Raw genomic sequence first — 72,089 nt, 5'->3', positions numbered from 1 at the left:
TTTATAGACTTGATACAAATGAAAAAGATGATCAGGTCAAAAGGGACATTAATTAGGTAATGAAGGCCAAAAGAAGTCAATGGTAGTAGAATCCCTAGGCCTATAAGCATGATATAAACTATGATAAACTATCGTCACTTTATCATCATAAACAAACTTAAGACATTTATGAATAGGGGAAGCAAAAACATGCATGATATTTATGTTGGAATTACAAGGGGAAAAAGTAAACTTCTAAGAAGGTGGGGGGGGGGGTGAATCAATAGTTTAAACTTGGACCCATAAAACTTTCACCATTCATTCATCACATGCATTAATATACTGAAATAACATGTAAAATATATGCATCTAAATCATGTAAACATGTAATCAATCACACACATAACACCAGATATGATTACCCAGAAACCCTCCAAGTGAGAAGGTAAAATTGGGGTGGGGATGACACCCACAAATCTTCACTACTGTAGCAATAAAGTGTATCCAATGAAGGTTACAATGATTTGACCATGAATCATGGTCTACCTTTTGAAAGCTCTACCATGTTAAAGGCTTAAAAGGACTATCAGGTCTCACCTTGTTAGAGGATTTCAACACCCTGTTAGAAGTGTGCCTAGTTAGAGGACTTCAACTAACAATTAAGTAAGCACCCTATTAAAGGATTTTATATAGCCTGTTAGAACTACTCTGTTAAGAGATTTAACTAAAATCACCTGTCAAAATGTCTTAGCATAGATCCTGCGATTGGCACTTGCTTGCTTGATAAAAGATCACCTCTACATAATGTATTTTTGATCCTTCATGATCAGATGTCTCCAATGTTGTATCCTTCTCTCTATCCTCTATTCTTCTCTAACTAATTCTACAATTCACTCTTTCTTCTAAGTCATCTTGAATGCTCTGCAAACTGTCTTGTTCACTCCTTTAGTTTGATCATTCACCCCTTATTTTTTTATAAAGAGTTTAGGGCTTCATCCTCCTTAAGAAGACTTAGGTGGTATAGGGTTAGGTATGAATCTACAGCTAAGATTTATCCATTTTTCTACTTAAACCTTTCCTTTTTTAATTGGCTGCATGTAATTGCATAGGGAATGCAAATATAGATTTTTCCTTATCATCAAAAGATCGTAGTATATCCTTACGTCAGCTCAGAAATGGTTTACATAGTTGTTTGTGCCATTACAAAAAAAATGTGAAAACTGTGTCACTTGGCATACGAAGTCACTAATTACTCAACTCTTGAATTACTCGACATGGTCTATCTACTCAGGACTTGAGTGACTCAGCACTCATTGCAACTTGGCATGGTCTAATATTTATATATTGTGCTTAGCATGTATTACTAGTTCGAATGAGCTGAGTAAATGACTTAAGTGTGTTGACACTCACTTGTCAAAACCAATCCGAGATCAACAATCTACCCCTTTGACATGAGTGTCAAAAACACTTGAATATACATAATCAACCTCAACCTTCTCGAGCATAACATATCCATGACTTGGCTTATATACAAAACTTTCAAAATTTCAAAATTTTGCAATAACCTATATACCTCAATATTGATAACTCCCCTTGAGTTAATGTGTCTAATTTATATTAAAAATTTGTGCTCCTATCTGACTTCAATGCATTTTATCTAATACTTTGACATTTGATATGTTTTGTCTTAGCTGATATCTCTGTCTTAGCTGATATCAATGTTTGTTTGCTGCTTTCCTCATTCTTTATTCTTCCTCTATTTCTATAACTCCCCCTTTCTTTATTCTCCCCCATTTATTGATATATCTCCCTCTTTCTTTATTCTCCCCCTTTTTGAAACTTATGTCAAATGGGCTATACATGTATAAAGTGTTTGTCCAAAAGGATTTATGGACATCCATTATGATCTTGAGGGCTACATCCCACTTGTCACATGTAACATCCAATGACTTGATTTGGATTGCAAGCTCAGCAACAAGGTGCACTAGGCCATCTAAGGTAGAAAGATTGGGGTCTTGCTTTAGTAGAGTCTCGGCATAACCTAGCTCCTTGTGTAGTGTCTCCATGTCAGGGGTAAGGGATTCTTGTATACATGTCAATTTGGCTCTTATGCTAGCCTCATTTTCTATCAGTACAACTAATTGACTTTGTGTCTAAAGAAATGTTCTGCAATGCTTCTCACTTTGAGTTGGGTTCTTAGGTAACTTATTATTTGATATTTTGAGGTTTCTCTCCAGACTCATAATGTGACTCCTCATCTCTTGAGTGCAGAGTGTAGGATCACATAGCTTTGTGTACAATGAGAATATATTCTCAAGTACCTTCTTCACCTCTTCAACCTTAGTTGCCAATGCAACTTGAGTTAGTGCTATCTAACTAGATATTTTCTCATTCACCTTTCCTTGAAACTTCTTCTCAAACCATTCTAAAAGTTTTGTAGTTGTATCAAGGTCTTCATTACTGACCTTTTCCACTATATCTGTTAGTTGTTCTATCAATGGCTTGGTCTCTTCAAGAGTTGGTAGGCTAAATGCATCTAAAAATATGTCTTTAATATCTTGGAGTGCTTGCTTCTACCTATGTTCTCTTCTGAGCATTTCTTGATGCTTTTTCTTTTCTAAGGCCTATTGCAAAATGCCTATTTTCTCTAATGTCATAGTGTCATATTCAAATTTTGGAATCAAAATTTCTTGATCAAGGCTTATGTCTCCATAGTGGAATATTTTATCAACCTTTGATGAGCTAGGGCTTGGCACTAAGATTTGTAATGGAATGGCTTCTATGCTAAGCTTCTGAAGAACCTGTGTAGAAGGAGTGCCAAATGTTGGTAGAGTTACCAATGCTTGGATGACTTCTTGTTCCTTCACCTTAAGTGTTAACTCATGCTCTTCAGGCTTGCCTTGATCTATCATTATGACTTGAATAGAACCTTGTTCTTGTGCTTTAGGTACAGATGAATTTATCTGTCCTATTTTTTGTTGTCTTGCACTATCTTTCTCTTCTACTTGCCTGTCTCAATAGTATCATCTTTAACACTTGTATCAACCTTAGTAGATGTATCTACTATTTTTTGAATTGAAGGTTGTACATTAGTAACTAAAGGGATGATATAAGGTGGTTCTTATGTATTCACCTTTTCCCTTGTGACCTCAGTTACTGCCTTTTGCAATTCTTCTACACTGACCAAAACTAGATTTTCATAGAGTTTAGCTTGGAGTGTAGATTGGTCTAGAATCTTCTTTAGGTATTTTGTAGTACATGGATTGATGTTCTGAGCTGAAGTATCATAAACATCCTTAACAATTATAGTCTCATTTGTTACACTTGTGTCACGAGGGGGGCTGACAATCGACATTTGTGTGTCCTACACACTTTGTTCATCTTGTTGTTGCTCTATTGTTGCCTTGTCATAATCTTTCTTATTTGTTCCTTCCCCAAATATGTCATTCTATTATCATCATTTTCTTTGTTATCATCATTTTCATCATCTTTACCATCTTGTTTATCATCATCCTTATCATCTTGTTTACCCTTTGAAGGGTCAGCTTCTCCTTGTTTCACAGTGGTCAACCCATAGATAAGTTTCCATATTTGGGTTGATTTCTTGATCACATCTTCAATGTTATTTTGAATAATGTTAAAGGCTCTATATTTAGGTGTAAACCTAATTGCATATCTCTTGAAAACCTTAGCAATCTGTCCCTTTGTTAGTTCTGGCATCACTTGAGCCAATGTTGTTTCTCTGATTTGTTTTTCCAAATTCAGACAATAATGCCATTTTTTATCAACAATATCATATAAGCCTTTTGATATTGTGTTGGAAAATTCTAGTGGGAGTTCTTAAACTTAGACATCATGGCATATAATGCCTCTTCCACTTAATTTTTCTCTTCTTTTCCAAGTTTATCAAAACCAATATGTTTCAAGCCAGATAAATCTACATTGCTTTTGATATTTTCACATAAATTTTCAAGATCAGATAGGGGATTGTGACTTACCACTTTAAATTGATTATTTTCATTTGATTCTATCCTTTCTTCATTTGAATCTAGCTATACCACTTTTTTTTTTGGTCTTTTTTTTCCTCTTGGCTACCTTGCTCTATTTTCTTGGTCTTTTCTTTGGCCTTCTGAGTTGTAGCATGTGTGTTGTCTCTGGTGGTAGGAACAGTGGGTTTGGCTAGGCTAGGTTTTACAATTTTCTTTACTTTTACCACTGGTTATGCTTTAGCCTTCCTTTTCTTTGGGTTGAAATGAGTAGGTGCTTCCTTAGTTTCTTCTCCCTCGGCCCTTTCAATTTCCTCCTCTTCCTTGTCTTCTCCCATGCCATGGGTCAGAGCTAGAGGTTCTTGTGCTTGTTCTTCATCTTCATCCTCTTCTTCTTCTTCTTCTTCCTCCTCCTCCTCCTTTGCAACTTCTCCAAATTTGGATTTTAGTTTCTTCACTAACTTATCCTTCTTCTCGATGGCTGATGCATTTTTCAACTCGATGTGATCTTTGATTTTACCATCTCATAATTGCCAAATATCTTTGCACCTTTATCTATCTCCTCTCTTAGTAGTGTAGTGATGGCTGTTGAGGCTTCATCAACATTTATTTCATACCCAAGTGGCCTTAACCCTCTTACCCTTGGTGTGGCAGCTTGCACAAAAGTGTAATCAACATCAACAAGAAAACATATGTCATTATAATGTTGTTCAACCAAAGAAATTAGTATCCTCATTCTTTCCTTCATTGATTTCTTAAAATCTCCAAAGTAACTTGTCATCAAGGTTTCAAATTTTTCTCCCATCTGCTCAATGAATTCATTGATCTGCATTGCAATTGATCTATTTTTTTCCCACCCTATTGTACCAAAAGAGGGAAATGTATTTTGTACATAAAAGAATATACAAACTATAATTGAACCAAATTTACATTGTGCAGTCTTGGTTTTCCTAATAGCTCCAAGGTTCTCCATCAATTGGTATAATTGTAGCTATGCCAGATCATATGTATGATCTTTCTTTACAATCTTGTATCCAACATCTAACACTATGCAGGGTACACTATTCAATCTACTAGATTGATAGAATTTATGAGAGATTACCCTTACAAAAAAGTTTAGTAGTGGATCAGTGATGGTATCTATAGTCATACCTCTCTTATTCCAAACTACTCTGATGTTCTTCTCAATTACTTCCTTGGAGTCACTTCTAGTGTGTTTGGATGATCTAGGGTTCGATAACCAGTAACCCTATGAATTATTCTCTTGGTGATCTTAATTGGTCCTCCTTCTAGCCATAAATAACCATTGTGAATTTGGCTTAGTAGAATTCTTAGCCACTTAGTTTTAAACACATTTGAAAAATCTAGGGTTCATGTTAAACCCTTTTTCTCAACGATTTTGGATTCCTCCTTCAAAACACCATTCTCACACAATCTATTATATGCATATCTAATCTCCATGTCTCCTATACCTCCTATTTTGTAATTGTAACACTTTCTCACATCTTGCACCATAATTACATTTGGTGAGATCATTGAAAATGTGCTAGAAGGGTCTCGTTTATAGGCAATGTTAGGAATGAATTTAAATATGGGTTTCTTAACTTCATTAATAACAAGATAAACATTCAAAACTTCCTTCCCTTCAAAATTTTTTTAACTAGATGCCATTTTTTCAAACTAGGGTTTATGCAAAAGTAAACTACATAGCTTGGCTTATGATAAATACCTTGTGAAATCTGATAATTTGATGTGAGATCATTGCTAAATTCTCTACAAATGCTTTGGACAGGTTTTTGAATCATCTTCTACTCTTCTTTCTCTTGCTTAAATTCAAAATGATGAATAATAAGAAAAAAATGATCATATACCCTTTAAAAACCTTGCATTTAATGTTGAGTGCTTACACAACTATAAGCTTGGCATCAACCAATTTCAAAATCACTCGACATCCATTGACATATCCATCACTCAGCAACTACTATGAGTTTGGCATCAACTAGATAGTCTGGTAGCTGAACATCAACTAACATTCCACTCAGCACACATAGGAGATTTTTCATACTCGGCAACAACATGAAAAACTTGAAGATTTAACTTGAATTTTCAACAAAATCTTGCATCTTTATTCATGTTAATGTACTCTTTTTAGTAATATCTCCTTTTGGAACTGATGCATGATATAACATTTGAATATTAGTCCTGCATACCTCTTGATTCCCTAGCTTGATGAGGTGTGATCACTTGACCCATTGGGTGAAGTGATCCCTTATCCATTTGATGTGCTGAAATCATCTTTTTTTTTTCCCATGTCTTGTTCATCTCATCTTTGATGTGTTCAACATTTTCCTTTCCTTTTCCTTTATCAAATTCACAAATTGGTGCCTTTGACCTAGTTGAACAATGCTTACTGATGTAACCAATCTTCAAACAGCTAAAACATGTAGTTTGACTCAACCACCTTTTTTAGTTACCATTAAAGTGTGTGCTAATGCAATTCTTAAGAATATGTCCATATTCTTGACAATAGTAATAGCTATATCTTGTATTATAATCCCAATTATAAAAGTTTCCATTGTTTCTTACCTTTGTTGGCTTTTTTATTGACCACATGGATTTGAATATGCATTCAAAGGCTCTATGTCCATACTTTTGACAATTGTAGGAATAATCTTCAAATCTTTGTTTATGCATGGTCCTAGTTTTACATTCATGTGCCTAATGACCTTGCTTGTTGCACTTGTGACAATGAGTCATGTTCGTAGGCTTGACATTCTGATTTGTATTCTTACTCCTGCACACATTAGTAGTATGTCCTTTCTTACCACAATTGTGACAAGTAGGTTTGGAGTTCTTACCTTTGATGTTCCTTTCTTCAGCAACTTTGGACGATTCTCCTTCTTTAGTGCTTGTGTAGCCTAGTCCTAATGTATAATTGCTAGGTCTAGTGGATCTCAATAATTGCTCAAAGTATTTGATGGCTTCATTTGGCTTGTTGAGGCTTTCAACAAATTCCTTTTCTCTTTTCAGGTCACTTTGCAATTTTAGCGTAGTTATCTCAATGTCCTTGACATTCAATTCATAGTTGGCATTCATCATTTGACTTAGAGTATTCAATTGCATGTTGGAAATCTTGATTAGTTCTATTGACTTCTCTTCTGATCTATTTGCTAGAACTCTTTGTCTTCTTCAATCATGGATTTTTTCTTCCATGGCTTTCTTCTTTTGTTCAGTAACCTCACATAGCAGTATAGCTTGTAATTCTTGCTCTAACTTAAGATTTCTAATTTCCTCAGGTTGGATTCTATTCTTTTAAATTAGATCTACAATTGTTGCATCAAATTTATTGGAGCCACCATCTACAAATAGCTTGGTAGTGTCTATCTCTTTGTATAGTGTGTCATTCTCTATAATAACAATCTCTTTCATTCTCTTTAACAATTTCTTTAGTTCCTCACTTGCCTCATTCAGTTGATGTAGTATGAGATGTATTTCAACCTTGTAGTTCTCAATAGTCTTTCCTAGAATGTAGACTTCCATTTCAAGATCTTTTCTCAAAGCTACAAAGCTTCTCTTTCAGAGAACAAGGATATGATACCAATTGTTGGAATTAAAAGGGGAAAGAGAGTAAACTTCTTAGGGAGGGGGGTGACATGGGTGAATTAGGAGTTTAAACTTGGACCCATAAAACTTTTACCATATATGCATTCAATATGTAAACTAAAATAACATGTAAAGCATATGCATCTAAATCATGTAAGCATGTGATAAATCACACACATAACATTAGATATGATTACCCAAAAACCCTCCAAGTGAGAAGGTAAAATTGGGGTGGGGATGACACCTACAAATATTCACTACTGCAACAATAAATTGTATCTAATGAACGTTACAATTATTTGACCATGAATCATGGTCTACCCTATGAAAGGTTTGCCCTGTTAAAGCCTTACAAAGACTGTTAGGTCTCACCTTGTTAGAGGATTTCAAAAACCTATTAGAAGTGTTCCTAGTTAGAGGACTTTGACTTACATTTAAGTAAGCACCCTATTAAAGGATTTCATATAGCTTGTTAGGATTACTTTGTTAAGCGATTTAACTGAGATCACCTGTTAAAATGTCTCAGCATAGATCCTGCGATTGGCACTTGCTTGCCTGATAATAGATAACCTCTACAAAATGTATTTTTGATCCTTCATGATCGCATGTCTCAAATTTTGTATCCTTCTATCTATCCTTTGTTCTTTTGTAATTGATTCTGCAATTCACTCTTTCTTCTAAGTCACCTTGAATGCTTTGCAAACTATCTTGTTCGCTCCTTCAGTTTGATCATTTACCCCTTGTTTTTTTTCATAAAAAGTTTAGGGCTTCATCCTCCTTAAGAAGACTTAGGTGGCTTAGGGTTAGGTAGGAATCTATAGCTGAGATTCATCCATTTTGCTACTTAAACCTTCCCTTTTTTTCATTGGCTATATGTAATTGCATAGGGAATCCAAATATAGATTTGTCCTTATCTTCAAAAGACCATAGTCTATCCTTAAGTCAGCTTAGAAATGGTTTACATAGTTTTTTGTTCCATTATAAACAAATATATCAAAACTATGTCACTTGACATATGAAGTCACTGATGCTTAGCATGCACTATTCTATATACTGTGACTTGACACCCACATTACTCAACATCCACTATTTACTTGGCTCCTAAATTACTCGGCATGGTCTATTTGTTTGGCACTTGAGCGACTTGGCACATGAGTGATTTGACACTCATCGCAACTTGGCATGATCTAATATTTATATGTTGTGCTCGACATGTATTACTCGTTCAACATGAACTTGGTAAATGGCTTTAGTGTGTTGACACTCACTTAGCAAAACCAATCTGAAATCAACACAAATAATATATGAAATACTAATTTGAAATGAGACTCAACATAAATAATTAAGACACACTAAAATACTAATTTTAAATTATATAGAACATAAATAATTAAGACATACAACTGATAGAAATATATAAAATATATTTATATACATTCAATAGTCGAGAGTGGGTGCCCTTCCTCCCGACAAATCGATTGAAGAAAATGCTCAAATAACTCTTAAGTTGGCTAAGAACAATAATATAATTATGATATTTTGATCCATACATTCTTCTTTCTCTTGAATATGTGATGGCTTATATAGCCTTTTACATATAAAACAAACAATTTTATTTTGATCATGGAAGTTTAGTCTTTATGGCTAAACCTTAGTGTTTTATTTTTAAGAAAGAGTGTAAAATATGTGACTACTCTTTCTATAACACAATACACTAATTTCTTAACAATATACTAATCATTTGTAAACTAATTTTCTAATAATATAACAAACAAATAATTTGAAAATTTGGCCTTTAGAAAACCACTCATGTTTCTTTTTTCATTTAATTTTGGAAGATTTGGTCGCGTAAGAACATAATTGGGCCTATTCTAGTCCAAACCCATATCTCATATTTTCTAAATTCATCTTCATTTACTTAGAAGGTGCCACACAATATTAACTATAGAAAATGTTTGAATTTTGATTTCTTGCAAAATTGTAATAAATATAATATCATCAATATATTTGTCTCAACATATTCCTTAGTGAATATTGTTGGAATTGATAATGCTCCAAATGAATACCAATAAGATTCTTACGTAGAAGGATAGAATGCATGTTGCAAATATATATTTCAAGGAAAAAAGGAATAATGCTCATTAGTAAAGATAATCAATAATTGCTTTCCATAATCTAATCTCAGAGCTAAATTAAATATAACTTATGTATTAAATTATTTGCAACATAAAATGGTGAAATAATATGAAAATAGAATGGAATTGGAATGCAAGAATATGATGAACTATGATGGAAAATTGGATATTAGTTACTCTCATCATCCCTCCCAACTTAGCATATTGCACATCCTTGTGCAATTGACATAGTCAAAAAGTATTTGATTTGAACTAAGAATATTTTGGACCTAAAACATTAGCCTTCTAAGTAGTATAGCTTATGCATAACCACAATGTCCCTTAAACTTGTTTTTTTTTCAATTTGTATTGTTCTTTTTTTTCTTTTCCGTGTCTTATTTTTTTGCAATTTATTTCATTTCTCATAGCATTCTTGGTGGAAATGCTATCTCTTGGAGGGCTTGTATGCAATGTTAATGACTATGAGAGATGGATGAAATGAAAAATAATAAGAAAGATTATGAATGGTGAAATAGAATAAAGGGAAAGAATGGGTAATCAAAACAAGTGAAAAGTATGGTACACTTCGCCCCTGCCCCTCGCCCCCCCTCTGCCCCTGCAATTTAAAAGGTTGACCATCCTCAAGAAATAAGGAGAGGATAGACACTAATGTTGCATACATGATCAATATAATAATAAATATTAATAAAGTCATGAGATTAAAAAATGAAAAATATAATTGATCATTTTACCAATTCATATCTCCATCTACGCCAAGGTAGCCAAAATAATGTAGCAACACTAAGACTGGAATCTCATTTTCTCAAACACCTCAACTGATAGGTGACCAAAGGCATGGTGACCACCACAAACTGGAGCAAAGTTATAGAAGTGAGGTTGGAGGTGCTAGAAATACTCAGAGTGGAAGATCCATAGAAGCATCTAAATGTTCCCAAAAAAATGAGTAGCTTAATAAAAATACATAAATTAGTGAAAAAAAATCCTTAAATTTTTTTTTTTTGCAAAATTTGATAATGACAAGTGATAGCTGGCAAGCTAGTTTTCAATCAATCACTACTTAAATAGAGCTATAATTTTTTTTTTCACCACTAAGAATTTATTTTGCAATTAATAACCATCGAGAACTAGTTTTCAAATATTAACTGGCCAACAACACCCAAAGGTTTTCATTGTTGGATCTTTTATTGTTTTTTTTTTTTTTTCATTTATGAAATATTTGCATATAATGACCAAAGAAAAATAAATCCTTATATGATGATGAATAATGATACCATCCAAAACCTTAGTTCCTTGCAATTCATTAATTAAATGGATTGCTTGTAGATCTTGAAATGATGACTAATAGAATGAAATACATTTCACCAAGAGTGACCATTCATATCTTCATAGCATGAGTGTTACAAGAATGTTGGATCCTAGTGAATGCATGCCGCCATATTAAAAAGATGATTATAGAATTTTGAAAACCATGCCCACTCACTTGGTTGAAATAATTACTAGTTGTAGAAGCAATTTTCCATGGTTAAGGCAACATAGAAAAAGACCAATGTGGCACTCAAACTCATCCTCATGGCTTTAGATAGGTAGATGGATCAACTCATGATGGGAAAATACTTAGAGTCTTTTGATTCCCCATTCATGAATTCATGCTATGTGTGATGAAGAATTAGCCAAAAATATAAGACCCATAGATCCCAAAAACCAAGTGTCACATTATCTGGCACCCAAGGTGGTACAAAAGAGAATTGGTATCCATAAATTTTGAACATATATCCCAATAATCAACTTGTGAATTCCATGAGGGAAATACAAAGAAAGCATCTTTTTCTCCTCATAGTAAGACCAACATATTTTATCATTGGATGCTAAGTAAGGAAACATTCATTAATTGACATGTGTGCAGTAGTATTGGATAACCACCAAAAGAACCATGTAACCACATTCTCAAGGTAAAGTAGATCAAGTATATTAATCATTTATTTAATAATTCCACCATGATGTGTAATATATTTAATAGAATATGAATGGTAGAGTTATTTATACAAATAAATACTTGATAATGAAGTCTTGTATAGTAAAAAGATAAATATTAGCTAATGCAAGAATACATACCTTGATGTGATTCAAGTGTCACACAATTTATGAATATTAGAGGCACCAATGAAAAATTCAAGGAGGATTTATTATAAATTTCAAGAGATTTCCCCCCAACTTAACTCCATACTTAATTCTTTTGAGATTAAAGATCAGCCATTTACAATCATTGTTTACTTGGTCATTAATGCATATAATCCCTTATGATTATGTTTAATCAATTATCATTGGTCCCAAATCAAATAGTATGTGGGGAATACAAATTTTAAACATAGCCCTCCAAAGATCATTATGAATAAGTAGAGAAATAATAAAAGATAGATCCTGATGAATCTAATAACACATGTTTGGAGTGAGGAATGCATAGAGTTTAACATTATTTAGTGTTTGATTATTGTCAACACACATAGTTGATTAAAATTGACTCAATTTCAAGTTTAAACTTATTTATGTGCATTCATTTTAAACATTGTGATTTACTAAGAGGGAAAAAGAAAAAATGTCATTATAATTCATTAAAGTACATTGTTCTTCTAAGCCAATTTAATCAAAATCAAATCCATTATGTGAGTCAGTATAGTCCAACATTGATTTACTAATTTCAAGCACATGATTAGATGGTAAAGGGATCCTTGTTCAATATTACATGCAGTCTTAACCACTTTATTATGAAATGTATTAGGAAGCATTATGGTTTCCTTGGTGGATATAGTTGAGTGGGTAGTATATGATGTGAATTGGATAATGAAAAGGGTAAGAATTATGGAGGAGATAAAGTGGGTAGAAATAAGTAGGATGGGTGGAACAAAGATGTTAAGGAGGGATATAATTGTTGTGAGTATTCATGATTCCATTCATTGTGCATATTTTGTGAAGAAATGTGTCTTGAAGAAATATTTTGTCTTTGTAATGCAATAGAGTGATGATACATGTTATCATAATAATGCATACATTGATCTTCTTGAGTTGATGCTTGCAATAGTTCATCAATTACAAGGAAGACTTGTTTACTTACATCCATATCATGGTGAGGCTCTTGTACTTCACCCACCTTGCTCTCTTGGTTGTTCAAGCATATGCACTTATCATCTTGCATGTAACAAATAGAAAAACATGCGGTTAAGTTATCATTCTCAAAATCACATTGTTCTAGAAAGTCATCAAATATTTGCTCTTGTTCAAGCATGAAGATAATATGTGTACATACCTGTGATAATGGAAGATTAAGATCATCTAAATTTCATTCATTAGGTAAAGAATCTATAAAAACATCACCTTTGATTGGTGTGATTTCTTCCTTTGTTTTTAAATTTGAAACTGAAGGACTAGGGATAGAAACCCCTAGTTGGGTCAAGGGAAAATGACCCTTTCTTCTTGCATCCTATTCACATTTTGTATTTTTGAAGAATTTTTTCCCCAAAATTGATGTGTGTGAACTACCTTGAAAATGCATCATTTTTAACATTTTTCTTCAAAATTACTTTTTTTTCACCAATTGCTCACAACAAAAAGTGATAATGTAAAAGTGAATCTAACTGGAAAATTCTAAAACAATGCATCTATATGATTTACCACAACGCAAACTAAGGGTGCCAGACTAAGAAAGGTCAACACTTGATCAGACACTCTCTAAGGCACACTATTCCTAACTCATCTCACTAAACTAACCTTCCATTGATACCTCTCCTTGAAAACAACACCAAAATGATAGGCCAACACTGGAGAAAATAATAAGATAGAATTAACAATTTCTAATGAAGTTCAATTTGGTCTATACACGTCAATCTGGGGGTGTAAACTTGTGAGAAGTGTCATGACTATAATCCAATAAAAAGAATGAGAGTCATAAGATAAGTGACAATGAATACAATTATGAAAGGAAACCTATTGTAAACCAAATAAAACTGGCAACAAGAACTCTCACTTCTCGGCAATAGGATCTTCTCTACTCTATTCAAGTGATAGGAACTATAGAAAAATTACAACAAGCTCGGAAACAAAAAATTTAATACAAACCATAAAGCCAAATCTAAAACATGGAATCTAATTTTAAATAAATAAAATCTTTAGAAATTCTCAAACAATAAAATCTATAGTGAAAACCTCAATACAACATAATTCTCAATGATTAAGCACAAAACACAAGAATGAATTATAGATACAAATAATATATTAAATACTAATCTAAAATGAAACTCAAGATAAAAAATTAAGAATCGTTAAAATACTAATCTAAAATTATATAGAACATAAATAATTAAGGCATACAACTTACATAAATATATAAAATATATTTATATACATTCAACAACTGAGAGTGGGCGCCCTTTCTTCCAACAAACCTATTAGAATTCTTTACAATAACTGAGAGGGGGGGGGGAGGGGTGAATAAGTTATTCAAGGTCCAAATGCCCTAATAATACTTTTTTTACACTTTTAATAAATCCATACACTTTTCATCCATCCAAACTTAAATCAACCATATTAGTAAGTTATAGTAAATCAACATGCAGAGATAAAACATGTAAGACCAACACATGACACAATGATTTACGTGGAAACCCAATTTGAAAAAAATCACCAATAACATGCTACCTAATTCTCACTCTTCTAAAGTGATGCCCTATTAAAAGCCTACCATGTTAAAGGCTTACAACACACTGTTAAATGTGACCTTGTTAGAGGATTTCACCAAACTGTTAGGAATGGGCCTGGTTAAAGGACTTTAGAACATTCACTTGGAATGTCACCCTGTTAAAGGATTTATCTCATGGCTATCAAACCAACCTAAGTCCATAGGATTTAAACTAACTGTTACAATTTCTAGAAAGTAACGATAATTGCCTTTTGATCTGATATAACTTACAACATACTTTATAGATTTCAGATAACACTTTCAGTTCAATCCTTATGCTTGGCTTCAATCACTTCAGCTCTGATTGCTTGTCTTCTTATCAAGCTTCGTCTCCTTGAGTCTTCTTACTCATCATGCCAATGCATCCATAACTGGGGTCTTCTTATTGAAACAGAGTAACTATGCTCTCTTTCCTCCTTAGCACCTCCTTCAGCATTTTATGCTTTCATTCTTGACCGCCTCTCTCTCTCTCTCTTCTTCATGAACTTATGACTCCTTAAGTAGAAATATAATTTTGCCTTTGCCGCTCAATTCTCCTTCTCCAATTTTAGGGTTTCAAAATGGATTAGGTAGGATACAATGTATCTACTTCATATCTTGTTCTCATCTATAAAATTCATCCTTTGTATCCTTAAAAATGTTTTACATGGTGTTCTGTGCCACCAGCTCATCATTCTTATCTTCCATTTAATTGACAAACTTCTAGATAACAACCTTGTCGGCTTTGATTTGGTGAATCTTTGATTTTTAAAATAATGCAGCAACTCAACATTATTGTTTTTACTGGTGCGTGACATCTTTGTGTTACTTGACACTATTGGTTTTACTAGTGCTCGGCATCTCTGTGTTACTCGGCACTTGTATCACTCGGCACTTGATATCAATCGGCACTTGAAGTTTACACGATACTTGATATCACTCAGCACTTGAAGTTTACTCAACACTTGATATCACTCGACATCTGAAGTTTACTTGACACTTGATATTGATCTTGCTCAGCTTCAACTAGGAATCTGCACAGCTCCTACTAGCTTGCTCAACTCCCTCTCTCTAATGAACTTTAGTTAGGCTTTACAGATGTCTTAGCTAAAAACCTTACATCTTTGATATGTTTCAGTGTACCCATTCTCTGTGTCTTATAGTATGTCATCAACACACTTTTTCATCAATGGCTTAGCTGATCCTTGTACTTCATTACAACAACATAACTTCAACCTTTCTCTTGGTGTACTAGTTACATCTTATTGATTGCCTCCTCCTTGTCAATCAATTAATTGATAGTATTTGGATCACTAAAGCAATTGTCATCACTACTACATTTGACTCTAATTTTTGACCAAAATTTTTGACCATGTTTAGTTTCGTCGGATTGTAGAAGGAAATTTTTCTCTTTTTTAAAAATCTAACCCGTGTTGGTCGAAATTTTGACCAACACAGGCTTTCACTTAAAATGAAAAATCATTTACCCGAGCATGCAAAGGAGCAGGAGAATGGTTATGAGTTTAAGTTTTAATTTTTGATAGCAGGACCAGACACGAAACAAGAAATGGAGTGTAGAGAACGGTTGTAGAAAATCATTCCTCCACATTCCTCCGCCATGGTCGCCAGAGGCATTCTTTCTGCCTATAGCTACTTATGAGTCACCTGCCCTACCTACACTGAACTACAGGTATATCAGGTATATTAAACTTCATGAAATACAAGTGAATCCCTATTCAATTGTGTGGATGAGTTTGCTTGGCTCTTATAAATCAAATGTGAACATACAGCTAGGAGAATTTATGGCGACACTCCTTGGCGAGAATTTGTAATGAATGGATGTGAAGTGGGAGAAGAAATTTCTCCTTTCCCATCATACAGAAGAGTTGGCGATGGGTTGTTACATGGATGATGGAACAATGCTTAGAATTATCAAAAACCTTTGAGTATGTGGTGATTGCCACACTGCAACCAGGTATATTTCGAAAGTTGTTGAGAAAGAAATTATTGGTATGTGCACATACCATTTCCACATTTCAAGCATGGAAAATGTTCCTATGCAGATTATTGTTGACTTAAAGTGAATTAAACTATAACATATGCTTGCACAGTAGGGGTTGCAATGCAGTGATGTTCCTGCCAAAGAGTGGATTGGATTTTTTGCCAGATGTTATTGTTCTATTCCAAATGACTTAGATTACCCTCCTTTTTTTATGATCATAAAGAGGCACATTAAAGTCTCCCAACATTAGGCAACTACTAACATCCACCATATTCTTTAAATAAGATAATTTCTCCCACAACTCAGCATTCCTATTGTTTGGCACATAAATATTGACCAAAATCCTACTTAAGTCTAATTTGGAGTGGTGAAGCTTGATGATCATCAAATGCTTACTGGAATCAATAATTTGTCCATTTAACAAGGATTGATTCTAGAGAACCAATGTATCTCCTGAATCCCCTTCAAAGCTACTAGCTACCACTAAACAATTTTTAAAAGGCCTAATCTTCTCCATATTTTCCTTGTCTATCTTAGATTTCCTAAAGTACTATAATAATTGGCTTATGGTCACGAACATGATTTCTAACCACATCAACTTTATGGTTTTCATTTTTTTTTGGTTTAAATTCTAGAATAGTCGCCTACTTTCATCAGCTATATTCTACAAACTCTCTTGTTCTCTTTTAATTTTTTGGCTTTTCCTTCCAACTTCACATGGAGAACCAAAATTCTCTTTCAAAATAGGAGATCCCAAATTATTTTCTTTCTTCTAGTTGAATCCCCAAATAAAGTGGAAGAGGAAGAGCCCCCTTCCTTGTCTGTCTTCTAGTTATTTCCAATTTTATGCATTTTTTCTTCTACTATAGTTGTGCTCCCTTTCTTGAGATCTCTGATGGCCTATGATACCTCATCTCTAGTACACTCTTCTCGATAGGTTGACTTCAAAAAATTATCTAAGGATGAATCAAAACCCAAAATTCCATATTTTTGAGCCTCAAAGTAGAGTTCTGGCTACTAATGGCTACCCCCTTCTAGCGAGTCTTCCACTTTGTTAGCCATATTACTAGAATAAGATTCACAATTATTCTCTTTGATTTTCTCTTCCTCAATAAAATCCCCCTAACTCTTGTAAAAACCTAAGTTAGGGGACAAGACTTCAGTAGAATGATCTTTTTCCTAGTGAATATTCTCTAATTGTGATTCCTTTACTTCATGACCAAAAATAGTTTCTTCCTTTCCAATATCCCCATCTAGGGAGGATAGGGAACTAGATTCCCCCTGAACTTCAAAATTAACCTCATTCTAATCTACCATCTCCCCTTCAACATTAACTTTATTTTCTCCAAAAACCTTAGTAGCTTCTCCCTAAGGATCCTTTTCTGAATCTTCTTTATGGGCATTATCCTTCCCAACCTTAGGTTTCCATACCATTTTCTATTCCACTCAGTGGCCTAATAAACATGTATGCAAAACATGGATAGGGCCCAGATATCCATGAAAGCATGCTAGAAAATATTTGCAAAACCTTGGTGGGGCTCAAATGGTATTTCACAGTTGTCCTATGTACGTTGAAACTCTAGAGAAGGGTAAGAAACACTAAGTTACTAAAGTGTTGTAACTTCTTGGCAAGCATTCAATAATAAAAATCCTCAACCCCATCCAAATATAGAATAGACATTCAAATTGTGAGATTATCCATGCCAACCGAAACTGGGATCATTACTATTAGTGCTAGTTGAGCTGCAAGAATACACATCGAGAGCTACCAATTGAGCCTTTGCAAAATATGTCTTGAAGGCTCAAATTGGATTTTGAAAGTGCTCCAAAGGAAAACACTTGTAGTATGGGTTTCCTAATGAGTAAAGGCACATCTTTTGATTCTCTTGAAACTTAAAGACCCATATGTTAATTTTGAATGTCACCTAAATGTTTGTTTTTCCTTTAATAAAATGATTGAATTTTTTTATTTTTTGAACTTAAGCTAGATGTTTATTTTTCTTTTCATAAAACAATTAAATTTTTTTTTTCTATAAAATATCTCCAAAGTAGAGAGCTTGAATATTACGTCATGTGTACTGCATAGTATGAGCATCCAATCAAGCCACCAGAAATCATTACATTATCTGTTCTCATTTTGGGCTCGGGAATTGACAATTTATAGCCATTTTTTTGGGCTGTAGGCTTTTTTTTGTGGCCTTAAGGCCCACAAGTTGATGACCTCCTTATTGTTTTTTAGGGAGTGCTATGAGCATCAAGCCATGACTAGAAAGCCTTTAGTTTAGTCCTTAAAATGTCCGTCAAACTATTTTCTGGAATTTGTGATTTAGACTTGTCCTATTGTTGATTTTTACACCCAGAAATTGATGGTTAGCATTTTTTTTTTGTGCTATTGGCATCATGTCATGCCTAGAAAGTTTTGTTTTGATTGCAATAAGTATAATGTGCCATGAATGATGATATCAAAATAAGTAGATAATATTATAATGCAAACAAAAACTACAAGTCTCCCTACACCCACAACAAAGGAGACTCCATTGCATCCCCCTGCAATAAAGGAGACTCTGTTGCGTCCCCCCGCATCCACAATAAAGGAGACATTTTTCCATCTCGGAGACGTCTCGCCATCTCTAGTAGAGGTGGTGCTCTAAGTGGTGTTGCCTGAAAGGTCGAGATGATGTCCCCCTGTCCCGGGGACGTCCCCGTCTCCGAGATGGCCCAGTTTTGGGGGGGGATGCATCTCCATATTACGCTGCTTTTTATAGAGAAACCTACATGTTATGCCAATTTTAAAGGTCTTTACTTTTTAGGTGAAGAAACATATCTTATTTAGGTTTTCCTTACAATTTTTTTTTTTGAAAGAGATGAATTGTTTTTTTTTGAAGTAGATTGCACTAATAACTAAATCAATGACCTTAATTTTTTCCATGGTACAACATGATTATGCTTTACTCTGAGAATATGTTTCATACAATGGGATTTCCAACATAGAGCTTGCTCCCTTTGATTGGCCTAAAATTCTATGGCAACCGGTTACCCACCTGTTAACATTGGCTCAGATCCTACCAACTGTTGAACCCCCGGTCCCAATGCCCAGTTCAAAGTTGCTAGCATGCAGGCATGGTCCAATAATTATCCATGAATATACTGATTCACAAAAACTATATCTCCATATATCATATTTTCTTTGTACATTTGTGCATTGATAGCAACAAATTATTATTCGTATGCTGTAACAACCTCTTGAATGGCTTCCATAGACATGGCCATAAGATTACAACACTGTAATGGTCACCTAAATCTTTTGCACAAGTTGTAGTGTGCTAGTTTATTTGAGTCTGAAGTTGAAATCTTTAGGAAATTTGATATAATAACTGTGGGTTATTCATGCTTGTATCTTGATGACAAATGATTTAGCATTTCATCCTCTTTCTCTATCATTACATGTTCTGTCATGCATGTTAATAATCTTCAAAACCTATTTAAACTTGTGTGCTGGTATTGTGTTTGGGACATCAGATTTACCCATTGTTTTTGTCACCTCTTAGTGAATAGTGGCTTTTGATTTGCGCGGGTTGCGAGTGGAACTGTAGTTGGTCCATTTGGAGGATGGGCTCGTGAACTGCAGAGGGTGAGAAGTCCTTCGGTTGGAGTGGCCGAAGGAGGGTAACATTTGTTTCCCAGCCATACACTGCAGAGAAACATGGATATGGATGGGCTGGGTAGAAAATTGGGCCTTGCAGAAGACAACAAGGTTATCAGGAAAGCCGAGAAGCTGAGACGTAATGTGCATTTTAATTCTTCCACTTTTGTTGTGGTATGTTTATCTAAGCAATGCGTCAAATTTAGTGCAATTTTTATCATCTAGAATGCAATTTATTGGGAATATTCATCATTGAGCCCTTTTTTAACCCCTTTTCATCCACAGGGTGAGGTTTGCAAATCGGTTCTCTTCTTTGAACTCGTTGCTACAAAGTAATTTTTCTTGAACCTTATTCAGATGGGTTCATCTGATTTTACATTGAAAAGGATCGGGTCATTTCTCAAATTTATAGCATAATCCTTACAACAAAGATCATGCCACATGCCGGCAGTGAGATAATATAACACTGGGTCGAATCTTATTAATGTCATTTATCCTTTCCATTACACTACATTCCTCAGGACTGGATCTATGTTGTCCAGGAAGAAATAATTTAACAAGAGGAGAAATTGTTCCTTGAACATTAGATGATTCCCATTGCTTACCCTTCATGGATTTCTAGTTCTCATTCTTTATGATTTTATTAGAAAAATTGCAACAATGACATTTAATTTGCAATGATTGAATGCATTGTTTGTACAGATTACAAGTTCCCTTTGACAGACAGAAGGCCATTAGGCTAAGTGGCATGTCTGAGAAGGCATATACTAGATCCTTGAATGCAATGCAAAATGCACTTGGAGTTAGGTAGGTTAATTATCTAAATCAACCTCAATATCATAAGAGATAAGAAATCATGCTCTTCAAGATTTTTGGTAAATAGATACTTTTTAATCTTTGACTCTTAGAAAAAGAATTTCAACCTAAAACTCGTGATCATTTATCAAATAACTAAAAGAATTATGTAAATTTAATATAAAACCTTCGAACAACAAAAATAAATAAATAAATTAGTGATTAATTATTATAAAATATTATAATCAAATATATGTTTTAAACCATACTAAAATTCTAAGAAACCTAAAATAGACATTTAGATTGCCCAACGGAGGTACTTGTAAAATAAGAGTTATTGCTCAAGAAAGATTTCATTTCAACAATCTCGTATATAAAATATGAGGAGTCAATTGAAAACTATATACAATAAAGAAAGAATTGGCTTGATCAAAGCATCATCAGAGCCATTTCTTACTCTTACTAGTAACACTTTTTATAATTACAGCATATAAAACATATTAGCTTTCCCAAATCTATTTGGGCAGTTGAAAGATTTATGAAATGCTAATTAATGTCATTTTTTGAAAATGGAGTAGAATAGCACAAGAGCGAATGTGACAGCAGTGACAAAAATAGTTGTGGGCACTTTGGCAATGAGAATGCTGGCCCATTTCACCATTATAGCTGCTACAGGCACTATTACACTCATTACTATTTTTTTTGATAAGGTTTCTTTCATCTTCAAAAAGTTTGATCCCTGAATGATCACTTGCAGAAATAGAGTCAATTTGTTAAAGATCAAAAAAGTATTCATTGTAATCAAATGTCACATCTACACTTTCAAGTCATATGAAAATCATTTGATTCATTCAAACATCTTAGATTGATTGGGTCTACCCAAAGAGTCTTGTCTTTAGATTCGATTTAGATAATTAACCTACTTGACTCCAGTTTGGATGTCTTAAATTGAATGCAAGGCCAAAGCTACACATTCGAGAACTTGGAATCCAGTTTGGATGTCTTAGATTGATTGGGTCTGCCCAAAGAGTCTTTTCTTTGTAAGTTCCATTTTCCTTGACTCAGTTTTCAGCTCTCAAATGGTCTGTTTACTTAAACTTCGGACCTTTTGCAACTTACTGGTCAAATATTTATATAGTGCTCTATGGAACTTGAGAAACCAGGTTTCCTTAGTTCAGATTTCAGGACCCAAATGGTTTGTTTTCTTGGATTTCCAATCTTTTGAAATTTATGGCTCAAAGGCTTATAGTATGCTCTATGCTTGGGGAAATTATTAGGGTGGGTATAATGATTTCATCAGAGTAAGGCCTAAGGGCATACCAAATGAAATCCTATGCTTTTATACTTTGACCTTGAGCTCTCTGATAAGTGTGGGGTTACCATATGATCTCTGAGTCTTGTCAGCCCAAAATCATGATCGAATATGAAATTCTAATATTAACCTTATACAGATACAAAGAAAGATTTATAGCTACTCTGCCAGAGTCCCGAAGATCAAGTGCTGATTTTGGTCATCCAGTGTTCATTGCAGTAGCTTTTTACCTATGTGCAAGAAGAAATAAGGTTTGTTTGTACTTGTATACTTCAAGCTTGTTATTATCACCAATAATAATCACTTATCGATTTCCATGGAATCTTGTATTGACAAGCATTCTTCATTTTAATTTGTTACATTAGCCTTTTTCAAATCAATCCTTTTGCACATACACTATAATAGATCACCAACTATGTTCTGCCTTTTTTAGCATTTGAGCCTTCTCTTCAAAGGTTTCAGTATTTGGTCACTTCTAAATATCCTTTTTCATGGTTTCAAAGAAATTCTTCATCCCTTAAAAAATAGTTCTACTGTGTGAACTCTTTACAAGAGTGGGTATACACCATTTTCAAAGGGACATACTTAGTGAAGCAATTAACTGAATTGTTAAAGCAAATTATGCATACAACCATTGCCATAGTCTTCATTTGTATCTGAGGAAACTGTGCAACAACTTTCCTTGCATTCAATGAATCAGTTTTCGTTGCTCTTAAGCTTGAGAATAACATCCACAACTGCACTATGGTCATGCTCATGGCTTCTTCCATAAATTATACCAAGCATGACTCAGAATTTCATTTCTCCTTATAAGATGCATCTTTGTGGTATTCACAAGCTACAGTGTGAGCTTATGCGTGATAGCAATCCAAAGCTTAAATTGGCCTCCTTTGTGACAAAATGGATGGAACCTAAGTGTAATAAGCTGATAATGGAAGCCATCAATAATAACTATGCTGATATGGATGAGCACCCTATCACCACTAAGCTTCAGGTCATTGTTTGGTGTTTTCAATATAAGAAGGATTTATTTTGCTTGATTATCAATTTACATCCTCCAATTAATTTTTGATGACAATGGTTTCATCAATTGTTTGTAAAAACTCATTTGAAATGTGAGATTGATAGATCTTTTTAAACATTGTCCTATTTTTAGAGAAGAAATGCTCTACTTTATTGTATGTATCTTATGTAGAAATGTGAGATAAAATCGTTAGATTGAGTGCATGAAGATATAGTTTTTGTGGAGATGTAATGGTGTTTAAATTGTTTTTGTGCATTGGGAATTTCATAACTAGTGTGTGAATATTAATTTAATCTCAACAATACTGATCATTTTTTCAAAGTCAAAATGCATAAAATTGTTAAGGGGACATATGTCCAAGTTTTCTAATGTTGAAAGTAAGAACTTTTCTATTATGATTACAATCACGAGCATGATTCCAGGCTGTAGGACATGACTGTAGGTGTAATGGTGGCATCACAGGTTGCCTCCAAATCAGGTGTAATTGTGGGAGCTTGAGTTATCAAATTCAGGTAGGAGAATGAGTATCCCAATTCATTCGTAAGGGGAGGGGCAGCGCCAACTAGATGCCCCACCACTAATGGCTTCAAGAGGGTTCTTTGCCCTTCTAGTTAAGCTCCATACCTTTACCGACTAGAACAAGCCATAGATGGAAGCCTAGAATAATAAGACCAAGCAAGAAGAAACCTACATGTTCTATGGTAGTGCACAAAATAATCTTCTACTCAAGACCGCACTTGCTTCATTATATAAATAATGTGTGGCGAGAAGAGGAACATGTGAAAGATAAGTAGAGTCTCCAAAATGAAATAAGCCCTTCACATATGATGATAAAACATTCTAAAATCTCAACATTTTTCATACACATTGTCCAAAGATAATTGGTAGACAATTAGATCAGGTTAGTTCCATAAGCATTATAGGAAAGGACTCAAAAGAAACTATGCGAAAGTCCTCCCAATCAATGGAGGAGAGTGCAAATGGGTGCACTACACATCTAATAATCATAACTAGAAAAATCACAGAGAGTGCTACATGCCCACTACAAACATGCTTTTAGCTTTTAGAGTCATTGTAGTTGCAAGGTTGTGTCTATGTGATTGTGGGTTCAACTTCATCTTTCATAACTTATCTTTAGGACTCATAAGAATGTGTGTTTCCAACCATTTTTTTTGCCAATGATGAAAAAAGAGAATTGATATATGAATTACATAATTGAGTCATGATTGGTAGAGATGTAGCAAATGATAACAAAAGATAATAGAGTCCATATTAAGACTCTATTAAGACTTCTGGAATTAGATTTTTTAACAAACATTTTGTAGTACCAATGTCATGCTCACATTTCCTTGTGAAGGATGAGTTTGTGATGTGGTGAGCTTGACAAGAAACTTTGGTTGAAATGATAGTCTTCCAGCAAAAAATTGGTGGGAACAGTATGAGAACGGTTGCATTTGTCAGTTTTTGACTCTATCAGAAACATGCAGTGAAGGATAAAGTGTATGCATGGGTTATCAAAAGACCCTTGTGCTTACAAACTTGAATATTTATATTCACTGGAAATGGTTTCTTCAACTATTTTGAACTCTTTAAGGATCCAAGCACAGGCTCAGGTCACAGCTCCCCAGAAATTTAATGCATTGAGCTCGAGTAGCATTTTTTTGAAATGTTATTCTTGCTTTTAAGAAAAAAGCTGAGATTGAACTGAATCTTCCTAGTCTTGCAAATCCTTATCTGTTAACAAACTATATAGGGAAAGGAAATTCCATGGCTACATGAGTTACTAAGAGATCGTGGGGCCTATAAACTTTGAATATTGATCTTCATCAGAAACTCTCTAACCTGTAGCAATGGTTGAAAGAGATTAGAGGTCGTAGTCTAAGAAATTAGAATCTATAGTACCCATAAGAACATATGCATTTATCAGTGATTCCATGATTCATAGTCATGTTGTGATTGCATACCACTAGTAAAGATATTTGGGCAATAAAATATGTCCCTTAAATTTAATGAAATGTTTTTTTTTGCATGATTTTGTAAACATAATGCTACCATTCTAGGAAAACCTCACAACCATGCTGTAGCTGTATAAGTACTTCTTCTAATACCCTGACTGTGCATTTAACCAGAGAAAAAATCAAATCTTGGTTCAGAATTATTCCTGAGCCGACTCTAGCAAACATGATGCCCCATGAAAGAGGCCTTGAAAAGAAGTCTCCACGATTTTTTCTTTTCTCGAGACTTCAAAGCAAAATAGTAGAACAGATGTCCAATAACGCCTCTTGTAAATAATGTGGAAGAGTAACCTATGAATTAATCAATACAGAACTACAGTACATATAACAGACATTAAGCAGATACTAATATGTTTTCTCTCTAGATTTCTATCACATAAGGTACAATTACCTATAGGTCCTTGCCTTGAGCTATCTATAGTCACCCTCTCGTGGAGGAGCGATGGATTGTTACATATGAGCTTTCCAAAATTACTCTTTTCTAAAATTATTTTCAATAAATAATAAATTGATTAGTAGGAGATATTTTCCAAGTAAGTCAAATTGGGATATTGCTATCAAGATTCACTTAGGAAGGCCCAATGCTTCTGCGAGCATCACTTAGATGCAATGATTATTAAGTGTTCCATTTATTCTTGTGTAAGATGGATTCTTGTGAACCCCAACTCCTGCAACATGGTCAATGAGTTTAACTCAAAAACTATACAGTTAATAGCAATATCATAATTGTTTAAATATTTATTAGTTTACATAAATCATTATGCATCTATATCCATGTGATATTCCTAATCTATTTGCATAGATGAGGCTTCAGGGACTTGAAACAGGTTGTAAGGGGCATCTCTCTATAGCCATAGAGTTAAGTTAATTTTATTTTACTTTCTGCTTCTTACTACGAGAGTTACTTCTGGGTCTGCAAATTGAAGTTTGACGCGATTCTGCACTTGGAGTCTTACTAGGAGCAGTCATCACTTGTTCTTTTGTTGTTTCTTTTTTATCTAAGCCGCCAAAGATGAGTGGGATAACAAAAAATGTAAAGATTTTTACTTTTCATGACTAATCTTGACTATCTTTTTGTGGAGATTGGGTTTTATTGCCACCATTGGAGATTGGGTTTTATTGACTAGTCTTACTACCATGGTTGCACATCTGATGGGTATCTTTTTCCTCCCTTTTCAATCTTTCATTCTAGTTGTGACTATCACTTGCTTCCTGCTATAAGGTGAAATATTGTTACAATTTCTAAGCATTTTTCGAGATATTGAGGCCGGTATCACTGATTAATTCTTATTTTCTACATTTCTTAGTCAAATCTGGATGTACACTATTGTTTTTGGCATTTATAGATGGCTCCCATGGCACATTTATTCATTTTCTGCCTCCTCCATTCACATTTTTTGGAAATGTTGAGAAAGCTGGAACACATAGTGTTTTTCATGTTTCTCATCCGCCTGATTTTCATTATGTTGTAGCTGCTTATTACTGGTTCATACTCCTTCATTCGCATTTTTTGGATGTGGCTTTTAAAATGGAATCTTCTTTCTTCCTTCTTGTTATCTTGGAGCTCTGTTTGTATGTTAAGCTACTGGAACTTAGTATGAAAGCTTAAGCATATTTCAATTTTTTCCTGATTTCTTCATGTTGTAGCTTAGAATGCCCAGAATCACAGCTAAGGGGTTATTTCTTGTCTTAAACTGCCCCCTATAACAAAATGTAAAATATTTCCATTATCTATATGCATACAAGTGATGGCTTCTGGATATCTTTTGTTGTTACTCTCAGCTATAGATAATCTTGACATGAAAACATCTATAGAAAGATTCCAGTTTGTTACATCTTTTTCTATTTTTTGTAATGAATCTACATCTCTGCTGATTTCAGCGTTTATTTTCAAAATGTAGAACATTCTACAACTCTAAATTGGATAGGCGTGCCTAGTCTTTTATACTCTATCATAATGCATCCTTTTTTCTTGTATAATTATGCTCAGTTTGTAAGTGTCATTACTAATTAGAAACATTTGCTTCATTTATATTAAGTTTCATTTCCACTTACCTTGAATGCATATATCATTTGTCTGTTGTTACTTGTCTCTCTACTCAAAAATTGAACTAGTAATTTTCATACAAGAATTGAAGCTTTTGTCCCTCCTGTTACTTTTATCATACTATACTGTATCTGTTACATTAGCTAATTGTAGACAAATTTCTATACTGATCGGATGGTACAAATTGCAAATAACTACAAGAAAAGGGGGTACAATTAGCACACAAGCACCTTTAGTCATCTAGTAGTAGGAGGAAAGGATGTATAATCCATTACATTTACAATTTCACCCTCTTTCTTGGGTCATATATTATATTCATGAGTCAATGGGTTTGACTCAAAAAATGTACAGTTGAATCATGATAGCAATATCACAATTTGACTTGCTGTGGAAAATATCTTAGGCTTATCTATTGATGAGCTCAAGGGGCTTTCTAATGAATGGTTCATAAGGCACAACACTTCTTGTAGGTTTTGCAAATGGGATTCCAAGTAGAGTGGTTTAAACCATGGAGGAAACTCCACAGTTAAGCCTTCTTGAGCTGGAGTAGTACTGGAATTGTTGAGCCTTTGAGCAAGTCGTGGTGCTTCATCTTTGTGAGCACTCCCTCGATGTAATTCCTTCAAACAAAGAGTAACACAAGAAATTCATTAAGTTTTGACATAATCTATACAATATTTATTAATTATTGTGCATTATAGTCTTTCACAATTATTATCTTGAACGTGGATGATCTAATGAGGGTATTGAAACCTGTGGATGAGAAATGATTGAGTGCTTCATGGGAGCACACATCGGGAGACTACAACTTGAGTATTTTCCATTGTCTAAGCATGCATGTTGTTGATTAGTTATGCTGTGGAAAATGATGGGGAAAGAAATTCAAACTGGTTTCCTAACGAGGTTGAGTGATTTTTTGAAGTTGCTTTGACATTGATGTTATGTGGAATAGTGCCAAGTCACTTAGATGTTTGAATTAATCTCTTTGTTGAAGCATAATTTCTTAAGGACTTGTTTTTGAAGGGTGTAGATGACTCATACTTTTTAGTTCATTATGACGTATGTCAATGGAGGAAGTGCTAAGTTTTTGTCAACTCTTTTTAGATGTTTTAGCTTTTCTCCCTAACTGTAGCATGAAGTTAGATAAATTACATGTGGTTGCAGTACTAGATATTGATATTGTTGGCACATTTACAATGAGTCAAGCAAAATTGAAGTATTTGAGGGAAGGTGGAATTGGAAAGCCTCCTTCAAAGGCTGGTGTTATTTTAAACTTAAGTGCTACAATATACTACCTCAGCTTTCTGGTATCAAATTCATGTCTCTGCTGCAAAGGTTCATTTTTAATTATTATATTCTTCTTGGATTAAGATTTGAATTAAATATTTAATAAATTTAAATGTTTTAGCATAAACATGAGAGTCATTTTACTTACATAATAATTTAAACAAGTTATCTAGCAAAGTTTTGTTTTTTTTACATGCAGCTGTTGATAGTCTTACAAGATCTATGGCTTTAGAGTGGGGGATAGATTATGGAATACGTGTAAATGGTATTGCATTTGGTCCAATTGAAGGTATTCCTAGTCATGTTGTAAATGAATCAGGGAGCCGGCTTGGCGATCTAACATGGTGAGTGGGCTTAAAGTGGCAACTTGGTGGGGCAAGTTGGCGAGCCAACTTAGCGAGGCCACTTAAAGATGCAACACAGCGAGCTGACTTGGTGAGCAAGCTCGCTGAGCGGACCTAAAGACTAACCTTGATGAGGCACTTTGGTGGGGTGACTTGATGATCGAACTCAAAGAGTCAACTTGGCGAGCATACTTGAACAGTTGACTTGGTGGGGCAAGTTGGCGAGCTGACTTAGCGAGTCCACTTGGTGAGGCGAGAGGTGAGTCAACTTGGTGCCGTGACTTGGCGAGCTGACTTGGTGAGCAGACTTAAAGACTAACCTTGATGAGGTGCTTTGGTGGGGTGACTTGATGAGCGAACTTAAAGAGTCAACTTTGTGAGCGTACTCGAACAATCGACTTGGTGACATGACTTGGTGGGCTAGCTTGTCGAGCTGACCTGGGATGCGTACTTGAATAGTAGACTTGGTGAGCTGACTGAAAGAGTCAACTCATTGAGGTGACTGGGTGGGAGTGACTTGGTGAGCTGACTTGGAGAGTTGACCTAGGGGATGGGCTTGGTGAGAAAACTTAAAGAGTCGACTTGGTGAGTGCACTTGAATTGTCGGCTTGGCAAGCAGACTTGGGGACTTGGTGGGACATGTGGGCGAGCCAACTTGGTGAGGCGACTTGGTGACATGAATTGGTGGGCTGGCTTGGTGAGCCGACCTTAAAGAGTCAAATTTGTGAGTGTACTCAAACAATCGACTTGGTGACATGACTTGGTGGGCTTGGCGAGCCGACCTGGCATGCGTACTTGAATAGTAGACTTGGTGAGCTAACTTAAAGAGTCAACTCGTTGAGGTGACTCGGTGGGGGTGACTTGGTGGGATGACCTAGAGAGTTGACCTAGGGGGCAGACTTGGTGAACGAACTTAAAGAGTTGACTTGGTGAGTGTACTTGAATTGTCAGCTTGGCAAGCTAACTATGGGAGTCAGCCTGGCAAGCTGATATGGCGAGTCGACTTAAAGTGGCGACTTGGTGGTGCAAGTTGGTGAGCTAACTTATCGAGGCCACTTGGTGAGGTGACTTTGCAAAGCGACTTGGTGAGCCAACCTACTAAGTGTACTTAAAGATTGACCTTGATGAGGCGCTTTGGTTGGGTGACTTGATGAGAAAACTTAAAGTGTCAACTTGGCATGCTGACCAAGTGAGTTTACATGGTGAGCGAGCTTAGAGAAGCAACTCTATTGGGAAACTTTGTAAGCACACTAAGTGAGCCCACTTGCTGGGGCAAGGTGGTAAAACCATTGGGTGAGTCGACTTTGTGAGCTAACTTAATGAGTCAACTTGTTGAGGTGACTGGGTGGGGGTGACTTGGTGAGCCGACCTGGAGAGTTGGCCTAAGGGGTGGACTTGGTGAGCGAACTTAGAGATTCAACTTGGTGAGCATACTTCAATTGTCAGCTTGGCAAGCTGACTTGGGGAGTCGGCATGGCGATCTAACATGGCGAGTGGGCTTAAAGTGGCAACTTGGTAGGGCAAGTTGGCAAGCCAACTTAGCGAGGCCACTTAGAGACGTGACATGGCAAGCTGACTTGGTGAGCAAGCTCAATGAGCAGACCTAAAGACTGACCTTGATGAGGCACTTTGGTGGGGTGACTTGATGACCGAACTCAAAGAGTCAACTTGGCAAGCATACTTGCACTAGTGCATTTGGGTTCATTTTTTGACCTTCATTGATCAAATTTTTGACCCAATTTTTGACCAAATTTGACCTCAAAAATTTTTTGGTCAAAATTTTGACCAACTCACTGATACATGATTTGTCTCAATCATATAATTAATTATATATTTTTCATATTAGTTACTGTCAGTTTTTTTCGAGCATTCTATAAAACAGTTCACATGCCTTGTGTATGATATGACATTTTGCATGCATCTTGCACTCTCTCTCATCTGGCTAATGATGGATTACGTAGAGTGATCTGAAACCATGATGCTAAAAAACACACAATCAAATCCAAAATGAACTTGCACTACAAATGGATTGTGAAAATCTGATATTGGTAAAATTGCATGCGTGTCTACTAGGACAATCACAACTTAAACATATATTTTTCCTGGTAGACATGCATGCAAAATTAACAATATCAGATTTCCACAATCCATTTGTAATGCAAGTTCGTTTTGGATTTGATTGTGTGTGTTTTTTAGCATCATGGTTTCAGATCACTCTCCGTAATCCATCATCAGCCAGATGAGAGAGTGCAGGATGCATGCAAAATGTCATATCATACGCAAGGCATGTGACTGTTTTATAGAATGCTTGAAAAAAAATTTACACCTACCTGTTGGTAGAAATTTCTACCTTCATTGGTCAAAATTTTTGACCTTCATTGGTCGAAATTTCTACCTTCATTGGTCAACATTTTTGACCTTCATTGATCAAAATTTCTACCTTTATTGGTCAAAATTTCCACCTTTATTGGTCGAAATTTTTTTCTTCATTGGTCAAAATTTCTACCTTTATTGGTCAAAATTTTCTACCTTTATTGGTCAAAATTTTGACCAATTCTTGGCAGAACTTGCACCATGGCTATGGAGGTTTATTGACCAACCAGAAGGTTGGTCAAAATTTTGACCGAAAAAATTCCGACCAATGGGTTCTTCGAATTTGGTCAAAGTTTGGTCAAAAATTCAGTCAAAATTTTGACCAATAATGGTCGAAAAATGGTCTCAAATGTACTAGTGCATTCCTGCAAGTAGCAAGTTTGACATCAATGACAAAAAAATGATTGAGAACATTCTTTACCATTTCCATATATCATTCCAACAACTTTCCTCATGATCTTTTCAATCATTTCCAACAATCTCCCTCTTTGGCATTGATGGAAAACCAAACTGATCAATTGATCAACTTAGTTACTACCAAGATTGTATACGTTATCTGCTACTTTTCTTTGCTGGCTTCATCTTTACTAGCTGATCTCATATATCTCCCTCTTTCATATATATTTCCCTCTTGCTTTGTATTGAATAGGTTTTACATTTCTCCCTCTTTGACATAAATGCCAAAGATGTAGCATCTTTATTATGCAAAATATGAGCTTTGGATTCTTGTTGTTTTCTCCCTCTATCACCATGCTTGTGACTAATTTGGAGTTTCTGCTCCTTCTGTTATCCTCTGCATCATTCTTCTGATATTTCAATGATTCATTGCTGGTGATGCAGGGCAGCTTCCTTGTTGCTTTAAACTGCTTGAGTTAGGGGTATTACCCCCAACTTTCCTCTAAGATATTCATAAGCATCCTTTGGCAATGGTTTGGTGAAGATATCTACAATTTTTTTCTTCGAGTGAATGTATTCCAACTTCACTTGTTTGTCTTCTACCAGTTCTCTAACATAATGATACTTGATTGCGATGTGCTTGGTTTTTGCATGCATTACTGGATTTTTGGATACGTTTATAGCACTTGTGTTATCACAATACAATATCACAGGTTTTGTTACCTCTTCTTTCATTCCTTCCAATAGATGTGTGAGCCACACAATGTTTGTGTAATTGACTGCTACTGCCACATATTCTGACTCTACAGTGGAGTGAGATGTGCATGTTTGTTTCTTGCTAATCCAGGTAACTAGCCTTTTGCCTAGAAATAATGCACCTCCACTTGTGCTTTTTCTATCATCAATGTTGTCTCCCCAATTTGCATCTGTATATGCATTGAGCTCAAATTTTCCATTCTTTTTGTAGTATAGACCAAAGTTATCAGTTCCTTTAAGATATCTCATTATTCTTTTTACTGCTATGAGATGATTTTATTTAAGATTAGTAAAGAATCTATCCACTATTCCAACTGCTAATGCTATGTCTAGTCTACTATGTACAACATATTGTAGTTTTCCAATCATGGATCTGTACATTGTTTGATTGACTTTAGCTGATTCATCATTTTTGGATAGCTTATTTTCTGTTGCCATTGGTGTGCTGACCAATTTGGACTCCTCTAATCCAAATGTTTTAAGAATTTCTTTGATGTACTTTGATTGTGTCACAAATATACCATGTTTGAGTTGATGTACTTGCAATCCAACAAAGAATTTGATTTCTCCAAACATAGACATCTCAAATTCATGTTTCGTTTTGTCAGCAAAGCCTTTGCAAAGCACTTCCTTTCCACCAAACACTATGTCATCCACAAAGATTTCAGATACAATAATGTCTTTACCTTCTTCTTCTTTGATGTACATGTTGTTGTTATCATCAGTTCTTTCAAATCCTATTTGTATTAGGTACTTGTGAAGTATCTCATATCATGCTCTAGGTGCTTGTTTCAAACCATAAAGTGCTTTATGTAGCTTACAAACCATATCCCTGTTGTTTTCGTCAAAAAATCCTTCTAGTTGTTCAATGTAGACTTCTTCTTCTAGTATGCCATTTAAAAAAGCAGATTTTACATCCATCTGATAGACTTTAAAATCTTTATATGTAGCATATGCAAGTAAAGTTCTTACTCCTTCCATTCTAGCAATAGGGGCAAATGTTTCCCCATAGTCTATTCCTTCTTCTTGAGCATAACCCTTGCATACTAGTCTAGTTTTGTTTCTCGTAATCTCACCATTCTCATCTAGCTTGCTTCTGAATACCCACTTGGTGCCAATCACATTCTTGTCAACTGGTCTGGGAACCAAACTCCAAGTTTTGTTCTTCTTTATTTGATCAATCTCTTCTTCCATAGCTTTGTACCAGTCATCATCTTGAAATGCACCATATACTGTCTTAGGTTCAGATTTGCTGATTAGACATGATTCATGTCTTAGTTTGTTCCTTTTCATTGGTATTTCATCTTTGTCACCAATTATCTGTTCAGCAGGGTGATGTCTTTTTACATATTTGGATAATCTTGGTTCTATCCTTGTTTCCATGTTTGATATTTTTGATTCAGGGTCACTATGTACTGAGTTCTCAGGTTGTTCTACATCTCTTTCATATGTACTAACTTCAGAATCAGATTGTGTATTTTCTTCATTCTGCAACTCAGCTTCTGAATGCAGCTCGACATTCACTGGTTGTGAGTCGGCTGAAACTGAAACTTGTTGTTGAGTTTCAATTTGATTGACATCATCCTCATCAGTCATTCCTTCATAAGAATACACAAAGGTTCTTTATTCATCCATTCTTTTTGGTTCTTTAGCTTGGACTTTTGTATGTTCATCAAAGTTTACATTTGCACTTTCCACAATTTTATTAGTGTTAGTATTCAAAAACTTGTATGCCTTACTTCTAGTGGAATAACCAAGGAATATGCCTTCATAACTTTTTGCATCAAATTTTCCATTTCTAGCATCTTTAGTGATAAAACATTTGCAACCAAATACTTTGAAATGTTTTACATTGGGTGAGTGACCATACCATAGTTTAAAAGGTGTTGTATTTGTACCTTTCTTGACTTGTACTCTGTTTAGTGTATGAACAGCTACACTTACAGCTTCTCTCCAGTATTTTAGAGCAATAGTATTTTTCATCATTAGTGTTCTGGCATAGTCAATCACAGATCTATTTCTTCTTTCAACAATTCCATTTTGTGGGGGAGTTCTAGGAGCTGACGTTTGTCTTTTGATTCCTTTATCATTATAAAATATCTCGAATTCATTTGATGTGAATTCACCACCTCTATCTGATCTTAGGCATTTCAAGCTTTTTCCTGTTTCCTTTTCAACTCTAGCCACATGCCACTTAAACATTTGAAAAGCATCAGATTTTTGTTTTAAGAACATAACAGTCATCATCCTGGAATAGTCATCAACAAACAATATTATGTATTTATCTCCTCTATAGCTTTTTACTTCCATTGGACCACATAAGTCAGTATGAACTAGTTCAAGTACTTCTTTGGATGTATAGTTTTTGCTTTTGAAAATTCACTTTATCATCTTTCCTAGCTGACATTGTTTGCACATGATATTATCAAGCTTCTTCAATTTTGGTAAACTTCTGACTTTCTTCATTTTACTGATCTTGACTAGATTGTCAAAGTTGACATGACATAATCTTCTATGCCACAACCATTCATCATCAAATTTTTCAATAAAACAAGAAACATCATCCATATCAAGGTAAAACAGATTACTCCTTGTTTTGATCTCCTTTTCCTATCAATTTACCATTAGTATCATAGATTTTTGCAGTTTTGTTTCCAAATTCTACTTTGCATCCTATATTGCCCAACTGTGAGACACTCAACAAATTGTAGTTTAATCCTTCAACATAGTATGCATTATCACATGAAATTTGTTCTGTGAGCTTAATGGAACCTTTTCCTTTGATTTGACATGGAGCATCATTACCAAATCTAACACTATTTCCATCATACCGAGTAAAGTTAACAAACTTACTTTTGTCTCCTGTCATGTGATGTGAGCATCCACTGTCTATGATCCACCTATCATTCTTGTTCATACATGTTACCAATGTTGTGGGCTCTTCTTCATCAAATTGATCCTTCATGGCTACATAAACAACTTCATCATCATTGTCATCAGAATTTTTTTCAACAATATAACACTTCTTACCTTTTTCTTTGTAATCTCTCTTGTCATCATCTCTTCTGAATTTGTTTTTGCTGCCTTCCTTGTAATCCTTTTTCTGTGTACACCTGGCAGCAATATGACCTACTTCATTGCAATTGAAACAAATGATAGGCATCTTACCTTTGAATTTTCTTTTACCTCTATGAAATCTTCTAGCAAGCAATGCTTCCAATTGTTCTACATCTTCCTCATCAGTGCTACTGTCACTGGATACATACTTCATTTTTCTTCCTTTCTTTGATTTCACTTGTTCAACATCTTTTAGTGATAACTTGGCCTTAAAGGCAGATTCAACATTCTCTTGTCTATAGTTGTCAAAATTAGATAACTCAAATGCAATGAGTCTACCTATTATACCTTCAAAACTTAGATTGTTTCCTAGTATACATGTTAGTTATTTTATTGCTGATACTCTAATAGCATAGATAGGGAGCAAGGTTCTTAAGAACTTACTATTAACAATATCTTCATCTAGTTGACCACTTAAGCATCTTATTGCAGTTACCACTTCTTTTATTCTTGCGCCATACTGAGCAACATTCTCATTTTTCTCTATTTTCATAGCATCAAACTTTCCTCTGAGACTTTCTCTTTTTGCTCTTTGTACATTCTGATCTCCTCCATAGATGTCTGATAGGGCTTTCCACATTTTGAATGCACTATCACATCTTTTGATATCATCAAATTCAGCATAGTTGAGTGCAGAGGCAATCTCCAGCATTGTCTGATTGTGTTCCTGCTTATTTTTCATGTCTTCTGCAGTAAGAGTACTAGTTGGATCTACATGTTCAGTGACAATTGAATTTTGGGCATAATCTCCTATGGATCCAAGATGTAGCTTCATCAAACTTTTCCATGCAACAAAGTTGTCTTTGTTGAGCTTGGAAACTTCTCTCTTAGGCATTTTGATCTTTTCTGCTTATAGTTCCTTTAAACTGAATCAACAGTTCAGCTTTGATACCAATTGTTAGAATTCTTTAGAATAACTGAGAGGGGGGGGGGGGGGGGGGGGGGGGTGAATCAGTTATTCAAGATCCAAATGCCCTAATAATACTTTTTTTACACTTTTAATAAATCCATACACTTTTCATCCATCCAAACTTAAATCAACCATATTAGTAAGTTACAGTAAATCAACATGCAGAGATAAAACATGTAAGATCAACACATGACACAATGATTTACGTGGAAACCCAATTTGGGAAAAACCACCAATAACATGCTACTTGATTCTCACTCTTCTAAAGTGATGCCCTGTTAAAAGTCTACCCTGTTAAAGGCTTACAACACACTGTTAAATGTGACCTTGTTAGAGGATTTCACCAAACTGTTAGGAATGGGCCTAGTTAAAAGACTTTAGAACATTCACTTAAAATGTCACCCTGTTATAGGATTTATCTCATGGCTATCAAACCAACCTAAGTCCATAGGATTTAAACTAAATGTTACAATTGCTAGAAAGTAACGATAATGGCCTTTTGATATGATATAACTTACAACATACTTTACAGATTTTAGATCACACTTTCAGTTCAATCCTTATGCTTGGCTTCAATCACTTCAGCTCTAATTGCTTGTCTTCTTATCAAGCTTTGTCTCCTTGAGTCTTCTTACTCATCATGCCAATGCATCCATATCTGGGGTCTTCTTATTGAAATAGAGTAACTATGCTCTCTTTCCTCCTTAGCAACTCCTTTAGCATTTTATGCTTTCATGCTTGACCACCTCCCTCTCTCTCTCTCCTTCATGAACTTATGAATCCTTAAGTAAAAATCTGATTTTGTCTTTGCTGCTCAATTCTCCTTCTCCAATTTTAGGTTTTCAAAATGGATTAGGTTGGATACAATGTATCTACCTCATATCTTGTTCTCATCTAGAAACTTCATCAGTTGTATCCTTAAAAATATTTTACATGGTGTTCTGTGCCACCAAGTCATCATTCTTATCTTCCATTTAATTGACAAACTTCTAGATACAACCTTGTTGGCTTAGATCTGGCGAATCTTCTATTTTCAAAATAATGTAGCAACTCGGCATTATTGTTTTTACTGGTGCACGACATCTTTGTGTTACTCGAAACTATTGGTTTTACTAGTGCTCGACATCTCTGTGTTACTTAGCACCTATATTTGCTCGACACTTGTATCACTCGACACTTGATATCACTCGGCACTTGAAGTTTACTTGGTACTTGATATCACTCGGCACTTGAAGTTTACTCGGCACTTGATATCACTCAGCATCTGAAGTTTACTCGGCACTTGATATTGATCTTGCTCGGCTTCAACTAGGAATCTGCATGGCTCCTAGTAGCTTGCTCAACTCCCTCTCTCTAATGAAATTTAGTTAGCCTTTACAGATGTCTTAGCTAAAAACCTTACATCTTCAATATGTTTCAATGTGCCCATTCTCTGTGTCTTATAGTATGTCATCAACACACTTTTTCATCAATGGCTTAGTTGATCCTTGTACTTCATTACAACATCATAACTTCAACCTTTCTCTTGGTGTACTAGTTACATCTTATTGATTGCCTCATCCTTGTCAATCAATTAATTGATAGTATTTGGATCACTAAATAAATTGTCATTCCTGCAAGTAGCAAGTTTGACATCAATGACAAAACAATGATTGAGAACATTCTTTACCACTTCCATATATCATTCCAACAACTTTCCTCATGATCTTTTCAATCATTTCCAACAAAACCAATTCAAGAAAATGCACAAAGAACTTTGAAATCAGCTTAGCACGATAATATAGTTATGATATTATGATTCATACATTCTTCTCTCTCTCTTGAATATGTGATGGCTTATATAGCCATTTACATATAAAACAAACAATTCTATTTTGATCATGGAAGTTCAGTCTTTATGATTGAAAATTATTGTTTTATTTTTAAGAAAGAGTGTAAAATATGTGACCACTCTTTCTATAACACAATAAAAAAATTTCTTAACAATATATTAATCATTTGCTAACTAATTTTCAAATAATATAACAAACAAATAATTTGAAAATCTAGCCGAAATAGTAAATTTGAAATTTTGGCCTTTAGAAAACCACTCATAATTTTGTTTTCATTCCCTTTCTAAAGATTTGGCTTTACAAGAACATAATTGAGCCTATTTTGGTCCAAACCCATATCTTGTATTTTCTACTTCATTTGCTCAAAAAGTGCCACACAATATTGACTATAAAAAATGTTTGAATTTTTATTTCTTGCAAAATTGTAATATATAAAATATTATCACTATATTTGCCTCAACATATTCCTTAGTCAATATTGTCGCAATAGATAATACTCCAAATGAATACCAATAAGATTCATGCATAGAAGGATAAAATGTATGTTGCAAATATATATTTCAAGGCAAAAAAGAAAAATGCTCATTAGTTAAGATAATCAATAATTACTTTCCATAATATAATCTCAAAACTAAGTTAAATATAACTTATGTATTAAATCATTTGTAACATAAACTGGTGAAATAATATGAAAATAAAATGGAATTGGAATTCAAGAATATGATGAAATGTGATGGAGAATGGGACATTATTTACTCATCAATAACTTTGACCTAGTTGACCCTATTGAAGAATGTATTTTTTCATTGCTTTCTAGGGGTTGAGAACATGTTATTTTTCAGATTTGAGCCTATGAAAAATCCATATGACTAACTTTCAACTGCAATTCCAAATGCAATTTTCAAAGTCTTACTGGTAATTAGATGTGCAAATTGATCAAGAGGCATGTTTAGGATCTTATAACTCTAAAACTATGATAAATAGAGATAAATTGATTGCATCACTATGTTCTACATTTAAAATACTCCAATCATGTTAGTCTCCAAGTTTTCATGAATTCATCTACATACTTTTCTAGAGTCATTTCTATAAGAATTTTCCTTAGGGCAAAATTTACCCAAGATCAAAGAACTCAAGCACAAGCATAACAGTAGACCAAAAAGAGTATGATTAGAATATCGATATGTATTCCATTCAATCTCCAAGTACACTAGGAGTGCCTATATATAAAGGCCTTTGATATGCTTCTAGAATGCATAGGAATCAACAACATGATAAGTCATACAACTAGGCACATGCCCACCAGATATGGGTTATCCTCCATTAAGCACAGGAGTAAGTGCGATGATGAGAGGATAAGCCTACAAAGGTGTAGCATACACATTTATGTTGTAGACAACATGTGCTAAATTAGGAGTACGAATAACTATGTTGTCTAGATGACAACTCAATAAATGATGCAAACTCCAGTGTTGTAGACACCATGTGCTGAATTAGAGTTGCTTATTTTTGTGTTGGCAACATGACAACTCATAAAAGTATGCAAACTTCTAAGTGTCTCACCAAATAAATAAAAAATAATGCATTAACCTAAGTAAACTTAAGTAAAGTGTAAATAGTAAATACCTATTTACACCAACACCCCCCCCCCCCCTTAAGTGCAACTTAGGGAATGCCCTTAAGCTCATGAAAACTAGGATGAAATGCATAATGGATCCTTGCTACTAGGCCATGTTAGGTACCCATGTACATAATGAAATGCAATCTCTCATAAAGAAAAGAAAGAGAGAAAACCTCATGGGAAAAACCCTCCCCTAAAAAGAGAGATGAAAAGACAAGATGCATGGATGGATGGAGTAATCAAGACACCCCCTCCCCCCATTACTACATACATCAAGTATATACAATAGTGAAGAATGAGAAGAACAAGACCTCATAAGAGGAAAAAGTCCCCCCATAAGGAAGAAGAGGAAGTGAGACAAGGTAGTCTCCCCCCTCTCCCCAAATGAAGAGTGTTGACCAATGATAGTTGCTCCAAGGTAGACATTGGTCTGTGAGTGTTGTATAATGTTCCTCCCCTTTGGAAGAAACAATGGCAAAGGTACAATCCCCAAGATGTATGGTGGCCCTAAAACCTACTCAAGTGTCCCTGTGTTAATGTTGATGGTCACCCCTTCCAATAGTGCTGAAAAGAACAAGTGCAGATCTGGCAAGGATTTTTATAGAACCTGTCCCAAGGAACCATCTGTCTCCTCAAATGATAAAGAGACCTCCTACAACTGTTGTACATAAGGATCCACAATCACATCAACCTATAAAGATTGATCATGTAGAGAATAGACATGAGGGTTAGAGTGAGTTCTCACAATAACTGTAGAAGGATCATCTTCATCAAAAAGAAGATATAAATCATCAAGGATGTCTCCCAAGTTTTTTATGTGTGACTCCACAAATAAACCAGAAATGTCTTCCAAGAAGTCATCCACTACCATTGGAGCTAGAAGACAAGGTGTACCCTACTATGCTGGACCTATCACTGTGGTAATGTATGCACGTGGACTATGCCGATGTTGTGACCTCTCACTATAACTATCGATAGAACCCCACATATCTAAATCTATTTAAGCACTATCGCTGGTGTCACTATCAGTTTCCATAGTGTATGAAGTGCGGAGAGGAGTAGAGGATAAGTTGGGTGAACTTTCCTCAAAGTGTACATCCTTCTCCACAAAGATCTCATGTGTCTCAGAATCCATAAGTTTGTATGCCTTAACATTGTCTTCATACCTGTTGAAAGTACAAGGCCTAGGTGCTAGTACCTTGTATCCTGTGGAAGATAAGTTTACCTATGTTGGACAACCAAAGACTCTAAAGTGATTCACAACTAGTTTTCTGCTACATCATGCCTCAAAAGAAGTCTTTCCATCTAAGGAATTATGAGGAGACCTATTAAGTATGTGAGTGGCATTGCTAATAGCTTCAACTTCTAGTGTAGGATCAAGAGACATGGCTTGTATCATGCAACTTTCCATGGACTTAAGAGTTTGAATCCTCAGTCCTGCAACATCTATCTTATGCAGACTGAATGCTAGTGAATTTTGAAGATCAATACCCTCAAGTTTGCAAAAGTCTTTAAGTCTTCTATCCACATATCTACTTTCATTAGCCATCCAAAGAACCTTGATGGCTTTCCTTGATTTATGTTCAACATGAATCTTGAAGCTTGAAGCTTGTTCAACACTTCATTCTTATGATGAAGAAAATAGATACACGTGTAGCATGAAAAGTCATCAATGAAAGTAAGGATGTAGTGACCCTAGCTAACTGATGTCATTGGAAAAGGACCTACTAAAACCATGCGAACCAACTAAAGAACAATTAGTGCTCTAGAAGACTTCACTTTATCATACTTCTCCTTGAGATGCATATCCACTAAAAATTATGAACACTCACCCTTAGAAAAGTTGATTGTTGGTAGACCTTTACCCATTTTTTTAGAGCAAAGTTGTTGACGATAGTGGAAGGCAAGATGACCACACCACTCATGCCATAATTTGATTTGTGAGTTAGATTGAGTTAACAAGGCATGTGAAGAAGACTTGGGCACAAAGTGGGAGAAGGAATAAAACCTCTTATCATGATTGACTTTCCCCACTGCAACCAATGAATCATCTTTTAGACTTTGTACCATTACTAAATTTGGAAGGAATTTGGTAAATTGAGAGGAGAATAGAGCTTAGGTTTGGAACATAGAGAACTTCTTTGAATTGACCATTTTCCATTTTCACATGTCCTTTCCCTTTAACTTCCATTTTAGTATCATCTCCCATAAAGATGTGTGGTACCTATGACTGCTTCAATGAAGAAAAGTCTCCCTTTGAAGAACCCATATGATAGGAGGCACCTGAGTCAAGAATCCATTCCATTGAAGAACTTGTGTTTGCCATAAGTGCTTGCCATTTTCCCTTTGAAGTGGGTGGAGTTGAATCCTTGGAAGTACTTGGCACTTGAATTTTGTTCTTCTTGACTAGGTTTTCCAACTCATTGATTCTCTTAGTCTTACAATGATGCTCATCATGATTCGGTTTCTTGCAATATGCATAAAAAAGTTTTTCCTTCTTTTCATTGTTTCCCTTCTTGTTGGAAGAAGCATTGCCTTACTATGAGGAGGATTGTTGTGTCTCAGATTGTGATTTTTCCTTCCACTTCTTTTTCTTGTTGTTGCTAGAACTTTTTCCTCCTTGACTTGATTGGTTCTCATCACTTTCCACCAATGCTTTGGTCTTTGATGACGTGAGAAGTCCCAGATGTATCAAGTGAGATTGTTCAAGAATCAACATTTCTACAAAAACATCAAATGTAGGCTTTTGGAAAGCACTTCCCATGGTTAACCTGTGAGTGTTATAAATTGAAACAAAGGAAGCATACTTTGAAGGTAGCCTCTTTAGGATATGATGAATCAACTTTTCATCCTTCATGGGATTTCCACAATCTTTAAGTAGTGCCCTATACTCATTGGCTTTGTTGATGTAATCTTGAATTGTGTCAAAGTTTTTTGGATCCAATAGAAGTAGATCATCGTCAATCTGAAAGCACTTTTCCTCATCCACCTTACCATACAATGTTTCAAGCTTGTCCCATGCAGGTTTGGATTCCTTGAAACTAGAAATGTGGAAGAAGAGATCTCTATGTACACAATTCTTGATAATTCCTAAAGCATGTTGGCCTTGTTTTTGTCAATCAACGAGTGTTGTAGCATCGATGGGTTTGGGAATTGTACCATCAACATAAAGACTTAGACCTTTTTTCATTAATCTACTCCATGCAATATATTTCCATGTTGAATAATTGTGTGAAGATAGAAGTGGACATTTAGGTGAACCCATGATGTAGAAAATGAAAAGACCACAAAAGAGAGACACAAGAACACAATGCACATTCCCCTTTTCACTCAATCAAAAGACACCCCCCCCGCCAAAAAAAAAGATGCTTTTGGCACTTTACATGTAGTGCATGTACAATAGGCCACTTGTCAAAATGTACAAAGTGGGCTTCTAATTTTTGTCTTTTACAACTGCCTTTTAAGGCATAAATCTTGAACTAAGCACTATAGCTCATATGTACAACAATTCTAAAAAGTATTTAAAGCAATACAATGCAGAAAAGGACCTAATGCTAAAACTGATATTTTTGTCGACACAACCCTAGCATCTAAATGTAGATCTAGAAAGTAGATGAAAAATAATGCATTTTTAGAAAAAACAAACCTCAGAATGTGTTCACATGAGCCCGTATGGAGCATTTCAAGTTGCAAAATGCAGGATTGAACATGTATAGTCTCCAAAAAATGCAATTTCTAAAAAATCCTTGCACTAAAACCAGAGAAGAACACCAACACTAAAAAGTTTAGGAAATTCTACCCAAAATCAAAAAAATTGCACCTGATTTGGAGTCCAAATGACTGAGTTATGGCCTCTCAAAATCAAGCTGCCAAATCAAAAATGCATGTGAAGAGGGGTTTGGGCAAAAAATTGCGAGCTTAAATTTGATGATCAAATGACTGTCACAATACTTTAAAAATGCCTAGAAATGATGGTCAGAAGGTTATCAAATTTAACACCATGAAATGCTGATGCAAGCAAAAAATAGCCTCCCTAGGTGACACGGTAGGGTCGTGCAATATAGATTTAACATGTGTGATGTATGGCCAATGACATGGCAAGTGAGCTGGCAATCCTCGTGGCAGTCAATGTGTCTCCTACGTAGGCAAAGATCTAACATGACACTGTTAATTGGTATAGGCACGTGGCTTTTGTAGAGCAATACACATATTTGAGCGGGGTCTATTTGGTTGTCACGTTGAGGTTGACCGGTCACTGTAAAGGTGACTGCAGGGTGTCATGTGGTGGACTGATATCATCTGCGTGGCTAGGAACACTTTGTTGGCATGAAGTGTGGGAAAATATGACATGGATGGTGGTCAAATGGTTGAAAGCCACGTGGCAGGTGGGCTAGTGATGCTGTCGGTTTCTCTACGTGGCCAGAAAAACTTACACAGTGGATGAAAAACTATTCTCGGATGCCAAGTTTTTGAAATACAAGTGCCACACAATAGAAAATGGCCACCAGAGGTTAGATTTTAATCCCACATTGTGTGGGGAACCACCTTCAGTGGTGTTTTAAAAACCAAAGGCTGTGGGCTTAAAATAAAAGAGCCCACTGGAGTGTTGGTCGCTGGTGAGGTTAGGTTGTGTAGTCAGTGTAGAATACTCTAGTGCTTGCTGCAAGTAGTTGGAAAGGAATATGCTACTCGTTGATGTGTGTAGAAGAATATTCTTTGCAGTACAAAAAGAATATTCTACACAGGTGTAGGGTCGGGGTGTCACTACCCAGTACCTATACCAGAAAAAATTTCTTTGTTGCCCAAAGGGAATTTTTTTTTTGAAAAATGTAGATGAAATATTGCAAAGAAAATAAATTCGATCTAAAATAAAGTAAATTGCAAATCTAATAAATGACCATACCCAGGTTGCAAATCGGGGCTTTCAGGTGCCAATTTGCAAAAAAAATTTTCCTTACGATCAACTTTGGCCTAAGGTAGGTGAATTTATAGTCAATTTATACTAAATTGATATTTTGGATGTAATGGCAAGGTCCATTCTGGCTCTAGATGCTCGCAATGACTGCAATACTCCGGATCTAGACCAAGGTGTTGAAGCAACAATAGTCTCAAACAACTATGTGAAGAGAAATTCTCCAAGCTCTGATACCATGTAAGAATTTGACTTAGGGAAAAATTCACCCAAGATCAAAGAACTCAAGCACAAGCACAAAAATAGAGCAAAACAAGTATGATCAAAATATCCATATGTATTCCATTCAATCTCCAGTACACTAGGAGTGCCTATATATAAAGGCATTTAGAATGGTTCTAGAATGCATAGGAATTAGCAACATGATAAGTTATATAACTAGGCACATGTCCACTAGATATGGGTTATCCTCCATTAAGCACATGAGTAAGTGCAATGATGAGAGGATAAGCCTACAAAGGTGCAGCATGCAAATTTATCTTGTAGACAACATGTGCTAAATTAGGAGTGTGAATAACTATGTTGTCTACATGACAACTCAGTTAATGATGCAAACTCCAGTGTTGTAGACACCATGTGTTGAATTAGAATTGCTTACTTTTGTGCTGTCAACATGACAACTCATAAAAGTATGCAAACTTCTAAGTGTCTTATCAAATAAGTAATAAAATAATGCAATATAATAAAATAATGCATTAACCTAAGTAAACTTAAGTAAAGTGTAAATAGTAAATACGTATTTACACCAACAATTTCATATGCAAAAATCCCTGTTTTAGCAATATGTCTAGTTTTGTAAATTTAAGAGGCCAACTTTGTACACTTTCTATAAGGGAAATACATTTCGTATTATCCCACATTCATTAGTTGAAAACTTATAACTATTTTTTTATATGAGAGCACTTACCACTAGACTGTATAAAGCTCTTTGACTTTATGACCAAAGATACTTGCAAGATAGGCCACTTAGGCAAGCATACCTTTAAGAAACCCCCTTTAGAAAAAAGTATAAAATTAATTTTATTAGCGATTATTTTTCAATCATATGAAAATTCTAGCAAATCTTTCATTATTGATGAAAATCATGGAAAAAAGTACACATACATAGAAATAATTTTTTTAATAATATTATTATTGTTATATGGAGCCTAATTAATTATCAAACTTAAAGGTTAAATTTAGCGCACTTTTATCATTACAGTTTCCCTCCAAATTATTGAATAGTGGTTTGGGGGAAACACACTTATTATTTTTAACCGATGATCCTAAATCAATGGCCTAAATCCTATTCTAAGCCAAACTTTTAAAAGTATAGAAAGTTTTAAAGAAAGTTCCCAAAGTAAAGACACATGTCCCCAATCAATTCTATTTGTAGCAAAGTGAGAAAGGATAAAAAGTTTCATGAAAAGTCTTTAGAATAGAGACAAATGTCAAATCTATGTACTTAATCTATAGTGTAACTTAATTTTTGACCAAATATTGGTGAATATGACCATCAATTAAGACAAGCATTCAAAATTGTAGGCAAAAATATTTAATTTACTATGTAGAAAAATTAGATTTCATTGGAAAATTCATAACTAAAAAATAAATACTTCTATATTATTATTAGCATTTAGCCTAAGCATGGGACCCAATTTTGGTAAACTGCAAGTGACATGGACACCCCAAAAGTGCAAAAAAAAAGCCAAATCAAGTGTCCCCAATGAGTGAGATTAGCCAATTGGCTAATATTAGCCACTAAAGTTATCCTTGCACTTAGGTATAGTAGTAAACAATTTTTTATTGAAAATAGCTTTTCAATGAAGTGAAACGACTAGGCAACTTGATGACAAACCAGAATGTGACATGTGGCATGATATTTGAGGTAGATGAGTTGACAAGAAAGACATGTGACACGACCTCACTAATTCACAAGAGAAGGTTGTTAGAGTTGAGATGAAGTGTTGTGGTGAGAGTTGAGAGTTGAGATGAAGCATGTGGAATGACTAGGCAACTTGACAAAAAACTAGAACATGACATGTGGCACAATACTCAAGGTAGATGAGTTGGCAAGTAGGACATGTTGCACAACATCACTAATTTGCAAGAGAAGGTTGTTAGAGTTGAGATGAAGTGTTATGGTGAGAGTTGAGGTATTGTGGTGAGTTGAGATGAAGCATTGTGGTGAGAGTTGAGATGAAGCATGGTGGTGACATGTGGTGTCAAGACCCATAGCAATGACTAGACAAAGGCAAAAAAGTATTGACATCTCACTTCTTCATGACTAGAGTGTTAGAATATAGGGATCTACAATGATGACTAGAAAGAGGCAGATGGGTGTTGACATCTTGCATCTTTGTGATTGGAGTGTCAGAGTATAGGGACCCACAAGGATGACTGGACATAGGAAGACAGGTGTTGAGATGTCACTTCTTCATGACTGGAATGTTAGAGTATAGGGATGAAGTTCGATGATGACATGTGTCATGGCAGGCCTAAGGCACTTAGTAGGTAGATCAATGACGTGGCAACTGAGTTGTCCAGACAATTGAACCAGGAGATAACATGTTGCAAATGATGTAGTTAATGATGATGTCATAAATTGACACATGTCAACATCTCATGTTCCCTCAAGTAGACAATGACATCATTACATTGAAGTGAGATAGTGACATGTGGCAAGGATGCCCAATGGAGTTAGATGAGGTGGAAAGATGAGTCATATATGAGGACCAATCACAAAACACCATGTAGCACTGATGTGGTGAGTCACCCAGAGATACTAATAGGCCTAATGACAGAGATGGTGACTTCATGTTGAGGGCCAATCAAAACTTGACACATGTCACTTGAGGGTTGACTGGTTGACCAATTTCCAATTTTGGAGGGAAAGTTTGCATTAAGATGAAAAGAACTAGAGACTAAAGCCAAAATTTTGAGCGCTCAACTATGAGTAAATTAAAAGGATTTAAGATTTAGTGTGGGCCCCATGATTTTTAATTCAAAGTTATATCAATTATAAAGTTGCAACTTTATAATATGTATAAATTTTCCAAGGAGATTCTACATTGATCTTCATTTGTCTGATTTTCAGAGGAGGGTTTCTGGTCCAAATCATGGCCAACCTATGAGCATCATATATTGTTGAAAGCTGTTAGAGAAAACTATCCATTTTTTTAGTCCAAACACATGCATGTATTCATGGTAAAAAGTTATTCAAGGTTTTGTTCAAGATCTTTTGCAACAATTTTTCCTTCCTAGTTGTTTGTTGCTCCATCATGACAGTTAGAGATCTTCTCATGCAAATCTATCATTTGGGTAGGGGCCAAATTTGGTCAAGTTTCTTCCAGCAATTTTATTTTTCCTCTCCAACATTTGGTGGGACTTTTACAAATGGGTTTTAGTAGCAGGTCTGATCTTTTCTCCAAGAGGGGTTTTTTACCATTTTGATGAGATATTTTCTAGTTTGTTGCAACAATGATGAAGATCATATTTGGTTTTCAGTTGAGGAAAGTGCGGAGAGGCTTTCCTTTAACAGATGATGAAGAATGAAGATGACAAGTGGCAGCCAAAGATCAAATCTGACCCAGTTTCATTCTTCTACTTATTCACTTTCTTTCAATTTGTTTAGGGTTGGTTCAAACATTTTGAGCAAGCCTCTAGTTGTGATTCGACCTATTCTCAACATTTTCTCTTTGTATGAACATCAATAACAAAGTTATAAGTCATAGTTCTGATCTATTTTATGTTTTCATAGGTTATTTCAAGCATCTTGATGTATTTACATCAAAGAAATAAATACAAAGAATCAATGGAAATAGTTTCATTTTGATTCTTGTCTCATGTTGCTGAGATTTGCAAATCTTTTGTGGCATGTGAAAAAAGATCATGTGTATCAGTTGCAACTTGTTTTGGGTTGTATTCCATAATTTCTTTTTGTTGATTCAAAGAATCAAGTAAATTCTTGATGTATTCTCATAGGGTTAGAGATTTCATGGAAGAATTCTGATAAGTAATTGTTGACCTCATGGTCAAATCATTTGTCTATTAGTGGCTTAACACTTAACTAGTTGGTTACACTACTACCAAGCTCTATAGTTGCTACCGAGCTTAGAATACTATTAGTAGTGTAAGCCAAGTGTTTCAGTTGATACCAAGGCAATTAGATAGATTACAAATCATGATAAGATTCATAGTGTCTATTGAGTATTTGAGAAAGATTTTAGTGTTTTTCAAGCATTACAATGTCTACCAGTAGTCTACAATGGAAAATTACAGTGTTACCCAAGCATATCAGAGTCTATCAACCCTTTTAGCATAAGTGATGAAGAACATAGTGTTGACCGATCATTATAGTGTTAACCAAGTCTATCGAGTTCTTTATTATTCATTGAGTCATCTAGTGTTGACCGAGTTCATGTTACCCCAAGTGATTAGTATGGACTGAGCATCTACGCCAACTAAGTGTTAGAGATTTTCAAGTGTTGACAAGTGTTGTCGAGTGTCAGAACATCATAGAGTGGTCTTCAGAACTTGATTTATGGTAAGTGAGATGACTTTGTGAAGATTGTTTGAATTTGGTATTGTAGCCGACTTCAGAAGGTAATTAAGTGGAATGGTATATATGTAATGTATTGTATCATATCTAAATGAAATTTAAAAAATGTGAACAAGCAGAAGAAGCATGAGTGTGAATTAAAGAGGGCTACAAGTAGTATAAGGAAAAGCAAAGACTTATCTATCACAGCCAAGTGATCATTGTTATTCAAAGGAATCTCATTCAGCAAACTAAGTTGTAGATTAGCCACTGATTCATCTTAACAAATGCATCAATCAAATCCTTTAACAAGGTGGACTTAAAAGTCTCATTCCAAATCTCCTAACAAAGTACATGCTTCATTGTATGTTGTAAATCCTTTCACAAGGTGGACCTAACAGTCGTTATTGCACCTAATAGGGTAGATCACCAGAAGTGATCAATTGTAAGCTTTAGCAAGCTAATTGTATACTGTAGTAATAAATCTTGTGGGTATCATCCCCACCCTAGTTTTACTTTCTATTTGGAAGGTTTTATGGTTACCAAATATTGTGTCAAGTGTTATGAATGTTTTATTGCTTCTAGTCTTTCATGCATGCAATTAGATCTGTTTAATTGGTGACTTAAAGTATAATTTTTATTGGTTCCTAATTCACCCCCCCCCGCCAGTCACCTGATCTATACTACATTTCCAACAATTGGTATCATAGCATTTGGTTCTCACATCAAAATTTTAGCAGCTTGAGAAAATATCAAAGGCAATGGAAGTATATAGACTAGAGTAAGCTATTGAGAATGAAAAGTTGGATCTACAATTGGTCATGGATCACTTCAAGAAGATGAAGGAGAAACTCTCTCAATCCCTAAAAAGAAGAAAAGATCTTGTAGCACAAATGAATGATAATCTCAGAATTGAAGACATTTTCCAAGACAGAAGTTAAAATGAAGCTGATGCAGCAATCAAAGATCTACTTGAGAAGAATCTTACTCTTCAAGAAGAAGTCAGAAAGTTTAAAAGGGAACAAGAAATTGAATCAATCAGAATGTGTAAATCGTGGAACAAAAGGACAAAACCAAAGAAGAAATAGAAGAAAAGGACAATGAAATTCATCAACTATCTCGTTAGCAAGAAGATTTGATTGATCAACTCAATGATGCAAATCAAGAGCTTATCAACTTGAGGATAGAGATTGAAAATTTGTAGAATGATCTAAGCATAGGGAAGCAAACCAATGAGAGGATAATTAAATCTGAAGAATGCATGAATCATTTGGATGAGAAATCTCAATTTAGACACAAAGGTAAAGCTGGATTAGGATACACAGAAGAAGGTGAATCATCTTAGCAAGGAGCTCAAAAGAACAAAAGGCCTACATGTAGTCATTATGGAAAAATAGGTCATACATCAAGCAAGTGTTGGAGCAATGGTAAACCATAATTCAATGGAAAGTGTTACAACTTTCATAAGCATGTACATAAAGAGAGTGAATGCACAGAGAAACCTAAGTTTGAAGGAAAGTGTCACAATTGCAACAAACAAGGGAACAACAATTCAAAGTGCAAAACCAAGAGGTGGAACCCAAAAGAACAAATTGTCAAAGCTATATTTGGTTGGGACTACAATACATGGTGTAGATGTCATTATTGTGGTGATTTTGGGCACATTAGAGAAAACTGCATAAAACATCACACAAGGAAGAGAGACACTACAAAGATATGTTTTGTACGTATAGAACTTGGACATTTAGCTAGGAATAGAATCAATCGAGGTAGAATTGAAGATGAAAAGAAAGAAATGGATGACAATATCAAAAGTCAAAGGCAACAATGGGTAAGGAAATCTCCTGAGGATGCAAATCAGAGTAATGAAAGTGTTGACACCCAAGTAAATGAGTTGGGTGAGTCAACCATCCCAATCTAGTTACCTATGAATATTACTGGAACTATGATTCAAAAGGAGACATTTCACATAAGTTATACTCAAAAGTAGAAGATCCATATCAGAATTGCAAATGCATAAGGATCGATGAGTTGAGATGATAGTTGAAGACCTCACAAGGCAAGGTCAGATCAAAAGACCTTACCAAGAAAGGTCAGGTTGCATAACATTATCAAGTTTTGAATGATATGGAGTTGGTGACTCTACCGAGTTTGAGGTTCTTTTCATGTTAAAGTTCCTTCAGTGTGAAGAAGCCTTACCAAGTCAAAGGTGTCTCTTGAGTGATCAAAGACTTAGCCAAGTGGAGAACAACTTGTCACCGAGTGAACATTGGTATGACACATTATTGGCGAATTAATGACTGATTTTTGTTAAAAGAGGGAAATTGAAGGTTATTTCTCACTGCAAATTTTCCAAAGTTAAGAGCTAAGAGCATTCCAGAGCCCTTAGAAATTCAAAGCTATTGTTGTTGAATTTTTTCATGTTTGAAGATTTACCAAGCAAGAATGGAATCTTCCTACAACAAAACAAAGAAGGGTTTGGAGATGTTGATATGAGGAATTGATTGAAAGGCTCCTACATTCAAGTTGAGTCCAACCATTGCAGAGGAACATGATCTCATTGGAGTGCAGTCGCAGATTCCTCCAAAGGTATTGTTAATCCACGACATTCGATCATTTTATCACTATTCTATTCAAGAACTAGGAACCATAGAAATGAACCAAGCATTCAATAAATTAGGTGTGGATGGGAGCTTGAAGCCCAAGCACAAGCATTTGGAGACCAAAGGGTTAACACATATCCTACATATGCCAAGGGATTTCCAAGGGAAATGGATTAGGTTCATCCAGAGCCAAGTCCATGACATGCATTTGTGATTAGATCACCCTATTCAAATTAAAATGAAGATGATACATAGGATAACAAGGTTGCCAGTGTTAAACAAGGAAAAGACTACAAAAACCCTAGGTCAGTTTGAACTGACTATGAGAACTCTTGCTGAGTGGGATGATAGAGGTATGAAACTTAATGGAGTTACAGACATGGAGATAAATTTCATTATCCATGTGATTTTTCATAAGATTTACAATTTGAGCAGATTGAACAGTGTCCCTTGTGAAGTTTTTGACCTAGCATACAAGGTGGTGAAGAACAACTTATCCTTTGACCTTGCCGAGCTACAGTTGAACCAATTCAACAAGAACATGGAGAGCATCTGAATCTTGAAGAACAATCCATGTAAGTTTGGTTCTTGGTTGACTTGTCTATTCTTTTATGTTCAAAAGTTATTTCCTTCCAAAGGAACTATGGCATGGAAGAAAGATACACCAATTTTATATTAGATCAATGAGTTTATAGCATAAATGGGTGACAAATTTGAAAGTATAATGGATGCCTATTTTGAGTCATTGTAAGAGAAAATGTACAAAAAATTTAGAATCCTTAAGAAATTAGTGGAAGACTATGAACAAGATCTTTGTTTTTTGGTTGATTGTGATAAAGTTTGTATCCAAGCAGTCAAGCCAAGAGTGGCATGGGTTAAGCCCCTGGGATATGAAGTAAACATAGATGTTACAAGAGACATCATTGAAGCTCTCTTGAATGAGCATGTTGACCCCAAGGCACCTCATTTTGGCACTTATGAGGAAGCCAACGCCATTATTACTATTGAAATTAAGCTTCTCTAAGCAGTGAAAAGAGGAAGAAAGAAGGTGGAAAATTTACTTAAGGCCACCAAATCCTTGAGTTATCCTCTCTTGTTAACTGAAGGACAAGGAGATGACCTTGATGAAGAAGAAGGAGAGGAAGAGCATGTAGAGGACGAAGAATTTGAAGAAAAGGAACCTCCCAAGAAGAAAGGGAAGTTCATAATAATCAAACCTGCAAAAGCATCCCCTGTAGTATTCACTAGAAGAACAAAGTTAAGAAAGAAACTGAGAGATGATGAAGATGAAGCATAATAGATTATATTTAAGAGGTTTTCCCCTACCTTCAAAGAAAGGCTATCTAGACTGCAAAGTGGAGAAGGTATGGGAGATCTTAAATTCCTTAAGTATGAGACAAGGAACAAAGATGAGAAAAAATAGATTGAGGAAGTCCTAGTGGCTAAAATGGCAAAATGGAAATACTTCCCAGAGGAACTATCAAAGCAAGTTCCTAATATTCTATTTAATTCAATATCACATCATTGGGAGAATGCATTAATTGTTGCTAAGGACATCAAAGAGAAAACCCTCAGATAGCTTATGTCAAGTCTCACTGATAAGGAAGTGAAGAAATCATTGAAGGAGAATGAAACAAAGCTAACCCCAAATTCAATATGTTTATGATCCTATCTAAAGACATTGAGTTAGTTGTGAAGTCTACCACTATAGCCTAGAAGAATATCTATGGGCTACACAAGCCTAGTGATTAGATTGTGCAAATTGATGACATTGATGAAGAAGCAGAAAAAGTAGAAAAAGATAATGAAGATATAGATGATGAGGAAGTAGAAAGTATGGAAGGAGATGATGCTAAAGATGAAGAGGATCAAGAAGCTATAGGAGGTGATCTTCCTAAGATACAGAGTATCGAAGATTGAGATCCTGAGAAGATAACAACAAAGCTAATGGCCTCTCTTCCTAACTCTCCGAGAAAAGCCTTCGTGCCATCTAGCTCAAAGAAGGTTGCTACCGAGTTAGTTGAGGTGAAAATTACTTTACTAAACACTCAACTAACCATCGAAGCAATATTTTTGAGTGCATTAATGAGTGAAGTTTCCATCACTTCATCTATCGAGCAGTAGGCTCAGATCACTCCAGCATCAAGCCTAACTGAGTCACAACAAGGTATTGCAAACATTCCTACTGTTAGTGCTATTTATTCCATATTTGTTACAATTCTTACCATTTCTACTACTATTTCTACTATTTCTACTATTGTTACTACCATAGCAAGTGTAATGACAGTTGAAGTTAAGCCTCAACCAAGCACTTATGTATTGGGTAAAGGAAAGGAAATTGTTCCTTCCATTAAAAAAGAAAAGGGTAAAGAGGTAGAAGCCTCTAAGGAAGAGATTGATCTAGAGGAGGACATTGTGATACTAGATTGGGATCTTTCCAATCTGACTCTTGATCAGATGGATACCCTTGGTGAGCTTTGGAAAAAGAGGGCCAAACAACAGAAGCTCAAAGAAGAGAAGAAGAAGAAGAAAAACTAGGTACTTGAAGACATCAAGAGCATTTGTGGATGCTCTGAATACTGAGGTTGATGAGAAACAACCTATTTTGGGTTAATTGGTTGAAGTTGTTCACAAATACAATGAGGACATCAATGGGAAAGATAAAATTCTGTAGAGGTGAGAAATAAAATTTGAAGATAAAGTTTTGGAGAAGGTAGCATAGAGGATAGCCATTGACCAAGTAGAATTGTCTACTATTCTTGCTACATTTGAAGTATATGTAATAGTGTTTCTTTGTTTTTATAGTTAAGTGATATATCTAACTTTACAAAGGAAATAAAGGATAAGCTAGCCTAGATAGATATTGATTTGAAGGCAAGTGTGCATCAATTGTCACTTGACCCTAGCTGCAGTTCTACACATTTTGTAAAAATCAGATATCTGACAAACCTTTAGGCTAAATTGTTAAGGGAACAAACTAGGATAAGGGCTACACTAGAAGAGATACAAGGCATGATCCTTCCCAACATGGATGCAATGTACAAACATATTCCACATGTGAAAGCATTGATCCATGACAACAACTTTTCTATAGCAGATCATATGATGGAGCTATCAACTAAGGTACAAATTGCATTACATAGTTCAAAGGTACTACAAAAAAATTGGGACAAGACAATGACCATCATTTTGAAAGTACATAGTGATTTTCTTTCACATTTTCATGTAACCTTGTAAATATTTTGGCATTTTTGGCATTTGTGTCAAAAGGAGGAGTTTTATCATACTCTAGAGATATGTATATATACAAGGTTAATATGGAAAGAAACATATGTATAGTGTAAGTGATGTAGGTATGAAGCAGGAAATATGTTTACAAAAGAAAAGTTGAAAAATAAAATAAATAGAGTAAGAGATTAGTGAGCTACAGAAGCAGACACTATTCAAAACCAAGTTGAAGTCACAGATTGTTTATATGGGGAGTTTTGACTTGTATTCTGAGTATTCGGATTTTTGGTATGATAAGTTTTTTTTCACTAATGCCAAAGGGGGAGATTATTGACCTCATAGTCAAATCATTTGTCTACTAGTGACTTAACACTTAACCAATTGGTTACACTACTACTGAGCTCAACAGTTGCTATCGAGCTTCTCATACTATTAGTAGTGTAAGCCAAGTGTTTTAGTTGCTAGCAAGGCAATTAGACAAATTACAGATCATGACAAGCTTCATAGTGTCTAATGAGTATCTGAGAAAGATTTCAGTATTTTCTAAGCATTGCAATTTCTATTGATCTACAATGGCAAAGTGTAGTGTTACCTGAGCATAGTAGAGTCTACCGAGCCTTTCAGTATAAGTGATGAAGAATGTAGTGTTGACCAAGCATTACAGTGTCAATTGAGTCTACCGAGTTCTTTAGCATTCACCAAGTCATCTAGTACTGATTGATTTCCTATTACCCCAAATGATTAGTATGGACCAAGCATCTACATCAACTGAGTGTCAGAGCTTGCCAAGTATTGACAAGTTTTGTTGAGTGTCAAAAAATCACAAAGTGGTCTTTAGAACCTGAGTTACAACAAGTGAGCCGACTTTGTGAAGATTGTTTGAATTTGGTATTGTAGCCGACTTCAGAAGGTAATTAAGTGGAATGGTATATATGTAATGTATTGTATCATATCCAAATGAAATTAAAAAAATGTGAACAAGCAAAAGAAGCATGAGTGACAATTAAAGAAGGCTACAAGAAGTATAACGAAAAGCGAAGACTTATCTATCACAGCTAAGTAATCATTGTTATTCAAAGGAATCTCATTCAACAAACAGAGTTGTAGATCAACCACTGATTCATCCTAACAGATGCATCCGTCAAACCCTTTAACAAGGTGGACTTAACAATCTCATTCCAAATCTCCTAACAAAGTGCATAATTCATTGTATGTTGTAAATTGTTTGACAAGGTGGAACTAATAGTCCTTATTGCTCCTAATAGGGCTGATCACCAAAAACGATCAATTGTAAGCTTTAACAAGCTAACTTTATACTGTAGTAATAAAGCTTGTGGGTATCATCCCCACCCTAGTTTTACTTTCTATTTGGAAGGTTTATGGGATACCAAATATTGTGTCATGTGTTATAAATGTTTTATTGCTTTTAGTCTTTCATGCATGCAATTAGATCAAATTATATAGTGAATGTTTAATTGGTGAATTAAAGTATAAGTTTTATTGGTATAAGTGATGTAGGTATGAAGCAAAAAATATGTTTACAAAAGAAAAGTTGAAAAATAAAAGAAATACAGTAAGAGATTATTGAGCTACAGAAGCAGACACCAGTCAAAACCAAGTTGAAGTCATAGATTGTTTATGTGGGGAGTTTTGACTTGTATTCTGAGTATTCAGATTTTTGGTATGATAAGTGTTTTTTCACTAATGCCAAAGGGGGAGATTATTGACCTCATAGTCAAATCATTTGTCTACTATTGACTTAACACTTAACTAGTTGGTTACACTACTACCAAGCTCAACAGTTGTTATCAAGCTTCTCATACTATTAGTATTGTAAGCCAAGTGTTTTAGTTGCTAGCAAGGCAATCAAACAAATTATAGATCATGACAAGCTTCATAGTGTCTAACGAGTATCTGAGAAAGATTTCAGTATTTTCTAAGCATTGCAATTTCTACTGATCTACAATGGAAAAGTGTAGTGTAACCCGAGCATAGTAGAGTCTACCGAGCCTTTCAGTATAAGTGATGAAGAATGTAGTGTTGACCAAGCATTATAGTGTCAACTAAGTCTACCAAGTTCTTTAGCATTCACCAAGTCATCTAGTACTGATCAATTTGTTGTTACCCCAAATGATTAGTATGGACCAAGCATCTACATCAACTGAGTGTCAGAGCTTGCCAAGTATTGACAAGTTTTGTCGAGTATCAAAAAATCACAAAGTGGTCTTCAGAACCTGAGTTACAACAAGTGAGCCGACTTTGTGAAGATCGTTTGAATTTGGTATTGTAGCCGACTTCAGAAGGTAATTAAGTGGAATGTTATATATGTAATGTATTGTATCATATCCAAATAAAATTAAAAAAATGTGAACAAGTAGAAGAAGCATGAGAGACAATTAAAGAAGGCTTCAAGAAGTATAATGAAAAGCAAAGACTTATCTATCATAGCTAAGTAATCATTGTTATTCAAAGGAATCTCATTCAACAAACAAAGTTGCAGATCAACCACTGATTCATCCTAATAGGTGCATCCATCAAACCCTTTAACAAGGTGGACTTAACAGTCTCATTCCAAATCTCCTAACAAAGTGCATAATTCATTGTATGTTGTAAATTGTTTCACAAGGTGGAACTAATAGTCCTTATTGCTCCTAACAGGGCTGATCACTAGAAATGATCAATTGTAAGCTTTAACAAGCTAACTTTATATTGTAGTAATAAAGCTTGTGGGTATCATCCCCACCCTAGTTTTACTTTCTATTTGGAAGGTTTATGGGTTACCAAATATTGTGTCATGTGTTATAAATGTTTTATTTCTTTTAGTCTTTCATGCATGCAATTAGATCAAATTATAGTGAATGTTTAATTGGTGAATTAAAGTATAAGTTTTATTGGTTCTTGATTCACCTCCCCCACCCCCTCCTCAATCACCCGGTCTATACTACATTTCCAACAGAAGATTCATTGTGAAAGGTGGTGTTTCAAATATTATATCATTTTCCCTTTTGTGTTTAAGAGTTGAAAGGCAGACCCCCACTTAGCTTGTGAATGCATAGGTTATGTTACTAGGTATTTCATACCTTTTTTATTGCATTAGGGAAGAAGAGTCTAGGCTTAATCTTATTTGTCTAGATTCAGATTTGTATGTTTGCACTGGTCATATGAATGAATCTAAGTTCTACCTACCTAGGTTTTGTAGAGCCTAAAGTGTAGAAGGAATATAGCCTTATAGTTGGCCTAGGTTCTAATTAGAGTGCATCCAGCATACAAGTTTTTAACATGGTATTGATGTAGGTTTGAGAGACAGTCCAAATTAGATTTATCAAATCAATACATTCAAATATTCTTAAATCCTATATATACCAAAAATGTGAATGGAATGAGACTCAAGGACAAACTCAAAGATGACTCAAATTTTGTAGCATGGAAATTTTGAATAATGTTAATCCTAAAGGAGAACAATTGAAAAACAATTTATGGAAAAATATTCTCAAACAAAAGAGAAAGATGATTTGAGTAAATGGGAAATAGATTACACTAAAGCCATGAAGTTACTAGTGGACGGAGTTAAAGATCACCTACTACCCATTATTACAAACCTAGACTCAAAATATGACATGTTCAAAGAACTTGAAGAAATTTTTGAAATTATAACACCAGTAGAATTCTTACTTAAAAGAAAAACTCTCCAACATAAAGATGAATAAAGGAGACCACATCTCATCATATTTTATGAGAATAACAAAGCTTAGAAACCAACTCTCAACAATTGGTCACATCTTCGATGGAATTAAAAGAATTAACCATGATAGCTCTAAAAGGACTTCCAACATCATCAGAAACTTTTAGACAAGGAGTATGTTCTCGATCCACTTGCAATTTGCATTTGGTTGAATGTTTCTCAAGCCTTTTCAAAAAAATTCCTTTGTACACATCCATCCATCAATCATGGCATTCCATGAGAACCCATGTTATTTAGAGAGGTGTTTTGTCAAACTACTTGCTTGCCTTGTTTGTGCCTCTGCATGTTGCATATTAGTCTAATAGAATAGATGTTTCTAACTATTGCAAAATGTTGGATATCTATGCCCTGTTGTGAAACTCCCTATGTGAGGGAGGATGTTGGCAAAATTTGTGGAGTATGGCTTTACACTTGCCATTTGCATTTGGTTGAATGTTTCTCAAGGCTTTTCAATAAAGTTACTTTGTGCACATCCATCCATCCATCAATAATAGCATTCCATGAGAACCCATATTATTTAGTAGTTATTTTGTCAAACAGTTTGCTTACCTTGTTTGTACCTTCACATTTTGCATATTAGTATTCTAATAGACAAAATTTGATGTAATTTACTTAATTTACCAAGATAATAGATGTCTGCATAATCCAATACTGGTTTCCATTGAGTAGGTTTACCCCTTAAATATGTTCACATTGACAAATTGTGTTGGAAAATGAAATTTTAACGCTTTAAGAAATATTTTATGCTGCAATCATTGCACTCCTTGAAGCCACATTTATGTCAGGCATTTTGTTAAACAATTTTTCATGGTGCCATTATTTCCATTCATGTCTTCCAAATCTTGTCAATTGCCATTTTCTCGTAAGTTTCTAAATCCTTGTCAACAAATCCATACTGTGCAAGTCATGCAAGCATGCATTCCATAAAATCATTTTTTTATTGTTAGACATTTTTTCAAACAATTTGATTGCCTTGTCTCTACTTCCATATTTTGCATACATATATCTAATAAGGGAGTTGCAATTATAATGACAAAAGTCCTCTAGCCTTTTATCATTTGATGGATATCTATACCTTGTTGTGAAGTTCCCTGTGCAAGGGAGGATGCTAGCAAAATTTGCAGAGTTTGGTTTTATTTCACCTACCATTTGCATTTGGTTGAACGTTTCTCAAGCCTTTTCAGAATAGTTACTTTGTGCACATTCCTTCATCAATCATGGCATTCATTGATGAGAAATCATGTTATTTAGTGACGCATTTTGTCAAGCAATTCACTTGCCTTGTTTGTACCTCTGCATTTTGTATATTAGTCTAATAGACCATATGCATACTTACTAGTCGATGAATTTAAAGTCATCTACTACCCATTATTACACAACTAGACTCAAAATATGACATGTTCAAAGAACTTGAAGAAATATTTGAAATAAATAACACTAGTAGAATTCTCACTTAAAAGACCAACTCTGCAACATAAAAATGAATTAAGGAGAGTACATCTCCTTATATTTTTTGAGAATAACAGAGATTAGAAACCAACTCTCAACAATTGGTCACATCTTTGATGAAAAAGAATTAACCATGATAGCTCTAAAAGGACTTCCAACATCATGGAGAACTTTTAGACAAGGAGTATGTTCTCGATCCAAGCTTCTTAAATTTGATCGAATTAAAGTTGACTGCATACAAGAAGAGATCATGTTAATATCTTGAGGAATTGGTGATACTTCTACTAATGATAATATTTGGATTCTCACAACTCAAGTTAATAAAAGAAAGAAAAAACCAAAATTCAATGGAAAAAAGAAAATATATAGACTACTTTTAAGTACAATGTTATATATGCAACAACAATGGGCATATTGCATTAAAACATATCTTGACATACTTAAACTTCAAGCTTCTTTCATTGAAGTCTTTAATCCGAATTTGAATTTAAAGAAATTTGCATTCTAAAGAACTTCAAAAAATATCCACAAATCATGGGAAATATTGGTTTAAGAGGGAGTTCTCTATCCTTTATCATCCTCACCAAACCTATTGCAAAATAAAAGTAGAACACTTTCAAAGTGAACTTGGCATGGTTTCAATTTCTGAGGTAGAGTCTCATAATAATTGATTATTGTACTATATTGTTCTGTATGAAAGTTATGTTATAATTATATGAGCCCTCTGCACATCAAAAGAGAGTGATGACTTTCAAATGATCATCATTTGTATTTGTAGAAGTTATTGGAAGGTGATGATCTTACAATAACTTAAATTATGATATACATTATTTATAATTTTGTAATAGATCATTATGGATTATATCTTGTAAATCAACAACTAAGTTTTAGCTATCAATTAATTGATGATCTATGAGATGTTTGTATAGATATAATTTGAGTACTTAGTGAATATCATATTTTAATATTCAAGAAACCATGACTCAAAGTACTTGGTGAAGGTCATGTGTTGATATTTTGGAGGCCACTACTCATGATATCAAAATATTGAGTATCTTTTGATCAAAGATATTCTTAAATTAAATTTTTTTAATATTATGTTGAGGTAATATTTATTCATGTGTTTATCCTTCTTAACTAAGAGGGGGTGTTAAAAGTTTTATAGTCAAGTCGGATAAAACTAATTGCAGATGTATGTGCATATGTACGAACGTACATATGGATGTATGGATGTATGTATGTATACACACATACACACACTCAATTATATATCAGTGATATTTATACTCAATGACTACCAATGAAATATGTAATGCTAAAAATAAAATTACAACAATCTTCTTTAGCATATTGACATTGCCACCAGTCATTAGAAATTCAACTTATTCAACTCATTGTGGTTGCCTACTTTTCAGTAAAATGTAAATATTCTTACATATTCTGCGTGCCCCCATATTTTTTTAAGACCTATATAATTATATTCTATTATAAAACCAAATAATTTTTAATATAAAAAATAAAAATATTTATATTCTTAAACCATGACATATATGCAATATATATTTTTAAAATTTAATAATTATATTAGTATAATTATTTAATACATCTTAAAATGATTTATATTATATTCTTAACAATATCACTAAAATAACAAATTAAAATGCATATCTAACCAAATGGAACACTTAGTTCATACTTTAAAAAAAAAAAAATTATCATTTTTTCCTTCTTTCAAAGTCTTCATATGTTTAAACTTTTCAAAAATAAAAAATTGTTGTTTCCTTTTTCAAACTCTTCTTCATATGTTTTTACGTACTTGATAGCAATGCAATGGACATGGTACAAAGAAAATTGACAGCTGAAGACTTGGTTCTATGGGCATGGGAGCATATTGTTGAGGGTGTGGCTTCTAGAGAGAATGTATCTTTAACATTTTTTTTTCAAAATTACGAAAAATGCAACAAATTTTAGTGAATTCATATTTTTTTTTTATGAATAGTCCCTTTCTATTAATAAATTAATGTACTAGTTACACAAAAAAAGACAGGAAAGATTCAAGATCACCCAAGATCTCCCTCCGAGAATATTTCAATATAAATAAAAGAAAACATCACAAAAGAAAAAAGAAAAAAGAAAAAAGAATGCCTACATATTTTCACCAATATGAAGATTTCTTTTTGACTTTAAGGTGCATTTCTCACCTATTGTCAAAGATCTTGTCTACCAGTACCCACCGTCACCGCTGAAATCAAGCGAGCCACTGTCACCACCAGTACACGGCAATTCTACATTCACTTGATTTCTAAGCTATCATTCTCTCCCCGTGTTGGGGCAGGGATCCCATTGTTAATTGGAACAACGCATGGAAGAAAATCTCCTCTCTTGCCCTGTATAAAAGCTCGACTGCATCCGAAAGATCTGACAAGGCACTTTTTCACATAATCTGCAAGATGTCATACGGCGAGAAAGGACTAATGGTGAATGCTCGTGAACTCAGGGGTGTAATTTAGGGCTTGGAAAAGCCCATCCGAGTGCTGCAAGAGGGGATTTATAGGTTACTGATGTTTTTGGTTGTACCCATTGCACATTTCCGGTGGAAGTAATCGACTGGAGACTTCATTGCTGCAATCATTGTATTCCTTTGAAACCACATTTCTTTCAGGCATTTTGTCAAACAGTTTTCTGTGTTTCCATTATTTTCATTCATGTCTCCCAGATCCTTGTCAACTGTCATTTGCTCGTAAGTTTCTAAATCCTTCTATGTAAGTCCTGCAGGCATGCATTCCACGAAAACTAATTTTTATTGTGAGACATTTTGAAGAACAGTTCGATTGCCTTATCTCTGCTTCCATATTTTGTATACATATACCTAACAGGGAAGTTACAATTATAATGACAAAAGTCCTCTAACCTTTTGTCTTTTGATGGATATTCATACCCTGTTGTGAAGCTCCCTGTGCGAGGGAGGATGCTGGCAAAGTTTTCGGAGTCTGGTCTTACACCTGCCATTTGCATTTGGTTGAATGTTTCTCAAGCCTTTCCAGAAAAGTTACTTTGTGCACATCCATCCTTCAATTGTGGCATTCCATGAGAACGTTCTCATGTTATTTAGCGAGGCATTTTGTCAAACAGTTCACTTGCCATGTTTATGCCTACGCATTTTGCATATTAGTCTGACAGAACAGATGCTGCAAATTATTATTTAATGGATATATATCCTACTCCGAAGTCCTCATTTCTCAAACAAATTCAACAAATCAATTTTGTGTCTATCCTTCAATCATGGCATTCCATGAGAACACGTTTCTTTTGGCGAGGCATTTTGTCGAACAGTGCGGTCGAAGGCATTTGGTCAAACAGTTCGCGGACCTTGTTCGACATTGTGCATACATGTCTACCAGAGTATATCCAATCACAAAATCTGCAAAATACCTCTATCCCTTATTCTTCTGTGGATACCTATAGCTCTAATTTTGTCACTGGCTTGCGGTAGGTTGGCAAATGTAAAGTTTGGGTTAGAGACAAAACCCATATGGGTTTTTGCACGCTGAATGTTCCCTATAAAACTCCCACTTTTCTATGCTGGATTTTGATTTTGATTTTGATGATATGATATGATATGATAGATTTTAATGACGTCCACGAGACTAAAGTAATCTATGGAACCCATGCAATCACCCTCCCGAGTTAAAAGCAGAATTAGTCAGTTGTAAAGTTTTGGTTAACTTGTCTTTCCTTCTCTGAAGTTTGGTAATCAAATCCGCTGCTCTCTTCACTTGATCTTCTTCTAATATAGTTGAAGTCTTTGTTCTTCAGTATTTTTGTATAACCAGATCTGATGTCATTGTAAGCCAGGCACTCTTTGACAAAGTGCTGCTCTGTCTCAACTATTCCCATATTACAAAATAAACATGTTCTGTCTGCCCACTCTTCCTTTGGAACTTGCCACCGGCTAGTTTCACATTGCAATTGATGTGCACTAGTTCTAAGTTGTGCCATCAACATCTTTGCTTTCCAGTTAATAGGTGCTCTTATATAGGCCTTTTCATCATGACTAGAAGTGGGATTAAATTCTTTAATGTAATAAGATTTTTTCCGCCCTATGTGTCTTGCCCACAGAATATTGCGGAATTATGATGGAAGCAGGTCTTGAATTTGATGGTCATATTGGTTGTTTTAAAATTTTGAACTTTATATGAAAGATGGAAACCTTAATTACGTCGAGAGGCGTTCTATACAATCACAGCACAAATCCCCAGCACAGGGATATGTCAAAATAGATTCTCCGTCAATAAAAAAAAATGAGAGCAGTTACACAGTAATTTAATAAAAAATGATTTTGTAAATGCATTTTATTTCGCTATGGCCATGTGGCACCTTAGAAAAAAAAAAAAAAAAAAATTATTCTCGAAATAATAGAGCCCGAAATAATAGGATGATATATGGCCATCCCAAAATAATAGTGTGACACATAGTCATCCCAAAATAATAGGCCCCAAAAAAAAAAAAAAAAAAATTTTATAAATCTATAAGAAAAAAAAAGTAAGTTTAACTTATATTCATTTAATCTTTTATAAATAAATAAATTTAAACATTTATTACACTGAGAAGCAATATTAACCTATACTCATTTAAACTATATAAATAAATTAATTTAAACTACATTATTACTTCACTTTAACATTTATAAATTAATTAATTTAAAAAATAAAAAATATATAAATATATAAATAAAAAATTTAAAAATAAAAATAAAATATAACAAAATTTAAAAATAAATAACAAAATACGATATAAACAAAATACAATATCAAAAATTTAAAAAATAAAACAAAACCAACCGGCGGGGGTTTACCCTCCACGCGACGGTCGACGACAGACTATCGATGTTGACAGCGACATTAATTGCCACCACTGACATATGTCAGTAGCGGCAATTACTGTCGCTGTCAGCAGCGACGGTCACGTCAACGTGACAATGCGCCCATGGGTGGTGTTTCCATTTTTAAATGTGTTTTACCATTTTCAAACGCGTTTTTTTTCAATCGCCATGCAAACATGCGTTTTTAAATGTGTTTTTGCGTTTTCAAATGCATTTTTTTGTTATTCGCCAGCAAACATGCAATTTTTTAAACGCATTTTTTGTTTCCATTGTTTTCAAGATGATCGAATTAAACAATTCGAATATAACTCATGTAACGGCAGGAAGCCGTAAGGACAATTCAAAATCCTTAAATATGTTGCCCTTGTCGTATTCTATCCTACTGATATCCATCTCTGCTCTATTATGCAAAACTCTCTTACCTTGCTCAGTTACGATGCCTTTAGCATTTGCATTTTTGCAATACCTTTGTCAACTGTTCCTGAGGAGATCCGAAGGAGGCATTTAAGCCAAGATAAATTGATTATCGACTGTAGAAGCCACGAGTCAAGTAAAGTCATGATTTAAATTTCTTCATCCATATTTCATTTGTAAATACTGGTCTTTTAGAGTTGGTTTTTATTAAATCTTTTCCATGTTATGTTACAACAAGTGTGATACACCAGTTAGTATATTAAAATCTCTTTCTTTTTCTTTTTTTATATCTTTAGATTTGCTAGACAAATCATAAATAATTAACATGACAAGAACAATGTTTTGGGGTATTTTCTCATACCACCGCAATAGAAAAGGAGAAATTTGGAATTAATAAAAAAATTGTTTTCATTATAGTATGAATTGATCTTAGATTTAGCTAGTATATGTATAAATGAAAGATATATTTTTACTTCTTTATTAATTTGTACATTTGCCATATTAATCTTTATTTTATTTTATTGAAAAATTATATTTCATAAGCTATTTGAAATTTCATTAGTGGTACTAATATATTGTTGTTTATTGTTTGATTTTATGTATAGATTTGAAATTTATTTATTCATTGTATAAATTTTAAGAATAGATGATGTATATAATAAATCTTAGATATAGTTAGTATATGTATAATGATAAATAATTCTTTACTTCTATATTGATTAATACATTTACAACATTAACCTTTAACCTTTATTTTATTAAAAAATTAAATCACAAATTTCAATAGTGAATAACTATCCCAATTGAAAACTTTTTATAGACCTAGATAACGACACATTTGTTTATACTGCTTGAAATATGATCTGCCTTTTAGGGAAAAGATGTCTTTAAAATTTCAAAATTAAAAAGATATTGTATACATGTAGCTTCACTACCACATAGTGGCTTAATACCTGGCATAATTACATATTACATATAATTATAATTTTATATGTAAATTCAATTGTAATTTTATTATAAGTATTAAATACATTATTTTCTAATAGTTATTCTTATTTTATAATAATATATATCTTATTGTTGTTTATAATAAAAAATCAAAAGAGTGAGTTAGTTATAATAAAAATTGTATTCATTTATAATAGTCTTTTAGTTTGGAGTGCTATTTAGATTTTCAATAATATTTAGATTTACATGAATACTATTTTGATTTAGATTACTATTAACATATTAATTCTATTTAACTCTTAGGCAGTTATGTTTCAAAACTGGAAGGCAATGCCGCCATTTTTCTTATATTATATTGCTAACTCTTTTATTCGAATATATTTTATGCATAAATTAGTTTAATGTTTGAAATGTGGAAGGCAATGCTGCCATTTTCAAACATTACAATGTAATTTATTTTTTGAATATCATAATGTAATTTTTTGGTAGAATATTAGAATGTAATTTTAATCCATAAATAATGTTTCAAAAGTGGAAGGCAATGCCGCCATTTTTCTTCTATTATATTGCTAACTCTTTTATTCAAATATATTTTATGCATAAATTAGTTTAATGTTTGAAATGTGGAAGGCAATGCTGCCATTTTCAAAAATTACAACATAATTTTTTCGTAGAATATTAGAATATAATTTTTTCCTAGAATATTAAAATGTAATTTTTATCCATATAAATAGATTTAATGTTTGAAATGTGAAAGGCAATGCTGCCATTTTCCAACATTGTAATTTTTATGCATAGATAAATTTTATAATGTATTTTTTTCTAACACATATTTCAATACTAACCATTCCTTTATACTCTTATTTTGAACTAAATACATGTAATTGAAAAGATTTTATGTACTCCTTTTGTGTTAAAGGTGCACATCATGAATTTTAACTATGGAATGAAAGTCGAAGTGTCTTGTGACAATGATGGCTTCTAGGGAGCATGGTTCCTTGGTGCTGTAATTGGTCGAGTGCAAAATGCTCAAATGCCAACCTTTGTTATTGAATATGATCACTTTATTATAGATGAACTGAATCGAGAACCTCTTATCGAGGAGATTGTTGCTGATCATATTAGACCTACACCACCGATTATTCCACTACCAGGATACATTCCTTTAGATTTGCCTATAGATGTCTTTGAGAATGATTGTTGGTGGTCTGGCGTGGTTGTCGACAAGTTTCAGTCCCCGCTAAGTCAACAACAATTTTTTGAAATCTACTTTCCACATACCCAAACTCTTGAACCCTATTCTTGAGCTCGCTTGCGTCGATCTCAAGATTGGGTTAACAGAAGGTGGATATTAAGGTAGTGGTGGTGAGTATGTTCTTGGTTCTTTTTTGTGTGGAGACCCACATATGTTTTGGCAACTATTCTACTCTATTAGAAAGTGAACGTTCACTATCTTCTAAAGTGGAATTCCTATTATTTTTGGTATTGGTACTTTGTATTGTAAAATAAAACATCATGTGCTTATCTATTTTGTAATAAAATGATGTAATAAATAAGGTTATTGATTTCCATGATGTAATAATCCTTTCTGACTATTTATCTTGATGGTGTATATTTCATAATAAAAGTATACACTTCCACAAATCTTTTAATTTAATTTTGAAAAAAAAATTCTTCATGCCTTTTTTTTTTCATTTATTAATATATTTTTTAACAATATAATAAACTATGTCTAATGTTTCTCTCCATTTATGAATACTGTATGCATACATTTTGATGCTTATATCATCTCATTGATCTACTTGCACAATAACTTTCTCCAATTTCTTTCTACATTGTAATAGTAAGGTTCATTGGTTGTGTATTTCTCATTTATATACAAACATATGTTACTTTTCTAAGGTTATTTATCTTCATTCAGGCGTACATTATTTGCAAAATTTAATTCACATTTAATAATATTTATTCATGAAATATTTGTCATCAATATATAAATAAATGTTACTTCATTAATGTTTTTTTTCCTACTAGCTATGGTGAGACCTAGGTTGAATTTTGAGACTGGGGAGGAAAGGAGAGAATACCAAAGACAATATCAAAGAGAGTATCGTAGAGAATATCGTAGACATCAACAAAAACAACAAATAGAACTTGAAAGAGAACAACAAAGAGTAACAGAAAATCAAGGGCGCAGGTGAAGATATGCCAGAAGAAGTGCAAAAATAACGGTTGAACAACTAGAAATTGAAAATTGAGATCTGCAAAATGCAGAGAGAAACCATCATCAATGTACTTCTGAGAGGGTGCTTCCTGAAAATTCACAAAGCTACCAAGTTCAACATCCTCAAGCCGAACCAAGCCACATATATGACCATCCTCCAAATATAAATAATCAACTAAATATTAAGAATGTACGCTCACCATCCATAGAACGTGTACCAGAAACACCACAACATGGAAGTGATATACATGTTGATTTAGAATTGCAAAATGATAGAGAAAACATGCCCAACCCAAATGATATGCTTCAAAATGATACAGAAGACATGCCCAACCCAAATGGTATACTTCAATCCGAATTTAGAAGATTCCAAATGCAGTTTAGATATCAGATAGATAGTTTGAAAACACCAAATGTGTTATGTTTGTCAGGAGTCATATGCAAGAATGAAAGTATATCGCACCACTAAGGGTCCAATATGCAATAGGTGTCATCAAGAGACAGGAATTCATAGGTTTTCATCTGCAAATAATATGGATCCGAGATGTCAACCACCAGAGCTTGCAAATTTAACTCAGGTTGAAGAGATGTTGATTGCACGTGTAAACCCTATATTACAAGTTACACATGCAACTGGCGGTCAGTATGAGTATAAGGGACATACCATTAGTTTTCCCCAACATGTTGAACAACTATCAAAAGTCTTGCCACACACAATTGATCATTTACCAATCATTATTGTTCAAAGAAGGGATCAACATGGTACACGATATAACTTTACTGTGAATAGGGATCATGTTTATAGAGTATTGAAATACAAAGTTGAAAATGATAAATTCTATGCAGATGTCAGGATAGATGAAAGTGCTCTTAATGACCTGCCTACAAATACGGATGAGAATATTTTTCATAGATTAAAGACGGTGCACATGAAGTTTGATTCTGATGCAAATGAAGTTGTATTCCTAGGTCCTCCCATGGAGACAGATGAAGGTAATATAATTGACCACACAAACTCTATGGCTTCAAGGCCACCTATTGCTCAAAGGGAAATGGAGTTCATTCATGCTTGGTTTAATAATCCCGATGCAGTTTCGTCTGCTTTAATTGAGTGGCCATCTATAGGTGCATCACCTATCAATGAGTATGCCACATCTGGGTTGTTGGATATGGCTTTCCCAACATTATTTCCAGACGGAAGTTGTGATTGGTTAGAGCCTAGAATGAAACGAGTATACTTGCATGAATTTGTAAAGCATTTGATCAAATACAGGGATCACCACTTTGGAAAACATACACAGTTTAGGTATTTTGTGTAGAACATGGTAATGAGACATCGCACACAAAGTTTAGCATCTATTTTTTCAAAAAGGACCTTTAATGAAATGCTAATTACTATTAATGAATTGCATGAACATATGGAGAATATGCCACGTAATAATCTCACAGATAGGCTAATGTGGTTCGAAACAAGTCTAAGAGGAACAAGATCATATTGGGCAAAAAAAAAGTAGAATTAACTGACTTGCTTGACCAACTTGGCACACCTACAATTTTCTTCACATTAAGTGTAGCTGATATGCAATGGCCTGATTTACATGCACTGTACACCACCTACTGATCCACGAGAGGCTCAAAAATGGAGAAGGCAGAATATCATTGACTATCCACATATAGTCACTTATTACATGCACTTAAGGAATACAATGTTCAGGAAAGAAATACTTGAAAAAGGTATGAAAGTAAAGGACTTTTGGTGTAGATGTGAGTGGCAAAATTGTAGTTCACCTCATGTTCACGGCTTCTTATGGCTTGAAGGGGAACCAAATATGGATACTATTAATTGGTCAAATGAGGATGAATGAAAAAGTACAGAGAGATATTTTGACTCCATTATTCATGCATGGAATCCTAGACATGATCCACATCAAAGAAATATACATGTAAGTTGCATATTATAAATGAGTTAAATATTAATATATGTTTCTCACCTCAATCCAATAGAATAATATATAAATTATCATTTTTAGGTCTTCCTCAATTTTGGTCAGCATCCATGCCAAAAGAATACAACACAACTCACTGACATGGATATAGATCAAGATTATGAATAGATACTCAATTGTGTTGAAAGACACATGGTTTGTAAGGAGGGAGCATGCCTTCGTAAAAAAAGAGGACGCATGGTTTGCAGGTTAGTGAAATTCAAAAAAACTTATATCTAAATTATCTATTTCACCTTTTTCAAAAAGTTTGATTGACAAGATATGTATTCACCAATGTTTCAGGTATAATGCTCCTTGGAAATTAAATTTGGATGAGTCAAAGTTATACACAGATGCAGATTCGGGTGAGAGAAAATTTGAACCAACAAGAAATGATGATAGAGTTAATACACACAATCGGTACATACTACAATTGTGGAGGGCCAATGTTGATTGGCAACTTGTCCTTTCAAGACATGCAGTTATCAAATATATTGCAAAGTATGCAGCAAAAGCAGAGAAAAGCTCTGAAACATATCAACAAATGTTGATGCATCTTTCAAATCTTGAAAATCCTGATGATTTAGCATCACAAGCATATAGAAAGCTTTTAACTAAGATAGTTATAGAAAGAGATATTGGAGCTCAAGAAACATGTCATATGTTATTACAACTTTCGTTGGTGGAGTGTAGCAGAAAGTTTGTTAATCTAAATGTCTCATGTGAAGTTTTCAAACTTGTAGTAATCAATGATGATGGAAATGAGGAAGAACTCACAAAATCTTTTGTTGATGGTTATAAAATAAGACCACTTTGTATGGAAGGTATTAGTTTGATTGATGCAACAAGGTCCTGGATATATAATCCCAAAAGAAGAGGAGATAATAAATGGAGCCCAAGAAACAAAGCATCTATTGTTAGAGTTTTTCCTAGGTATTTTACTATTCCTCCATGAGATTTTGATAAATGGGTGGACTTTTGTTTGTCTGAGTTGATACTATACAAACCTTTTCGAAATGTTGAGAGAGACATTGGTCGTGATGATGATACTATAGTAGCAAATTGGGACTCATTCAACTACAATCCTTGGCATGTCCAAAGGAAAGAACATGCACAAAATGATGAACCTTCAAGTGATTTAGAGATGGAAGATAATAGAGCCATTCAGGAAAATACTACAGAACATGAATGGGAAATAATATCTAGGTTACACCGCGGTCAACATATGCTAGTTTCTGAAA

General features: G+C 34.4%; 2 protein-coding genes across 2 annotated transcripts; both read left to right on the top strand.

Moving 5' to 3' along the window:
• Nucleotides 1–20,116: 20,116 nt before the first annotated feature.
• Nucleotides 20,117–23,685, top strand: LOC149540759 (origin of replication complex subunit 6-like). The gene is made up of 6 exons (XM_089802738.1): nt 20,117–20,230; nt 20,342–20,388; nt 20,759–20,863; nt 21,811–21,891; nt 22,303–22,414; nt 23,617–23,685. The coding sequence occupies exons 1-6, from the start codon at nt 20,117–20,119 to the stop codon at nt 23,683–23,685; spliced, it is 528 nt and encodes a 175-aa protein (XP_089658864.1).
• Nucleotides 23,686–28,382: 4,697 nt separating this feature from the next.
• On the top strand, nt 28,383–62,908 carry LOC149540758 (peroxisomal 2,4-dienoyl-CoA reductase [(3E)-enoyl-CoA-producing]-like). Its single transcript, XM_089802737.1, has 3 exons — nt 28,383–28,584; nt 28,736–28,880; nt 62,734–62,908. Exons 1-3 carry the CDS (start codon nt 28,383–28,385, stop codon nt 62,906–62,908), a joined length of 522 nt encoding a protein of 173 aa, XP_089658863.1.
• The last annotated feature ends 9,181 nt before the right edge of the window (nt 62,909–72,089 follow it).

The sequence above is a fragment of the Cupressus sempervirens genome, chromosome 9 (genome assembly GCF_028749045.1).
Source record: "Cupressus sempervirens isolate cs-2001-9-10 chromosome 9, ASM2874904v1, whole genome shotgun sequence".
Taxonomy (NCBI): Eukaryota; Viridiplantae; Streptophyta; class Pinopsida; order Cupressales; family Cupressaceae; genus Cupressus; species Cupressus sempervirens.
Note: the sequence above shows the minus strand (reverse complement) of the source record. Positions and strands in the feature narration are given on the sequence as shown.

What these genes read in the sequence shown, in the direction of transcription:
- LOC149540758 (XM_089802737.1), top strand. Translation starts at nt 28,383, where the DNA reads ATGAAGTTAGATAAATTACATGTGGTTGCAGTACTAGATATTGATATT. An exon ending in TTCATGTCTCTGCTGCAAAG is followed by an intron (nt 28,585 to 28,735) that starts GTTCATTTTTAA and finishes TTTTACATGCAG; the next exon opens with CTGTTGATAGTCTTACAAGA. An exon ending in CGGCTTGGCGATCTAACATG is followed by an intron (nt 28,881 to 62,733) that starts GTGAGTGGGCTT and finishes GTGTTGGGGCAG; the next exon opens with GGATCCCATTGTTAATTGGA.
- LOC149540759 (XM_089802738.1), top strand. Translation starts at nt 20,117, where the DNA reads ATGGATATGGATGGGCTGGGTAGAAAATTGGGCCTTGCAGAAGACAAC. An exon ending in ATTCTTCCACTTTTGTTGTG is followed by an intron (nt 20,231 to 20,341) that starts GTATGTTTATCT and finishes TTTCATCCACAG; the next exon opens with GGTGAGGTTTGCAAATCGGT. An exon ending in CAAAATGCACTTGGAGTTAG is followed by an intron (nt 20,864 to 21,810) that starts GTAGGTTAATTA and finishes ATTGAATGCAAG; the next exon opens with GCCAAAGCTACACATTCGAG.